We start from the raw sequence: 63753 nt of genomic DNA on the forward strand, positions 1-63753 counted from the left end.
ATTGAATTGCCACGGCGCTGCGCCAGCGACTTTTAATGCGTTCCATGCAAATAGAGGCGCTCCTTCAGCGCCAACAGCCGGGCACGGACAACAATTACGCGCATTATCCTTTCGACTGGACTCGGACACGGACCCGGACACGGACACGGATCCGGACACGAATCCGGATCCGGACGATAACACGGCGTTTGCTTAAACAAGCATAAATGCGAAGCGCTAAAAGGACACTAACAGCGAAACGGAAGCGAAACTGTTTAATCCGCTAGTCGCAGAATCAATGCTCTATAAATATTCAAAAGGTAAATAAAATTTTAAAAATATGTACATTGTGTATATATGATTCCCAGACAAAATTTCTTTGTAACACAATTAATTTGGTATTATATAAAATTTATGATAAGATGTTCTGCATCCTGAAGAATGCTTGTTGTACAATACACCCAAAATGCAATAAGTATTACAATTTTAAAAATTATATTAGATGAATTACCTTAGAGTGGCTTCTAAATCACGAGACCCCACATGTGGCAGCGCATAAATGCTCTGAAATTTTAATTTGGCTAAGTAGCAGCCAGTGACAGACAGCGGCACTAGGATGCGAATACCTTGTTAGCGGACAGCACTCGGATTCGACCCAGAGATACCCCGCATTCCCCAGCGAATCAAATGCCCTTGCACTTCATTCCGTGGCCCAGAATGACCCAAACCCTCAGCGCCCTGCTACCCTGCTTAGCTCGAAAAAACGCTAATTTAATTTTAACTTTGTGCATCCTTTCCTCGGACCTTCTGCAGGATCTTCTGCAGGACCTTCCCCGCTGCCTGGCCGTATATATGTATGTATGTATGTACACTGCCCACTCCAACCGCCTTGTGTTTGATTTCGCTGTCAGCGTCTTTGGCACACTTTTGCAGCGCATTAGAGGGCTCAACTTTGCGGGGAGTGGGGGCTGGAAAGTTAAAGTCAGAAACGGAGACGGTATACAAAAAATACAAAAAGAAAAAAATGAATCTCGAAGCGGACGCGAAAGAGTAAAAGTAAAATATTTGTCCTGCCACGGCCATTGCAAGTGAACAGCGCTGATTGCGGCACTAAAACGAAACGGGTTCTTGTGCGGCGATAAGATTTTCACCATCACCATCACCATCATCATCATCCGACTGTCGACTGCCAACTGGCAACTGCCCTTTTCATTGGACTGCCAAGTTAATCGGTGCGAAGTTTGGCCATCCCCGTCTAATGTGCTTGGCCAAACTTTTGGGCCCGGCTCAAAGGCAGTTGGCACCTCGGCCCGCTTTCAGTTATTTACGCAGCGTCGCCTGAACCTGACAATCAGCAGCAATTTGCCGCAGCTCCTGGAATCCGCACTCCAGTCCCGTCCACATCCACATCCGCATCCGAATTCTTATTCTTATTCAGAAAGCATCCGATAAGCATAACAGTTGTCGTCGTGCCGCCGGCTTACACCTTGGAATCCAATTTTTAGGGTGGCTTCAGCAGCAGTGATGAGCAAACAAGCTTTCAAATAAAATAAGATATGTAATTACTTGTTAAATATTTCTATTTATTGAGCTCATTTATAATTTTATTTTATATAAAAAGGATTTAAGTATTAAGTACTTCTAACCCGAGAGTAATTATAGTTGGATTTTAATTAGTCAATCTAAAGCACATTTCCTTCTATAGTAAGGATATATTAGGGGTGTTATTTTCAGCAAACAAAAAGGACATATTGGCACCTCTGGTGGCTTCGCTGGTTTCAGTGGGTGGCTGCTGCCAACAAATCGTCGCCAGATGGCGGCGACAATAAAACGTTTTACAATGTAACCAAGGCGACGACAAGGAGCAGGATCCGTGTGGCCATGTGTGGACAACAATGTGCAACAAAGTTCATAATTGTTTATGGCGACGGCTTCGATTTGATTTTTATGTCTTCGGGGCTTGGGTCAGTGATTGAGTGTTGGTCCGGCGATAACTAAGCAAAAGGGAAAAAGTTGTAACTGCTAGCAATCAACTTATTTAAAGAACCCTTAGAGTTTTTAAATCCAGTAGCAATTCAATTAAACACTTTAGTAATATTTCGCAAACTTTCAAAACCATTTAAAATTTAAATACGTGCATGAAATGGGACTTTAAGTTCACCCTCATGCATCTGTGGTTCTAAAGGTATTACATTCTGGCACATAAGTTGCTTTTCGTTTTCTATTTGGCTTAATGGCATAGAAACATTAGGGATGAAATTTCAGACTATAATATTTCCCAACCTGTGAGCCCCCCCAGCTACCAAACCCCGCCAGTCCGTTGGCTTCATTATATTGAAACTTTGACGTCGTTATTTTGCATAATTTACATCTCGCTTGAATGCAGCAGCCAAGTATATTTCTATAACTACGCCGGAGATGGGCGGAAAATGCTGGGGGAAAATGTGAAAACTGCGCGTGTCGGTTGTCAACGCTACCTTCGCACATGCGAACCTGTGAAACGTGAACTTCGAGACATCGAGTTAATGATTCGCACTTGTTCGCCCCTGCCACGCCCCCTTCGACATTTGTGAGGCAGTAATGAAGTTGATTTATTACATTACACGACTCCTCGGGATCTTCGATTTCGTCGAATGCGTCGCTTTCCCCAGCTCAAAGCACCCGGAGCATTGAACTCTGCAAAGGAAATAGATACGAAAATAGACGCATTGTGACTGCAGAAGTAGCCAACTGAAAGTAGAACTGAAACATCTGTTCCGCTGGTTCCGCCGGATCGAACCATTTCCTAGATGACCTATAAATAGACAATGTGATGCCCTAACTCCAAACTCAGACACGCGTCTGCGATCGTCAGCCGTCTAAGGGCTAAATTTAGAATGTGGAGAAGTAGGGCCCGCCAGCCACCCAAAAATATTTGTGTGGAGCTCCAACTTCAGTTGCTTCAGGAGCGCCATGGAGTGCAGAGCTGTTCCCATTCTCCCCACCTACTCACAAGCCTGGTTCGTAGTGCTGCACAGTGTCGCCAAAGTAAACGCAATTTAATTGTTAGATATTATCATTCTACAGTGGTACTTCTATGCCCCGGAAACCCTCACTCTGCCGCACTCTCTTCGACTACGGACCTCTGAATGACCCAGTGATCATACTCATCACGCTAGCCGTCGTAGTTGGATCCTTTTGCCTGCTCAGCGGTTTCATACTGCTCTGTGTTGTGTCGAAAGCCTGGCAGGATGAGACATCCGAGGCCATTCTTCTGATGGGTGAGTACCTTAAATAATAGTAACTTTAATGGATAGTTGCCATGCTGAACTTTCGCTTTCCAGCGATTGGCTTCTTCATCACGGCTTTGTCCTGCGTATCGTGGAAATTGACACGAGCTCAGCGAATTTCCCAACTGGTGGATGCCCTCGGCGTAGATACCCAAACACTTTAGCTTGGAAGTATCTACAGTGTAACATTTAAAAAATACGAAGGTGCCATTAATTCCAATATACTTGATAAGGCCAAAAAAAGGACTACTGCGGAGTAACATTGATCTTCAGTTGTTTTTCCTATTGGCTTATGTTAAAGTATATATACCGGCATTATCTTATCAATGTGGCCTATTTAATAATCTCCCTTGCGTTATAAATAACTTGAGAGTGGACATGACAAGAAATTAACCAATTCGTAGTAAGGAAATAAAAGTGATATTTTATTATATTATTGCATCGAAATGAAATGTGCAGTACTGTAGGCAAAGTTGTCTTAGCCCAGTTAGGACTTTATATTCTGGGTTATCCATGGAACAAACCTAGTAACGTCCGTGTAAATGGCTGAAGATCCCTGGCCGCAGTACATGGGTCCCTTGCTAACGATGCCTGTCTGGACGAATCGCTGTTGCCCAAGGTAAAGATACGGATACAATAGCGGTCCGCCGGAATCGCCCTGGCAGCTGTCCCGTTGGAAGGCACTGACACACAGTTGATTGGCGATCAGTATTGTAGTGTTCCGACCCACGGAGCATTGGTCGAGACTCAGCCGGGTCACGTCGCCCTCCCTGGGCACATCGGATAGCACACTCTGCTCGTCGATACCCCAGCCGGTGACCTTTTGGTTTGGTCTACGTTTGTCCCAGATGCTCTGCCTAACCTCCTCGTACAGCGGCAAGCATATGGGTTTGACGAACTCTGCAGATCGGAAGTTATTATATCAGGGTTTAGATGGGGGGAGTAAGGAACTCACGGCTGAACTCTATCGATCTTGCCAGGCGGAGAAGCGCTATGTCATAGTGAAGCGTTTTAGCGTGGTATCCCTCGTGGACAACGGATTCTTGGATAGGCACATCCTGGTAAGGAGGCAGGCAGATTTCTCTTGTGGCATAGGTCTTGCAATCTCGCTCCGTGGAGATTCTGTGCTCTCCAACTCGAACTGAAAACCTGTGGAATGAGTTAATATAAATGATTCTTTACCGTTTTACTATAAATTTAACTTTTTGCCATTATCTTTTCACACTCCAGTTTAGTAATACTTACAATGATTCCATCACGCAGTGGGCGGCTGTCAGGACGTAGCCTGTTCAATCATAAAATTAACAAATACTTAATTTTTGGTGTTCTAAAAACGTACGTGGTGTAATCAACGTGCCACCGCACGCAAAGGATATCCGCTTATTAGAGTCAGATATATTGAATTGGAGCAGAGCCATCCAAGGTCGGGATCCCATTTGGATCTCATTTCCTCCGGTGACCTTCTGATCCCCGAATTCGCCACACGAACTCTCACTGGCCTTCAGCAACTCCAAGCCCGACTCATTGATGGATTCCTCACAGCAGACGATTCTCTGTGGAAAACTGTAATCTCCTTTACTGTATCTAATTTTGTTGAATCAGCACTCACTCTGGAATTTGCCGAGCAAAGGGCATTCCTCTTTATTTCCAAGTCCTTGGCGGTGAGCTGGTCCTTTGGCTTCGAAACTATTGCCGCGATGTACTGACAATTTTTGTAGTTTACGCATTTGCCTGGCTTCTGATCGTAGGTAGTGCAGTACGCAGGATCTTGGGGAGGGAAAGGTTACTAAAGGTCACCCTCCATACGCTTGCACTTACAGGGCTTCTCCGTTTGGTTTCCCAACGCATCTGCTTGCCCGGATTGCTGTCCCAGTTGAAGGCATAATGCCAGGAGCAGCAATTGCAGAAGCGTCATTGCGCCACCAAGCTTATAAGTGAACTGAATACAGAAGACAGTTCAGCTTTTGAGGCATCGCTGTGGGTTATCTGGTTGCAGGCCAAATAGCGAGATTACATTTTACAGAGAAACAAATAATAAATAAATATTTTTAAATATTAATTAAAAATTAATGGAGCTGGTAATACACTCGTTTCTATTACAATTCGCGGGCATTAATCTTAAAATACAAGTACCAGTATCTCAAAGCTACCTATTTAAAATATTTATGAATACATTTTTTGCAATGAAAGAAAATAAGATTTGCACATCAGCCATGTTACCTAGCATGTTGTGGTTCTCAGTTAAATCCAAGTAATTCAAACTGCGAATCGTCTGTAACCAGAACTCTATTCTCACTCCATTCTGCTCACAAAGACATGACCTACCCCTCGGCATCTGGAGGCGCGAAGAAAATGCAGCTGCCTCCGTTTACCTGAGATCATCTTTTCCTTGATCCTCAGTCCGAAACGAGAACTCATCGAGAGATGCCGCACTTGCAGAACATCGAGCGGGATTTTCCCCTTAACTGGACCTTGAATCCCATTCGGATCTCGAGTAGTCTCGCCGTAAATACTCTTTCCTTATATCGAAAGATCTCGCACAACATGTGGCGCTGTTGCACCCAATTCTGCCACAGTCCCAAGTTCCAGCGATATGTTAGGTGAGTTGGATACAATGATATATGTGCATATAGAACAAGGGTCTTTACCTAAATCAATTCTTCCAGATTCCTCGAGTCCAGTCTCTGCCAGTTCTAAAGAGCAATGATCTAAGAAAATGCGCCAACGCCACGTCTTTCAATTGATTGCTTCTGATTTGCAATCTTGGCACGTTGACGATGCCAAAATGTGTTAGTTGAATTCATTATAGCGAAACGCACAGAGGCAGTCAACGATCTCGTTCTGAGAGGAGTATTCGCTTTGTTCCGACTGCAGAGTGCAGAAAAAATAACATTCTGTGGCCATGTGAAGTGATCATAACGCACTTGGGATTGGGGCATTTCCAAATCGGCGGATGGGAAACTACCCTTACCGCAGATATTCCACATTACAGCCGCCAACTGGGGGAAAACACATCACTTGGAGCTGCAATAAATTCAGCTTGCTATCACGCCGAGCGTTCAGTATCGTTCCAAAGCCAGACGCGCAAAGATTGCTAATTTCTACGCCCCAATCCAGTACCAGTAACCAGTCGACGAGCATCGGAACATGGAGCACATTCAATTTGTTGGCAAAGCCCTCAGAGCCGTGATCGTCGGCACTCTGCTGCTCCTGATGACCGCCATTTACCGGGAGGACAACATCTCCGGCTCCCACTACATCCACCCAAGACACGCCATGCAGTAGCTCCGCCGTGCTCCATCTCTCTGGAGATCGATATACCCTAGTCCAATCAATCAAATCGCTCAAAAAGACGCCAGCGTAACCGGTTATATGCCGGTTCAACGATGTATAGCCATATCAACTAACGTTAAGTTTTAAAACATTATTTATGTTCAATTCATCCCCTTGAAAAATAGGCTAACTTATCTAACTAACATACGTGCTATTATGTTAACACCTATAAAGACTATATATTATTAGTTATAGAATATTAAATGCAATTTATTAAATGAGCACACATTAAGAGTATCAATTGAATTGTTTATTTTTAACATTTCGCTTATCTTGAGCTCGAGATCGGAAGGGCAGGGGTCTGAAATATCGATTAGCAAGCTATTTGCACTCTGCGCAAAACGGGTTGCAATTTCATGCGATCCGAACTTGTTTATAAAAAACATTTATAATTGGCACGAGTGGGCCAATTTCCAGCGACTTGCGCACGAATATCTTTCTTAAGCCCTGACATACACTAGAAGCTGACCTGAGCTAATATCAGCAATCACGTTTTTGTTATTAGAACAAGTGTTTTGAGGCAACACATTTTCGTGCAAAATAGCTACAGCTGATATGAAGAACACGACTACGACTTTTTTTCCCGCATTCAAATATTTCAATAAATTTTTTTAAGATGTATAAAAAAAATCAACAGGTTTCAATTATAGTACATTTACAACAACACATTTCAATCATTTTTCAATCTGAGCACCATGTAAGTATCATGGTAATTTTACATTACCTGCGCTTAGCCGGGTTTTCAACCAACAATGTAGAATCGAATATTTTCTACATTAAATGTCACAAAACTTTCAGAGTTTAAATGGATTCAGTATTTTCCTCTTTCTTAAGCTGGAGATTCTTAAACTGGAGATAAATGCTTATGATTCAACCCTAAAAATGGGAATCTTTTCAAATCTTAAATACTCAATAAGATTAGGCGATAAGGATAGCCGAGTCAATAGAGCCAATTCCGTCTGTCTGTCCAGGATTAAGAACACCGATTCAAGTAATGCTGATGAATGGGTATCTTACAGAAGAGTTTGTTTAGCTTTGAACCTTTTAATTAATCATATAGTATAAAAGTACATACATATATAAGTGAAGTAATAAATTGTAATATATCAGTCATATTACAACACCATCATCATTACATGTCTACTGTCTGAATAAAATAGAGCTACCAATAAAAAGCCTTACAATTGATATGACATTATATCGGGTTATAAAACTCTGCAGTTTCATCGAACCCTTCTGTCATATGAGGGTCCATATCTGCTGAGGGTCCATGTTGCCGAACCACCCGTTTGATCCAGCTAGCATAGCTTAAGAGATCCGTGAGTATGCCGGAGTCCTCACACTTCCCCTTCGCCCAGCTGGCGATGCCCAGCTGCACCATGCGGTCTAAGCCATTGTGCCACATTTTCCGGGTCTGCGGTGCCCCGGAGTCGCTTCTGCAGAGGTGGCTCATCTTGCTGCCGGCGCACATCTGTCCGTACGTCGTGTTCCTGCCATAGATCTCTAAGCATACATCTGCGTTGTTCGGTTTTTGGGGGTGGTGGCGTTCGATGTCGATGGTCTGGAGAACTTTGCTCGTTGCATTTGGGGCGGTCTCTCGCCAAATGGTGGCAGTAAACCAGGTGAACTTCTCAATCAGTGGCTCCCATCGGTTGCTTACGAAAATGCAAATGGGACGTATTTGACCTGCATAGTGAGGATGCATTGATATTAAGAAAATGTTGTACACTTTTTCTAACTTGACTCACGTGAGTACTTCACCCTTCTGCCCAGTCGCAGCATCCCTATGTCGTTGGTTTGGTTATCCGCATTGTAAGACTTATGCCTGAAGCCCATGTCCACATCGTACTCCTGGTGGGCTTCCTGGCACCTGTGGTTGACGCAGTCCAGCTTGGTTCCCGTATTGTAGTCTCCCAGGCGAACGGTTCTTTGGGAAAATGATTTCATTAGATTCGCGCTTGGTATAATCGCAAGATTTCAATTGAATTGAAATTCCAATTGAAGTTTTTAGTGCGAAATATATTTTAAGTGAGTAATTACATTTGCAAGTCGTCCGGAACACAGTGAGCTGCCGTTAGAACGAACCCTGAAACAGAATCGAATAATATATGTATGCATGACAAGCAGTTCATTTGCTACATTTGCTTACAGTGATTAACTAGAGTGCCAGAGCAATGGTATCCCTTGGGAGTTTCCAAGTAGGCCATCCACGGATGCTCCATCAGCTTTGCATCTACACTTCGGTGGCTTATCCTATGAGCGACACCGCAATCCTCTTCCAGGAGCAATCGAAATCCTTGGACCCGAAGCCAGAGGCAGCCGAGCACTGCCATTCCAATGATGTAGCTGCTCATTGTGCGGAGGGTCATTCTCAAATACTGATTATGTGTGGAGCTACTGCAGATTTATTTGCTTCTGAGTATGGGGCTCTTATCGCGGATGCTATTCGGGGAATTACCATGAGCACATGAAAAGCAAAAGTAAACATTCAAGCTTTTGATATTAAAGTTCTCATTTGATTTTTATTGACCTTAGAATCTTACTTTATTCAAGTCAATTTTACCGCATATTGAATTAACAAGAGAATTTTTAAAACCATAAGGTTTAATCGTATCTAGGATTCTTTTTTTGTGATCTAATATACGATATACCCATTAGAAGGGTATACTAGATTCGTTGATTATTTTTTATGTATTTCAATAATAATAATAATAAAAATCCAATCTGTGATTTATTTACGGATTTCATTCACCGACCATACCACTCCACTACTTTCCTGATCCATTTGCCATATCGAGTTACGTCCGTGAGAATGCTGACTTTGCTGCAATTCTCATACGTGTAGCTGGCGATGCCGAGCTGGACGAAACGCTCGATGCCGTACATCGTGGCATTTCGACCTTGGGGCCCACCAGAGTCTCCATTACACAGGTTGCCGTCATCGTTCCCCACACAGATCTGTTCGGGAGTCAAGTGCTGTCCAAAGGCTTTGACACAATCAGCTTTTGGTCGGCGGTTGATGTCCAGTTCGTGGAGAACGCGGGACGCGAATTTCGCATCCCCAGATGTGCGTCCCCAGCCGGTGGCCTTAAACCAGGTTGCTTCATCCACGTACGGCTGTATATCACTATCGACGATAATGCAGATGGGTTGGATGTGAGCTGCAAGTGAAAGACACATCACGATAATTAAACGTTTCCATTTTAATATCCGCACAACCCACGCGTGTACTCAACCTTCCTGTCGAGCCGCAGCATTCCGATGTCATTGGTGTAGTCCTTGTCATTGTATAACCGGTGCCTGAAGAGCATGTCCACCTTGTACTCCTGCACGGGATCCAAGCACCTATTGTTGTTGTCGCAGTCTATATCGGTGTCTCTGTGGTATTCGCCCAAGCGAGCAATTCTAAAATAAATACGTTTATTGAGCGCAATTTGAAATCATTTTCTCGTTTTTCACTACCAAAATAGTGCTTTTGGCACGCATCCACTTACACTGGCGCTCCGTCAAAAATGCAATGACCCGCCGTCAAGACAAACCCTGTAAAGAAACCCACATTAAAAACCTTAATACAATGGAATAACTTTAAATTATATAATATATATACGAGTATATATATAAATAATTATTAGGAACGATATTTTGAGTAAACGAACAGTTATTTATAAGCGATCCGGCGCAAAAAAAAATTTTGCGCATGTGCAAGAGGGCCATCCACGGATATTTTCCAAATTCCGCGGGTTTGCCATTTGCGATTTTCAGGTTTATTTGAGGCACCACTCCGCACCACTCCTCCAAGAGTAGTGGAGAAGATCCTTGGACTTGCAGGAACAAACATGCGAATACAGCTAAACCAGCAATAGCACTCCTCAATTTGCAACTCATCATTTCGCGACAAGGCATACTCACATACTGAAATCACCAAGACCAGGCCGCAGTTTTTGGAACATTCAACCTTATCGCTAGTATTGTTTTCCGCTAAATGTTTCATTTCTTAAAAATTTTTGAAAAACCCATTTTGTTTTAAAGAAATCGTCTCGTTCAAACAAATCCCTGCTTAAATGAAACTTTGTGGTATAAATTGTAATATTAAGAAAATCCCACAACTTTTAGAAATATATTTTCATTTATTATTTTTATCTGTGACGTCAATAAAGTTTCGCGAAATTAGAAGCTTATCTTAACATTATCGCCTACAACGTAGCTCTGTTTAGGCTTATAGACGTACGCATTATTGAACAGTGACACCACATCCTGGATCCACCAGTAGAAGCTCATCACGTCGGTGTAGCCCCGCGCCTCCTGGCAATCCATATCGCTCTCAGTAGCAATGCCGAACTGCACGTATCTATTTTTGTGCATATACCTAAAGTTCTGCATCAGTGGCGAGCCCATGAGACCGTCACAGAACTCCAAATCGCCCGAGTGGCCAGCACAAAACTGGGTGTACAAGTCTAAGTTAGTGCACCCCCCCTGCTTACGCTGGATGGTAATGAGTCCGAACTCCTTGGTGAGGTACTCATCCCTGTCTAGTGTCCAGGCATTTCCGATCAATCCTGCCGGTGGCTGCTGCTGCGGGTCAATGATAATGCAAATCGGCATAATGTATGCTGTGAGAAATAAAAATCTTGGTGTAAAGAAAGAATTGAATGCTCTAACTAAGCAAACACACACGTTTAAGCTGCACGCTTTTGGTCAGTTTCAGCAGACCGATGTTATTGGCTAGCGATTCATTATTGAAAAGTCGATATCTCAGAGACATTTGAACCAAGTGATCCTCCGCGTCCTCAGTGGCATTTCTGCAATATTCCCCCAAGCGAACGTGGCTGTGAGTACACGAATTAGTTTTAACTTCTATTTGAGTTTGGTTTTACTTCTAGAATGGGAAATTACTTACACCTCGTTTTCTCTAATACAGCTCGCTGCAGTCAGTATGAATGCTAGAAACAAATGTATTGATATTTAAATATTTTGGAGTTTAGTTCCCGTGCAATAGTCCTTAGTGTATAGTATATATATATTATATATACCATCAGTTATCAATGTTCCGGCGCAAAAGATGCTTCCATTCTCGTGCAGTAGTGCTGTCCACGGACCCACAGATGCGGAATTTTCTGTGCGCTGTTGACCACAGTTCTTGTAAAGATAATGCGCCGATCCCGACTTGGAACATAAAACAAGCAGACTGGCGAGCAACGCGATTGCTAATGTGGTGTTCATTGCGATCGAATCGGCAAGTTTATACTGAACTTCCAAGAAATCTTTTCCCATAGAGCGCCGATTTAAGCCACTCTCCGAAGAGTAACTTTAGGGCTTATCAGCAACGCGAAGCGGCGGCATATGAGGTCGATTACGGGATTCACTGGAAAGCACAACATAATATTACTGAGAAATAGCATGGTAGAACTCTGCGACGCTGTGAGCTCACTGAATTTCATTAAATATGTGTAGAAAATTACACATATAAATAAATATAAAATATTAAATCACAGACAAGGAGTTGCTTGAATACACGTTCTTTATTCTTTAGTTCGGTAATAGAAAAGTATTGCAAGCTAAGAACAGAATTCAGCATTTAGTTGGCATTAAGCTGCAATGCCCTTCGAATCCAATTAAAGTAATTTGGCACATATGTATAGATTCCCAAGCCTTCACAACTCTTTAAGCCAGCGCTCACGATGCCCACTTGCAGGACTCGTTTAACTCCGTCGAGATCGACCTTGGTCACCATTGGTCCACCGGAGTCGCCTTCGCAGGTATCCCGATCATCATGACCGGCGCAAAACTGGTTCCCAGTTACATACGCATCCAAGCTCCTGATGCAGTAATTGGCATCGTATACCCTAAGTTCCGTGGTCTGCAGCAAATGGGGGAACTCATGTCTCTTGACCCTTCCCCAGCCGTAGGCCTGATATCTATCCACATTGGGCGCGACAGCGGGACTAATGGGTATGCAAATGGGCTGAATATGAGCTGGGTGATAGAATCATGTTAGAACAATAGAGACCGCTGCAGTTAAGTTCTTCAACTTTGAAATACCCGCTACTCAGAGAGATTTTTTAAAACGTTGTCCTATTGGAGTGGCCGAAATGTTTATGGCATATCGATAGAGACTGTCAAGACAAGATAAAAGGTGAAAAATTCAAATGTTTTGTAAAAGTGTGGGCGTGGCACAGTTTTAAAAAAACTTCGACACGAGAATCTGCATGCTCAGTTCTCCACGTTCTTACGGACAGGCAGACGAACGGACAGGAGAACGGACAGAGGAACGGACAGACGAACGGACAGACGAACGGACAGACGAACGGACAGACGAACGGACAGACGAACGGACAGACGAACGGACAGACGAACGGACAGAGGAACGGACAGACGAACGGACAGACGAACGGACAGACGAACGGACAGACGAACGGACAGACGAACGGACAGACGAACGGACAGACGAACGGACAGACGAACGGACAGACGAACGGACAGACGGGTGGACAGAAAAGCTTCCTCCTTCCTCTTACATTGTTTTCAACGAATGTAAGATACTCTTCTACCCTACGAGTAACGGGTATAATTATTCAGGAACAACTTACTATTGAATTGAATACTCCTGTCAAGTTTCAGCAGAGCTATGTCGTTGACCAAGGTTTGACGACTATATAATCGATGGCTTATTGCTTTCACAATGCCATACTCCTCAGAACGGGGAGAGCATACCGATCCCTGGCAGTCGGGATCAGTAATTGTATTGTGTTCCCCCAGTCGCACCCTCCTAAATCGCGAAATCAAAAGCTTGAGAAAATATAATCATGAAAAACGAAACGGAAACCTACAGATAGGGCTGAATGCAGTGGGCGGCAGTGAGTATGAATCCTAAAATTAAATAATTAGATTAAATTATAAATATAGATATAGATATATATAGATTATAAATAACTAACTTGAGTTTATGATGGATCCTCCGCAATGGGTTACTGACTGGTTGGTAATCAAATAGGCCATAAACGGGGCGGATTTAAGCACAGCTTCTTTTCCGTTCACGACCCTCGTCCCCGTAGGAGACTCATAGGTAACCCCGCACAGCGGATTCAGGAACTGGGCGACCACCATCCGCCGCTGGAGGATCAGGCAAAAGGCGACGACAAGCCAAGCAGGAGATGTCTTCATTTTGTGTGACTGATTTGCCACGGCTTCGTTACTGAACTGAATGCAACCGACGATGATGGTTAAGTATGCACCATACTGTTCTTATCAGCTCGTTATTGGGAATCCGTCACTATCATTCCAAGAAGTCTACGTTTGTATATGTGTCTTTAAAAGTGAAAGGCCACTGAAACAAAGCTCATGGAATAACACAGGATAATGCAAGAAAACTGACTACTTTTGCTTTATGTATCGTTCACTTTTATACAGTTTTAGAGTAGTTTAATCAATAGCCATTCGCCTGCATGACAGATTGGATCCATCTAATGTAGTTTGGAACATAAGTATACACTCCAGGGCTTTGGCACTTATTCTCGCCGAAGCTCACGATGCCCAGCTGCACTGAACGCCAAACTCCGTCGTACTTCACCTTGGTCACCAAAGGTCCGCCGGAGTCGCCGGAGCAGGTGTCCGATCCCTGAAAGCCGACGCACAGCTGATTATCCGTCATGGGCACATGCAGCGCCGATCTGCAGTAGTTGTTGTCGTAGCGGGTGAGAAACGTGGTCTGGAGCACATTGGCGGAGCGATTGTTTTCGGTTTGGCCCCATCCGAAGGCCTGGAACTCTTGCACATTGGGCGCTGCAGCCGGATTAAGAAGCAGGCAGATCGGTTGTATGTGGACTGAGAAGCAAGATGATTCTATTTTCATATCGCTATCTAAGCGAACTGTGATAATTAATCCATACAGACCATTGAATCGAATGATCCTGCTCAGCTTGAGCAGAGCAATATCATTAACCAGGTGGCGACCGAAGTTCTTGGACTTGGTTGCCAAATCGATGTAGAATTCTTCGACAGATGGGGAGCAAGACACGCCGGCCTGACAGTCGGGGTTTCTGGTAATATCATGCTCCCCCAGTCGCACCTTTCTGGATCGGATTAACCAAAGTATTATTAACCCGATGGTCTCAGTACAAGTGGGGCATACTTACAGATAGGGTCTCATACAGTGAGCAGCCGTTAGAATGTACCCTGCAAATGAATGAGTCATAACTAAGGTCATAAGAACAGCTTCAAAATACGAACTATTGGAGATGATCGTTCCGCCACAGTGGAGCTGCGAGCCGTTGTACAAATAGGCCATGAATGGAGCCGATTTTAATAGAGCTTCCTTGCCGCGAACTATTCTAGTAGCCACATGGGACTCATAGGATACTCCGCAATTCGGGATCATGAAGTTGGCGACCACTTCATTCTGGAGACTCAGGCAGACGCAGATGCAAATGTAAATGGAAATCGATGCGAGAAAACTGCTCATTTTGCGAGACGGTAACTTGGTTACTGAACCCCTTGCAGCTGGCGTTAATCATTAAATGGGAATAAAGCTGCCTTTATCAGTTGCAATTCCTGGTAATTAACTATGCCGATCAATCCACAGCAAAAAAAATGTTTTCAGTCAAGCTGTTTTCATTTGACTTTCACAAGGAATATAGCACAAATTTTAGGATGGAATTTTGGGTACATTGAAATTAATAATTTTATACAATATGTCTTCAATTACTGTTTCTTTAACTAACTACGATTTTTCTCACTGTTTTTTTTTTTGTTTTCTGTTTTTCAAACGAATCTTATATAAAATTGATTAAATGCAATGCACATTGAAATACACGTTAATCCTTGTTTCAAAAGAAAGTATAATAACTGTACCAATGTGCACATGTAAATATATATGTAATATTCGATCTCGATCTTTTGATAAATTGTAGAAAAAAAAAGAAAGCAAAAACCTTCCTAAAAATCACAATTAAGCTAGGTTACAATGTATTAGTAATTAACATTGATATTAGGTGAAATGTTAGGCATAAATGGTGCCGGCACATGGCTTTTCTGCCGCACTACGGTGGCGATCCAAGTGGTGTAGCTGTACACATCGGTGTAGACCCCGATTCCGGAGCAATCCCTGCTGCCGTAGCTGATCACGCCGAATTGTACGGCACGCAACATGTCCATGTGCCGCACGTTCTGGATGAGCGGACCGCCGGAGTCGCCGTGGCACGTATCGCTCCAAAGGCTTCCGGCGCAAAACTGGTTCTGCTGCACCGGCCTGCCGAGGGCTCGCTTGCATTGGATGGGATCATAGCGCTGGAGATGTATAGTCTGCAGGGCACCTCCAGTCCTGTTGGTATTAGTGTAGCCCCAGCCGGTGGCAATAAACCACTGAACACTATCGAATTTTTCCCTCATCGTGGTATCCAAAATGATGCAGATGGGCTTGATGTGAACTGCAAAACTATGTATACTAAGTATTTTGCCCCAATGGGAACGACGGTCTCAACTCAATTCACACCTTTAAAAGTCACATAAACAGCCAAGCGAAGCAGCGCGATGTCGTTCAAGTTTCTGTGCTCGGAATACTTGCCATGCCGGATGGCCATGTCCACGTCGAACTCCTCAGCACGTGGGTTGCAGACCCAATTGTCGCAATCCTCGGTCGTCGAATCATCGTACTCCCCGAGTCGCACCTTTCTGTTATAACGAAATGGATGAGTAACCAACTTAAATGCCATGTAAAGCGCCATGTACGTACATAAGTACACATATTTAACTAATAATACATATTAATATTATAAATTTATTGCTACTTACACCGCAATTCCCTCCAGAACACAATGCGCCGCTGTCAGGACAAAACCTGTTGATAGAATCTGTGGTCATCGCCCGAGTACTCGATAATTCGCACATACTTACGCTCGGTAATGAGAGCTCCTCCGCAGATCAATGTGACTGAGGAATGGATGTAGGCCATCCAGGGATTTGCATATATATCCGCATCAGTGCCCCCGGTTATTCTGAAAATGGGCGAAACGCCGCACCTGGGTTCCAAGAATTCCCCATTGCCCGGAGAGCAGAGGACTCCAATGGCAAGAGCTGTGATCGCCACAAAAGCGCCCATCATCTGTACGATCGGTCAGCCAACTGCCGGAGCTTCACCTCGGTCATTCTTATAAAAAACATATAATCATATAATAGGCCTTATCGCAACAGTACATAATATTTGAAATTTATTGTGCAAACACAATATCTGAATACTCTAGCAGTGTAAATAATTGATTAAAATTGTATTTATATTGCAATTAAAATAATATGTAATAGAATATATTGTTATATTGCAATAAATTTTGGCATTTACATACATCGATTAAAGTTTTTATTAACGGCTATTGTAAAAAAAATGGTAGACACCAAGAGCAATATCTGAAACACTTTCTTTTAATGAGAATCACTTGCCAAATAACTTTTAAAAAAGTGATTGCTGTTTCTAATTTTTCCTGTCAATTTCTATTTTAATTCCAAAATATTTTCACCCACGTGACAAAACCCGAATATAAGAATTTCATTTTTGTTGTCTACCATTACACACTAAAGCGTATAAAGTCTATTGTCTAGATTAACAGATACCTCTTAAAATAAATGTGCACGCGTTACTTCTGGGGTACCCTTTTGTTTTGACTTATTTTGGTGAGTAGCACAGGTACTGATACAGGTATTTTTTTGGGGGCGAGTTATTCCTTCCGCAAGGGGGTGGCTGCCAGGGTGGCCGAAAAACGGGGTCAAACACCCGACCAGGAGCCATGGCAACGTGGCCAGGACACGGGCTTCAGTGCGGGTGTGGTTTCGACATTGTTTACAAGCAGCCCAGGCAGAAAGTGTCAGGATTCGGATAGCAAGGCTGCCGCAATGAGCACGCGAAATGTGATGATTACGGACCTGGATCAGCCAGATCCGGAGCAGCAGCAGCACCAGCACCAGCAACATCCCAAAAGGAACCGAAAGGTTCTTCAGACTTTGTCGGGCAATTTCAATCGTCGTTCACGCAGCGTGGAGGTGGAAGTAAAGCGACAGGACAACTTGGGCACTGCCAACAAGGAGCGCAAAAAGGATCGCTCTCTTAACACGCTGGTAAGCTCAAAGGATTGCTCCAATATATCCCTTAATAACCATATGAAACAGCTGCAGGCCAAGGAGCAGCAGTTGGAACAGCTTGTGCAGCGATTGGCCACTCTGCATCGATACAACGACCAATTTGCCAAGGAGAATGACCAACTACGCAAGGACAGCGGCCAACTGGAGCGGCGTCTATCGGAGGCGGAGCAGCAGGTGGCCAACTGCACACGCTGCCAGCAGCTCGGCCAGCGTCTGGACACCGTTCTTGGCCAGAATCGAACGCTGGCCGGCGATGTTGACATGCTGAAGACGCTCGTCTTCAGGCTGAACGTGCAAATCGAGAGTTACCAGGATCAGAGGCGTCTTGGGGAGGGTGCTACTACAGGTGGAGCATCAGCGAAAGCCAGCTCGTCATCTGCTTCGTATCCGCCATTGCCCACTCACACGTTGGGTCCACTCCTGCAGGCCTACGATGAATCTCTCAGGGATAAGGACGCGCTTTTGGCTCAATATAACACGGAGTTCGAGCACTTCACCGGCGAACTGAAGCGAGCTCTGGAGGAGAACACAAAGCTGGTAAGGATCTAAGGCTAAGATCCGTCATTTAAATTGAAATGTACTCTATCTAAATGTAATTCCCAACAGCTGCAGTCCCAGGAGCAACTGCGTCGTGATCTCGGCGGCTGGCGCGAGGAGCGCGTGTGTCTGCAGGCCCAATTGGGAGTGTGTCGCTCCAAGGCGGAGGCGCAAACTCGCAAGACCGACTTGGCCAAGGAGAAGCTGGTGGAGGTGATGCACTGCTACGAGCAGCGCTTGCAGACGCTGCTCCTGGACATGGACCACTTGCAGGCGGCCTACGCGCGCACTAAATCCGAACTAGCCGCGCTCAAAAGTGCCTCATCGGCTGCTCCCACCACGGTTGCTCCCCAGGCTCCCGCCGAATCCGAAGCACTACATCAGTGCAAAGCCCTGCTGGAGCAATTGCGGCAGGAGCACGCGAGAGAGCGAACTGCCCTCCAGGAACAGCTGCAAGCCACTACCGCACGGGCCGCGTCACTGGTCCGCAGCACGGAGAAGGCCAAACACGGCAGAGATCGGTTGAAGGCTCGCCTGCGAATGGCGCTGCAGTGGGCCCAGAAGCTGGAGGCTGGACAGGCTGAGGTGCGCGATACGTACGAGGCGGTTCGACGCTTGGAGGTGCTGGTCCAGCACAAGGAGTCACAATTGCGCGGATTGCACGCCCGGAACGCCGAGGAAATGGACAAGTTGCGACATAAGTTACAGCAGAAGGAGGAAACGATATGTGCGCTGCTTAGGGGCAAAATGGAGCGGAGACCGGCGGTCGATTAACAACTGAAACGTAGCTTTTAACAATTAAAAATATATAATTTCAATACAAAATACATTAATAACTTAGCGTAGAAAGCTTTTAAAGCACAGCAGTCCGGAATCAGCCGGACTCGACCTGTTCGGAGAGCGTCTCGTCCGCAGGCGCCCCCGATCCGGAGCCGGAGCCAGAGCCCGCGCACACCACACAAGCCTTGGGCACAGTCTGCTCTATGTACATGGTAATCCTCTCCAGTACCTCGGGAACCACGGAGCACATCACCTGCTCGTAGCGCTGGGATCCCAGCTGTGCTTGCAGCGACTGCAGCTGCCACTTGAGATACTCGGTAAGGGGGATCTTATAAACGGGGTCTTTCAGCACCAGCTGCCGGTGGCGGTCGTCGTGGTAGGTCTTGGCCGGATAACCCTTGGTGTGGAAGTCCTCGCTGACGCCGCCGCCACTGCCCAGCTGCTGCTGCAGCTCGTCCAACTCGTGCTCGTCATGAATGACCAATGAGTCATAGAAGCGAGGCGTGGTCTTCGAGGCACCCTCATCGGTGGCGGCGTACTGCTTGTCCATCACCTCGCCCAGCGTTTCGTCCACCAGCTGCAGGATGTGAGGCAGGCGGGCAAGCAGCAGTTCGTTGCTACCAAAGATCGAGGCAAAGGCCAGGCAGAAGAGCTTGCGCTTCTCCGCGTGCGTGTCGGGTACCATTGGGAACATCTCGATCCAAACGTCTAGAATGCGTGCCAAAGCATCCGCTTGTGGCAATTGCTGCACCACCGACATGAATACAGACTGGTCAATAAGCAGGGTGCGGGCCACGATGGTCAGATACCATCCCATGGTCATGGGATACTCCTGCTTAAGGCACACCTGCTGGAAGACAAAGGGCAGTGCCGGTCGAACCAGCCGCAGTCCCATCGCCGCGTCCGTTTTCAGACATGTCTCAAAGATGCGCAGCATGGCAATAATTCCCTCCACACGTATGTCCTCGAAAGAGCGCACACAGTAGGCCACAAATCCCTCGCCGTAACGACTCAGATAAGCCTGAGCGTCCAGCAATATATAGGCGTGAATCAGCTGCAGCACGGTGCGTAGGTTCTCCGACGACATCTCGATGATAGGCAGAAGATGGTCGCACAGAGCAAGTAGCTCGGGCGTCAGCGCAGTCGAGTTCCCAATCACCGCCAGCCAGAGCATGATGCCATCTTCGATGAGGTAGACGTGCGAGTGTTGCTGTGAAGAGAATGTATTGGGTATTGGTAATCTTTTCGGATTCATAAAATAATATATTATAGCTTTGCTAGCAAATTGAGTGTATAATAATAATAGCTTATTTGTTACAGATAAGCACATTTGTATGGAAAGAAAGCTGAGACATCGAAGATTTTAAGATGAAATCGCTGTGGACTGTTCATTTCGCCATTGTTCTTTGCCTGTTGCAAGAACTGAGAGCCCAGTTCATTGATCCCGATTGCGGAACTACCATCGCTCTTCCACCCACATATAGAATCATTGGCGGTAGAAATGCAGACATAGGATCTAATCCGTGGATCGCCTACTTGCACATAAACTCGGCTTTAGTTTGTGCTGGCACATTGATCACAAGAAGTTTGTAGTTTCAAATGCGTTCAAATGTGATTTTGAAATTATTTATAACTATGTTTTTCCTAGGGTTTGTACTCACCGCAGCGCACTGCATGGACCAGTACAATCTGTTGTAAGTACAAATAATGAACTCCTATTTAATTGTCAAAACTAAACAAATTTTAACACAGAACGGTTCGCCTTGGGGAATACGACACAACTACACGCATAGATTGTACATCCGAGTTCTGTATTCCAACGTATGAGGAGTACACCGTTGCGGCTGCCCACGTGCATAGCTTATATGAAAACAGACAAGATGGTCGCAACGACATAGGATTGCTTAAACTTAATGGAATCGTCTTTTACACAAGTTAGATGCCAAATTTTATACTGGTTTATGGATCTTTTAAATCTACTGAGCGTTTCGCATTATTGATCATTCACATTTTGCAGAGTTCATACGACCAGTTTGTCTGTTCCAAAATCCAGGCAAAGTTCCCAATACATCCTCCTACGAGGCCACTGGATGGGGTAAGATTGATCTGATCAACACCGCCACAGTTCTGCAAACAGTCAACCTGAACAGGCTCGACCAAGGCGAGTGTGAGCAATTCCTGCACACTTCGCTTGCACACGGTCAGTTCTGCGCGGGACAATCGCGAGCGGACACCTGTAGCGGTGACTCAGGCGGTCCGCTGCTTAGGAAAATGTCAAATGGTCAAGTGACCCGCACCGTTCAGTTAGGAATTGTTAGCTATGGTCACCACTTGTGTCGCGGCCCAGGAGTCTACACAGACGTTCTAAGTTTTATGCGTTGGATACTGCACATTATTCGCTGGAACTCAAACTGATCTGTGATATTATTACTCAATTTTGTAACAAGGTTTCTTATTTAAATATAAAGGTTTACATAAATGTGCAGCAAAACTGGGCTAATAACTAAAAGATCACTCACCTGAAGATCCGTGCTCAGTTCGATCACGCTGTAAAGGAAGGGCTTCATTGGCTCCGGGACATCCCGTATCGTGCGTACCAGCTGCTCTAGGGTGCCAATGATGGCGCAGCGCAGAAGGTCGTATTCCTCGCTCTCGCGCCACAGGAGGGGTAAATACGCGATGAACTGCAGTGCCTGCGGCTCGATGTACTCGCTCATCTTCTCCACAAGCAGCGTCATCGTGCCCAGCACCACGATCTTGGTGTCGCATTCGCCGGCCTCATGGAGCAGCAAGAAGAGGGCCTCGAAGAGTGATGAGAAATATTGGTGAAAGGCTTCCGGCATGAACTCAAAATCGTCGATCAACAGATTCAACGTTCTGGCAGCGGCCAGTCTTGTGGGCATATCCTCCTGTGGCCGGAGAAGATGCAGGCAGGCTTCGTAAGCCAGGGGACGCAGCTCTCTGGGCAGCTGGACGCCAACCCAGTGGCCTACCAGCCATATGATGCGACGCCGCAGGATCCGAAAGTTGGGAGCTTCCACGCGCAGCTCCGCCAGCAATTGAGATGTGAGCCAGGCGCCAAAATCCAACTTGTTGAAGAAATGAAAGGCGGCCTGCCCTACAGCATTGTAAATGGCGTCCTTCAGCAGTATCACTTTCAGGTCAGATTCCGGGGTAAGCTGCAGTTGCTGGGCACGTCTTACGAAACGGAGCACCTCCTGGATCATAACCTGCGAGTGCTGCGTAAAGCAGGTGAAATAGAGGGTCTCCACGCTGGGCCTTAAGGCATACTTCCAAGCATCACCACCACCGTCGTCCTGGTCATAGCCCTCTGGATCCTGCTGCCACTCCTCCAGCTCCTGCTGAGTGAGCAGAAAATAGTGCGTCACGATCTTCTCACAGATGTAGGTTACTCGCTCCGCAGTGAAGAACTTGGCGTGGCTTTGAGCAGCGCTGGCCAACAGCTCATCCTCTATGGAAGCCCCACCTTCGGGCGGAGCACTGATGCTATCGTTGCCGCTAAGCATGATTCCTTTCAGCATGTTCAGCGCCTGTATGGCAAAGTTTTTAAAGTTGATCCGATCGCCGGCGTCGAAAATGAGGGCGGTGCCCTCGTGGAACACATAGTGGAAGCTGAACTCCAGGGCCACCGGAACGAACCTCGCAAAGGAAACAGAATGCCGCTCCATCAGTTCATTGAGGGTCTTCATCATCTTAATCACAAAGCGCTCCAATTCGGTGAGTATCGTGGCAGTGCCAGGCGTGGCCGATCCCATCTTCAGTTCATATCGCAGCTCGAGGCACTGTCGCAACCGCTGAAAAAGCTGCTCCACAAAGTTCATGTGGTCCGTGGACTTGTACGGCTTGGCACAGCCGTAGACCACCAGCTTGCGCAGGGATCTCATCACTACATAGGCCCGTTGAAGGGCATTGAGGGCCATCGCCTGCTCCTTTCGGACGAGCTGCAAAAAGCGCGTCGTAAGTGGGGCCCAGATGTCCCACGCCAGATATGCAAATATCTGTGAGCCCAGCTCCTCGAAGGCCCGTTGCTCGGCCATCAGTCGCCGTGAGGCCAGGGCCTTGAGGACATAGTGTAGGACAATAAGAATTCGCTGCTGCAGGGCTGAATCCCCATCCGTACTGCAGGACTGCAGCTGCTTCATGAGCGTGGGCAACAGTTCCGGCCAAAATCGCGGGTAATCCGTGCGTGCCAGGCGACCTAGGAGCACGGCTATCTGCAGGGCGACCTGGGGCACTTCCTCTGCGTCGTAGTGCCGCAGAAGAACTTCCCGGATCTGCTGCTTCTGCTCGGCGGGCAGCTCCTGCCGTGAATTGGGCCGCCAATACCGCTCAACGCCATTCTTCAGGTAGACAGCCGCCATCCAGCGCACCTTTACCTCGGAGTCTTCCGTACTGGACACCCCTTCGCCGCCGCCACCACCACGTCGCATGCTCAGACGGGCAATCGTGGGAAAGAAGCCCGGCTGCTGCTCCCACTCGCGTAGCTGCGCCTCCGCCTTCTGGACAATCTCATGGCTCGGATTTGTGGCCGCCTGCAGTGTCTGGGCTACGAGCTGCTCCACCGACGCTCCTGCAACCGCTGCTGCTGCTCCAGATGCTGCTCCCGTTGCCATTGCCATCACACGACGCCTCCTCTTGCGACGCTTGCGAGGACGAAAATTATTGGCAAATTTCTGCGGCGCGTGCTGCTTCTTGCTTGAATTGCAGTGTGACCAGCCGCGAGTGCTGGAAAATACTACCCGGCTGTATAAATACTAAATCATTGTGCAAAATATTTTAAATTTAAATTTTTGCCTACTCAGTTATTGTTAAAATGAATGGGACTTTCAATATTTGAAGTTCTTGATATGTTTAACTTTATTCATTTAAATGGTTTTCATATTGCAAAGCTCAACATATTTCGTTATAAATAACTCTTTGACATATTATGCAGAGGCAATAATATCAAAACTAGATTCTTTAATTTGCAAATCTCCGATCCACTCCAAGTGGCCCAAAACATTGGTATAGACATCTGGAGAAGCGTCCTCGTTTCTGCCGAAGCTGGCCAAGCCGACCAGGCTGAATGCCCCCTTCTTTTCGAACAGGGGGCTTACCAAAGGACTGCCACTGCCCACGCGCAGGATGTTAGGAGCTGGTCGTTCCACGCACAGCTGTCGCTCTCCGATCTCCTGGTGATCCTCCTGGTAGCATTCACTGGAATTGGTCCGTCGCACCGCCACGTTAGTCCGAATGCCCCGGCCAATGGTGATGAGTTTCTGGGCAGGATCAGCAGCCCAGCCTTGGAACTTCTTCTGCTGCGCTTGGTTGCTTGGAGAGGGCAGGCAGATGGGTCGAATAGATTCTAGCCGCGTTAAAGGAACAGATTGAATCGAGAGCTTATCTAATGATCCTTGGACACACTCACCCGTGTACTGAACTTCTCTGTCCAGCTTAAGAAGCGCTATATCGTTTTGGGCCAGACTTACGAATTCCGGATGCTTGTGCACATATGCCACATCGAAGATATCCATAACACCTTGCCCCAGTTGAACCGTGCTATATTTACAATAGCAATTGCATTACTGAACCACCTGAATGACCAAAGTACTTACAATTCCACATCTTCGGGTAGCATCTGTGCCGTTGTCACCACGAAATCTGCAAGAGAAGAACGCTTTCAATCTTTTCAACGGAACATGGATAGATGCAAACTTTTCGAAATGAGCACGCCATATGAGAGCAAAAAGGACTGCATGTAGACCTCAGCTAACCATTCGAAGGACTTGGTCGCATCGTTGCCATTTCCTTCCCAGCTCCGCAACGTGTGCTGGCCCAGACATCCGTCATCCAGTAGGTCTAGTTTCGGTAGCACCACTTCAATGTCCGAGTCCAGGGCAATGCGCTCGATAAAGTCGATGTGGCTCATCACATCGGTGTACATGCCGATACCCCGGCATTTTGTGCTGCCCGCGCTGACTATTCCGAATTGCGTTGCTCGCCTGATGCTTCCATATAACCACTCTGCATACAAGGGTCCTCCGGAGTCGCCCTTGCAGGTGTCCTTTTGGTCTGCTCTGCCACCACAGATCTGTGAGCTATATATTTCCCAGTAGAAATCCGTACAATGTTCCCTATCCAGTTTGTAGATTTCAAGCACTTGAAGTGCGTCACTGGTATTCCCGTTTCCCGTTAATCCCCAGCCGACTGTTGTGTAATTTTTGATGGCATCCGTTTGCGCCTTGTTCTGTTCGTTCAATAGAATGCATATCGGTTTAATTTTCTGCGTGTAGACGACGCTTCTTGCCAATTCGAGCAGACATATATCATTGACATGGCTTGACATAGCAAAGGATGTGTGCATGTGGGCCCGAACCACATTGGCCACATGGGCATAATCATATTCATCATCATCATGTTTCGATATACTATGGTACAACCCCAAGGTGGCAGTGCTATAAAGCGCATTCAATCATATATTTATGTTATATTATTTGTATGTTGAAAATGCTTACAGTTGAGTGCGCTGCTCACTGCATTCTGAATTATTGCAGATGCAGTGCGCGGCCGTCATAACGAAACGGTCATTAATCAGCGTTCCTCCGCAGACAATTTCGTTTTTGGATTTAATTATGGCCATCCACGGATTCTTATCTTTTTCCGCATCCTTTCCTCCGACTATCTTTTCCCCAATGCTGACCGCGTTTCCACAATTCTCATCCAAGAGGCGGGCCGATCCCTGACCCATCAGCATCCAAGCGAATATTACAAGCCATGCTGTGGACATTTCAAGCGAAAATCTTCGAACACACTGAAAGTAAGCTGTGGTGTGTGGAGAGTTTTAAGAAACGCTTATCAGCTATGTGCATGCAGCTTCTATAATTAATATTATTGTTATCAGCAAGAGCGGGGTTTTGCCAAAAATTATCAAAACTAAATCTGTGGAAAACACGACCCGCTCTGTAATAACAGATATCGACGTACGAAAAGTTATAAGCAATCTTTGTGCACACTTTTTAAGCCCTGGATGATATTAGCACTTGTTTAAATAATTTCATTTAATTTGTCGGTCTTACTACCCGGAATTCGTAGTTAGCAATAACAGTATTTTCATTGATTTGAAAAGCACAAAAGCCAATGAGTAGTATGGTCACACACCCAGAACAGACCGTTACGTGGTGGTACTAAAACACCAACATAAAAATACCGCATAGCAAAGCACCGCGAGTGCTGTTAACCGCCTTCCAGTGCTGTCAAGCGCAACTATGTCATGTGATAGAAACCAGCTGACCCGTACATTTTCCAGAGTCAGGTTTTAATTTCGGTGTTCACATCGCTCGCAGAAAAAATACAGAAAAACCAATCAAAATGGCTCTGCACTCGGCAATTAAGGGAAAACTGATCAGCGTTATCGGCGACGAGGACACCTGCGTGGGATTCCTGCTTGGCGGAGTCGGCGAGATCAACAAGAATCGCCACCCCAACTTCATGGTGGTCGACAAAAATACGGCCGTCAGCGAACTGGAGGACTGTTTCAAGCGTTTCCTCAAGCGCGACGATATCGACATCATTCTGATCAACCAGAACTGCGCGGAGCTTATTCGTCATGTGATCGATGCCCATACGTCGCCCGTGCCCGCCGTGCTGGAGATTCCCTCAAAGGACCATCCGTACGACGCCAGCAAGGACTCCATTCTGCGTCGCGCTCGCGGCATGTTCAATCCGGAGGATCTGGTGCGCTAATTCCTCGTATTCTTTTCGAGGACACTGTTTCGTATTGCTGCAACGGCCAGAGTATTGATTTACACCCTGTAAACTACTGTCCATTGATTCTGTGCTTCGCCTTTGTTCTTATCGTGTATTTAAAGACATTTATTAAATGGTTTTCGTTGTATAAATAGATTAAAATCCAATTGTTCCAAATCAAATACTGGAAAATCAATTCAATCGTGGGCTGGCAGATAACTGGAGCTTTCCCATGAACAGGTCTTTCCATTGATGTCGGGTAACAGTCCTCCAGTGGAGATACAGTGCGCATTCTTTTAATTGAACTGATGTAAACATTAACATCAGTATCTCATTAGTATATTCGAAAGTACCTATTTTTAAAAAAGCAAGAACTTCTAATCCGCTTTTTAGTTATCAGTAAGCTGGAAAAAGAGCGTAGATTTTTGCCGGTTGATATAGAACTTGACTAACCTTTTTGGACTTTTTAAAGCAAAGTAAATAGTAAATATGTTAATATTAGATTAGATGATTTGAAAGATGCTCCATACATTTCCAAAAAGTTTTGTTATATTATTACATTTTACCACCGCTGTTTTAAGCATTCAAAAGACTAAGGAATACCTTACTTATAAATACAAGATAACAAAAACAGCGTGCTGTTAGGTCTGTTATCAGCTATTCCAAGGGCTGTTAGCGCAATCAGCTGTTGGGGAACCGAGTATTTTCTAGCTGGCAACGTAAACAGAAAAGCTATCTTACTGAGAACCTGGCCACAAGTTGATCGATCGTCATTAGTCATCTAACCGCTGCACGCACACCATGCTGAAGGCCGTTATCCTGATCGGCGGTCCCCAGAAGGGCACCCGCTTCCGCCCCCTTTCGCTGGACACGCCCAAGCCGCTCTTCCCACTGGCGGGTCGTCCCCTAATCGCCCATCATATAGAGGCCTGCGCCCAGCTGCCCGATCTCCGCGAGATCCTGATCGTCGGCTACTATTCTCAGACCCAAATGGAGGGTTTCGTGGGCGACATGCAGGCCCTGTACAGCAGCAGCAACATCAACATTAGGTGAAGTCATGAATCTTGAATTTTTAAACACTAAAATGACCACCTATGACATTATCATAGGTACCTTCAGGAGTTCACTGCCTTGGGAACTGCAGGCGGAATGTACCACTTTCGGGATCAGATTAGAGCTGGCAATCCCAGAGCCTTCTTTGTATTGAACGGAGATGTCTGCGCTGATTTTCCTCTGCAGGAACTGTGCGACTTTCACGAGAAGCGGCCTGCGAGTGCTCTGGTCACCATCATGTCCACGGAGGCAACACGTCAGCAATCCTTGCATTACGGTTGTCTGGTTTTTGATCGCAGTAACGGAGCTGTTTCGCATTATGTAGAAAAGCCCAGCTCCTATGTGTCCACCTTTATAAACTGTGGGGTCTATGTCTGTTCCATGGATATATTCACGGTTTTGGCACAGATTTTTCACTCGAGAGGTCAGGAGTACAGCTGCCAGGCATTTTGCAATGGAAACGGAAATGGAAATGGGCGAGAGCAGGGGCACATCAAGTGGGAACAGGAGGTGCTCACGCCCCTGGCTGGAACCGATAAGCTCTTTGCCATGCCAGTGCCCAATTGGTGGTCCCAGCTGAAGACTGCTGGATCAGCAATCTACGCAAATCGTCATTACCTGGGCCTCTACAAGAAAACGCACCCCGAGAGATTGGCAAACGTGGGCACCAAACGCGGAGAGGGCGACGGCAGCTTGATCTGCACCGTGCATCCGGACGTCTATGTTCATCCCAGTGCCACTGTTCATCACAGCGCTGTGGTTGGTATAAATCAAACATATTGCTTAGGATGCGTCTAACAACAAGGTCTTGTTCCAGTTGGGACCCAATGTGGCGATTGGACCTGGAGTGACGATTGGACCAGGTGTGCGCATACGTGAGTCGATTGTTTTGGAGCAGGCGCAGATCATGGACCATACGCTCGTGCTCCACTCGATTGTGGGAAGGGGCTCCACGATTGGAGCTTGGGCTCGAGTCGAGGGCACGCCCAGTGATCCCGATCCCAATAAACCCTTTGCCAAAATGGAGAACCCACCGCTTTTCAACAACGAGGGCAAGCTGAACCCCTCGATCACAATACTGGGTAGGCATTTCGAATCAGTGGATGACTTTTTTAAATCCTTATTTTTATTTCAGGCTGTTTCGTGCAGGTGCCCGCCGAGAAAATCCTTCTGAACAGCATCGTTCTGCCGCACAAGGAGCTCAGTCGCAGCTTCAAAAACGAGATCATCTTGTGAGGATGATAGCGAGCTATTTTCTTCAGTCTTTTTATCCCTATCAGTATGCCATTTTATATGTTTATATTGTGCAATATTCCAAAAAACTAAAAAAGTATCTATTAAATGTGTCCTATCCTCTGCAGTAAATTTGATTATGTGTTGGAGTGGTGTTTAAAAACCGAAACTTAAACTTTAAACCTTAAGAAAAATCCATTTATAGTCGGGGAACTCCACTTTATTGATATCTTTTTATTTAAATCAAAAGTAGCTGGTAAGTTTTTAGCTAAAAAAAACTAGGCTATGCAATTAGGAAGTCAGTAGTGATTGGATTGTTAGAACTCCAGGTTAATGGGAATTCCATGAATTGCATTGCTTACTTTTAAAAAGGAATTGAGTTTACATGCCGATAACGATAAGTGGTTAAGGGTCGTGACACGCGTGCTCCCCAAATAAGCGGCCCACGCACACCAACACCTGCGCGCTCTCAATGCTTTTTCCACTCTCTCTCCCTATTTCTCTCGCGCTCTTATTCGTTTTGACCAAAACGCGTTTACGTTGCTCGGTTGTCAGCCAGTTAGTCGCCGTCGCCTGTTGCCTTTGCTCTGCGTATATTGTCCGCTTCTAAATCAGTGAAACTTACTTCAGAGTTACCTACCAAATAATGGAAAATATCTGGAAATCATGATTCTGGCCAAAAGGTAAGGTATGCAGGTAATAGTCTAATCTACGTGGGCATTCACCGTTCTCCGTTGGTAATTGAGCAAGCGAAGAAGAGGAGGAGAAAGAAGAAGAGCAGAACAAACAGTGTGCAGGTGTATGTGTGTGTGTGTGTTGGAGGACGAGTGTGTTGGTGGAGCAGCACAGGTAACTTCTATGCGAGAGGTAGCAATAGAGAGCGAGAGAGAGGAAAAGCGCGGGTCATGCTCACTGAGCGTAACTGTCTTGCGCAGCGTGGGAAACTAATGGACTAGCTCTTTGCTTTAAGCCAAGCTTTATTAGCACTCTCTCCCTTGTGCTCTCTGTTGCTCGCTCTCTTCGCCGCGTTGCCACTACTGCAAGGCCTATTGGCAAACTCATACCTGGCCGTGTTGTTGTTTTTGTTGGTATGTGCGTGATGGAATCTTGTTTGGTCTGCTCTCTCGCTCTCTGTCTACCGCCACAGAGAGAGGTAAGCGCAGCTCGCCTTAATTTACCTTCGTGGTTACCTGCGTTTCGCTGCGGCGATCAGTTGTTTTTTCAACTTGAAGCCAAGCGGATGCGCGACGGGTTAAAAAAGTTAACAGATCCGACAAACACATATGTACACTCAAACGTTCGCACGCACACTCATACCAATTCAAAAAACTAGAAAAAGACAACAAGACAAAGTGGTGGAAGCAACAGGTCAAGAAGAAGAAGAAAATACTTGTTTGCTGGCTTTAAATTAAAATAGTAAACTATTCAAAAGGCCACAAAAAACAAAAATAGCAGGCGTTTAATCAAATGTAACTGTAACACGTATGGGCTTTTAGTGTATGGGTGTGACGGAGAAAAGAAAGTGCAATAAAAACCAAAAATTGTGAAAAGCCAACAAGTGCAATGTATACAACGTGTTGAACGGAAAAAAACGGAATAAAACAAGAAAACAGTAAAAACAGTTAAGTCGCCGCGCTGAGAGAGAGGGAGAAAAAAGTGAGTAAGAAAGCGAAGAAGCAGAGGAAAACGAGTAAGAGGAAGCTGTAGATATCATTTACCAACAACCTGTGGCATCCCACAAAGATCAAAAGAGCGAGAGGGAGATAAAGAGCGCAGTAGTGTGTGGACGCGTGAGGGGAAAATATCCGATTGAGAACCACTTGTTGTTGCTGTTAACCAAATAATCTATTAAATATACCAAAATGAATGAGCGACATTAACAAAAACAACAAGAAAACAACAGTAAGGTGATGCGCTAAACAAAGTGAAAACAAATTTACAGTTAGCGCAGCCTAAAAGCGAAGATGCAGAGAGAAAGAGAACACAACTTGTTTATGAATACCCTGCCATAGAGAGCACTACAAATTTGGCAAGAAGTAAAGCCTACACTTTAACGAAATTGTTTTAATGTTACATTCAATTAAAAGAAAATTAAAAAAAAATACAAATATTTTAAACATCGATAGCCGAGTAGTTTTTTTTTTTTTTAATTGTTTCTACTTAGTAATTTAAATCGGCCAAGATAAGATACTACCCTAAACTGATACTCATGCTGCATAGGTAAAAACAGTATGTTATGAATTTGAAATGCACCTGCTTAAGCGTATTCTATGATCGACTAGTGCTGAATCTGGTTTCTTATTTGCAGAGTCACAAAACAGCAGCCATTTCAGAGTTGCACTTGTTGCTTGCGTGAGATCCAGTTAAAAGAGGGAACGAGATAAAAATCCAGATAGAGCGAGAGCCCAAAACATTTTCCTTCGTTTCTTCTCTGCGCTTTTCTACCACTTTTTTGTTGTGCGAATAACTTTGGCAATTGGCATTTCTCGCCAGCAATTTTGCGCAATCATAGATTTCCTGTTGCTCCAACAACAACTAACGGCACACGCCAGCGACAACAACAAAACATACATACATACATACGTAGATATTTGCAAGCGAGGAACAATGCATAAAACAAAAATCGTAAAAAAGAAACTTGCGCAATTCATAATTTAATAAGCCAGTCCGAAATACAACAAACATTCGACCAACAATGAAAATCTGCTCACTTTCTGGTTTACCAATCGGCACAGGTAGCAATTCATTAATTGCAATAGTTGTTGCCGCTGTTTGTGGTATTAGCTCTTTATTCCACTCCTGCTGCGCCTGTCACTAATTCGAATTTAATCACGGCTTGATGGCTTTGTCTTTCGCACAGTGTAATAATCGCCAGTCGATCTTCACGACAGTCAAACTTCTCCAGAATGTCAATTTGTCAGTATAATCAAATATTGGTGCGATTAAAATACGTGTGTATACTGTTAACAGAAAGAGGTCTTCGCATCCATAAAAAATTCTCTCTGAGTAATAAATCTTTTGTTTATAAAAACTAAACTGTTTCTAAACAACTTAGCTCTGACTTAACAAAAAAAATTACTTCTATTGATTTGACATTCTATTTTATGCTTTATAGCTTAACATAACAATTACAACTTTATTAAAGTTATGTCAAGTTCAATAGGGGAAGGTTCCACTGTACTTTGATTTCCAGTTGGAGTCTGTGTTTGGGGTTTCTTATTTTTAATGACGGCCGTAACGCTTTCCCATTGTCTATTTGGTCATTCTTTATTTTACTTAATTGGGCGACTCGCTTACCGTTATTCATTCATTAACGAATGGAGTACCTTTTTCATTTTCATTTCCATTTCCATCTGCCATTGAGTGACCAACGAAAGGGAAACTTATCAATGCGTATCTGCCCTTCTGGCATAACCGTATCTTTCCATAGTTTCCACTGCAATCAATTAAAAGCGCATAAACCATCTCATAAGACCACAACTCTCGAAAGGTTGATGTAAATCAACGGGCTTTAATGGGCTGTAAGGGCTTAAGGTCTCTGAACAGGAAATAGGGCACTTTAAGGCAATAGTAAACGCAGTTTTTCGGTGTAACTAACCCCGGAGGTCGAAAAAAGTGTCAAAACTAAGAAACTTACGAACCAGTTTCGGTTTTTTGGCTATAAATGCTGAGGTAGTTCTTTTGTGGAGTAAGAAAATCGTGGGAACCTGTATTGATAATGACTTCCTGCTAACGGAAAAAATGAACCAAAGGGCGGTGCAAGATGCAAAAACGTTAAACGTTAAAAGCCCATAAAAAGCAAACTTCATAAGTTGCACAAGACCCGAGATTATAACCGCAATCCCTCATTGCCACACGGTCGCTCTTCGAGATGATAAAGCCCCTCGAACAAGTCGAGCTTCAAGTCAAGTGTAGACTATAAAGGCAGGGCATTATGCTACAGTCCAACTTCTAAAAGCACTACACTCAACTTTATTGTAGAAATGTGGAACTTTGGTATTTTCTCACAAGGTTGCTTGCTAACTTGGAACTCTATAACTCTATCTTAATTTTTCAAACTTTTTATAATACATTTATAAGATAGTAATACAAAATAAACTTTGTCCAAACATTATTTGGTATTTTGCCGTCGACACATTAGTGTACAATGTTAAGAGGTTGGCCTGTAAGCCAGCTTCCCTTCCGATCTGATCAGATCCGACACGAGGAGCACTTAAAGTGGCTCAATTACGACAGCCTGGCCTTTTTGCACGTATGAATTATTTGAAATTTTAATTACGGCAAAGAGCAGTCATGACAACTGCAAACAAACGGAGAGCGACTTGCGCCTGCGCGCCCGATTAACCCACGAACGCCATTTTGGTTTGAACTCTGAGGGTCTTGTGTTTTCATTAAGAGTAACACTTTTCACATTAAAAATGCTCATAAAATTGCACTGTAATTTCTCGTACGTTCTCCGACTGCCATTTCGCTTTCAGCCAGGCGGACGGGGCGAAATTAAATTTCAAATCGCCAGCCGTAGGTTAATACTTTAATTTCAATTTGACCCCTTTGACGTCAGCGGTCTTAGAAGCTCCATTCCGAGCCAATTACAAATGCAGCTGAAAAGCGGCAACGCGGCGGGAAAACTGGCAACTGGTCACGTGGGTTAACTGACGGACGGAGCGACAAACGGACGGACAGACGAAGGGATGGACGGACGGACGGACAGACGGAAGGACAGACGGACAATGGATTGCATATGCAAAATGTCGCGGTGTCAAGCGTTTTGCCAAGTTTCGCGCAAATCACCGGACTTTGGCTTTCTTTTCGATTTTTTAGTGCAAGCGCACACAGTACACACATAGTAATAGTCTATCTTTATAGTGGTTTTACTTTGGCAAACTTTGACTCTGCCACAAACCGATTCGCTTTGTTTGACATTTCTTGAACGCACTTGTAATTAGTGCTTGCTTTATATGCAGCCCAAAGTCCAAGTGTGCAGTTTTGCAGTTTTGCTATTTTGCAGTTTTCCATTTTCCATATGTATTGCGTAATTACCGATTTCTTTCTTATTTTCTTTCACTTCCAGGCATAACCGCTGGCGGTGCAGCCCTGAAATGCAGATCATCCAAAGCTAGTCTGGGGCTTCAGTACAAGGAGCATATAATCACTAGCAATAGTTTTAATCAAGGGATCCGGATACAGCGATCCCACTTCTTCAGCCACATCGATCATCACAGGAAGAGATTGACATAATGCAGGTTCCCGAGCACGTTGTTTCACTGTACATTGCGACCTGTGGCCAAAATGGATCAGGTCTGGGATCGGACGAGAAGGAGATCATATTGCTGGTCTTCGTCCTCTTAGAGGTTTCAACTGGACAGGTCAGTTAACTTCCGATTTGAATTAACAACTAGCTTTATAAAAATGTCATAGTTTTAATAGGGAAGGAATCTTTATACTTAAGTATTATTAGTAGAAATGTTTAGTTCAAGTTACGATCTATTATTATTCCTGATCATCTATACGGGGAGCTTTCCCCGTCTGGCGCCGCCCACTGACCACCATTTTGTCGAAGCGCTCTGCTCTCGTCTACTCTTTTATTAATGAATGCTGTGCGATAAGAGACCCCACTCACACACAGAGAGAAATAAGAGCTGCACTTTCAACTGTGTGTGGCGGCGATTGCTTATTATGTTACAACTCTCGATTTTGATTCGCCAAATGCTTGAGACGCCAAGCGAGGGTCGAAATGGGGCAAGTCATTTTGGAAACTATAAAGTTGTGCAGCCATTTAGTATATGGTAGCTATATCGCAATGCTTAGACAGTTTGAAGTGATAACATGACATATGATTCAATAACTTTAAATAGATATTTAAATAGATTGGTGCAAACTTGCATATCTTTTAAACTTTAACCTATATATACTCTAGTCTCATGTTGAGACTGACACTCACTTGCCCTGTCACTTGGTAGACTTTCCCAGCCTCACGTGTCGTTCTCGGCTTATAAGTGTTTATGTTTTTTCGGGGAGATCCCTGCCAAAATGGGAAACCGAGAGGCCCAGAGGCCTGCACATTGTATATGGATATTTGCATATTTTGAGTTTGCCAAGCGATTGACACTAATTGTTTGGAAAAAAATCTTTAAACATCCGAGGTGGCTAAGGGCAGGCCAACAACCGAGATGGGCTGTCTCGACTGAAGCCCTCAACGAAGCTGGGCTCTATGGCATTACGAAATTCCCCCCACAAAACTATCGCCTGCCATTAAAATGTATTTGTCAAGCGGCAAAGCCAGTTTTTCCAAGAAAGCACACAGAAGTTTTTTCAAATTGCCAATTATGTAATGCAGTAGTGCAATCCTTTAAAATAGTTAATGTTTTCGAAAAGAGCTTATTCAATAACTATAATGGTTTAAGTCACACTTTAAACACGTTCTCGTGTTATGTATATCTATCGTGAGCTATCAATAGAGATATTTTATTTTTCGTAAACGTTTTTTTGCGACCCAATCATCTTGGAATAATTTATTCTGCCCATTATCGGTTGCATTGACTCGTTATTCGATTTTCCCATTTCGATGCATTTCAACTTATAATGTCGCTTTCAGTACGCAATTTTGTTTGCCCAATGCTTGACAGTCTCGAGTGGCTAAGGTATAGTAAAGTATAGAATGGGATAGAATGGTATAGTATCTGGGGGTTACGTAGGCGCTTCGATTCCGGCGGAGGCTGCGTGTTCAGAGGCACCGACTCTGGGGAAGGCATTACTTACTTTACACGTGGATGCATGTACATACAGATGTACATATAGTGGACGTTGTTTTCGCACCGACTAGAACTGATGAAGGAAATTGCCGGCCATTAGATGGGTCTGTGTGTACCTTCGGGTCGGGGCTCTTGAGGCTATTTGCTGGCACTAATACCGCGGGGTATATTCGAGATATTTGCCTGACATTGTCGCGATTTCATGACGAGCACGCAACATTTTAGTAAGTACAGCTACTCCCAGTCCGTCCTGCCCCCCACATCCACTGCGATGATCTTAAGTGGCATTTAATGGCGACATTGGGGCTCCGCAATTACGAACGCTTCTATTTCTGTGCGACATCTTAAACCCATCTTAAATCCAAACCCATCCACCCTAGGCCCTGACCCTCTGTCAGAGCAGCCAGCTTCTGTCTGTGTCGGCTGCCAAAATATTGTGAATTAATTACCAGCGCTTAAACTCTGGCTTCCAGCTAAGTGGCTTTCGCAAAACGTTTTGGGCTCTGGGGCCAATTTTTATGTTAATCGTCGCGGTGAGTCCCCGTCGCAGATTATTGGTAATATTGTATCGCTTTTCTCTTGCTACCTTTGGCCAGGTCACGGGGTCACCGGCAGACGTTCAAAATTTCTCTAAAATCCTTACCTTTCTCCGCTATTCCTCGTCTAAATTTAGAGCGCTCTAATGAGGAATACCAGTATAGAGCAGTCTTTTATATGAAATATATTAAACATCTTGCCGCATAACTGAATACGAAATTTAGTCTGCGAAATATATGCTAATATCGGCGTCACAAAATGTTCACGAAAAACGTAAAGTTGCAAAGTTTTGGAAAGCGACACTATAATAGTAATGCCACTATTTGACTTATTTAAGCGATTATTAAATATGTTGATTATCGAACTCAAAACTATTGAATTTATGTATGAAGTTATCAGAGGTCAGCAGGCAAATGCGTCATTCGAAAAAGATATGTATTCATTTAAATAAAGTCGAATATGATTTTTTTGAAGCAATATATTTATTGTTACAAATAAGTATCAAAAGCTAAAATTTCGGTAGATTCTATGTAATATTCAAAATAAATAACGATATTAGATTAAACTGTCATGATGAGCCCGCGTTCCTAATATTCCGCTGACAGCGATTGAAATCGAAATCGCATTTGAAGGCCTCCTGCCATACAAGTCGACAGCGAACTATAATTATTAATAATAATTGCCAATATGCTGACCGATTCTGACAGTCATTTGCTTGCCCAATGGAGAACCAGCAGTGGGTCTTCTTTTTTGGACAGCTGAAGGGGAGAACGACCAAACTGTCAAATCGGATCGTTTTGATTATGGCGTTTGTTTGAGCAACGTGATAAGAGAATTTAGTGAGGCAGACTTTCCAAAACGGAAACATCGTTTTCCGTCTCAGGTGCTCCATTTTCATGTCAGTTCGATTTGAAATCGAATTTCACTGTTATAGATTTCTAGATGGGGAGCAATTTCCTTGATTTAATATAGAAACACTCGCATCGCACAGTCGCTGGCTTACATATACAGATGAAGTAATTGGCATGTTAATTACGGGCTAGTTATGACTCGTATGGCAACAATTAAAGTTAATTAACATTCGAAAACAAACTGCAAAAAAGCCGTCTAAATGGAGTGCCGAGGGGGGCAAGACGGGCGAAAGGGGAAAGGCGGGCCTGCTCTTAATCTCTTGAACCAATTAGAACTCTTAGTTGGCTGAACTTTAATTAATCGGCGTTTCTATCGAGCTGAAATCAGTGGGTTAATGGAAATTCTGAAATAAATGTGTATACCCTCTCATTGGCTATATTGAGATCCCCATGCTGGCATAATTAGGGGTGCTCTTAACCCCCACTCTCTTGTCCGTTGAATATAACATGACCACAACTCATGCATTTTTCATTTCCTCGCAGCCGTGCATACACCCCGTTCTTTTCCCTTAAAACCTCCAATTCCAGTATTGTTCTCACATTCAAAGCCTATGTAAATCGTTTTCGGACGCCAACTGAAATCGGAAAACAAAGAAAATCGCCATGTTTTATTTTTTAGTTTTCTTCCTAAGGCCTACTAGATTTGCATAGCGCCCAACTACCTGCAGAGAACCCCGATTTGGAATCGGATCGTAACTTCTTTGCATATCCGCTGACGCAAGCACCATTCTTTGTTCCCTTGGAATTGAAATTGGGATTTGGGATTGCGGTTTCTGGGTTCAGAAAGATTGGAGGTTACCGGAAAGACTCCTAGGAAGTTATTTCCCACAAAGAACCAGAACCAGAAGCATTTGCGGTCTTAGTTGCAGGTGTACTCCACTATCGAATAATAGTGATAGGAATAGTGGACTCAGTCAAGAGCTGTTCCTGTGCCAGGTGATAAGGCTGGGAACAGTCATGATTACTGTGTTTATAAATTTGGAAATGTTATCTTGGTTGTTTTTAAAGGTTTAAAGTGATTTCGTTCTAAGTGTGCCATAAGCTTGGTATATCCCTAATATAAATTATGTTATTTATATATTATATGATCTTATGCTTGTTATAATCAAGTAATCTCGATGTACTCTTTGAAAGGGTATTTCTATCTCACAGCCCTGACTACACCTTGTATTGCCCCTATCATTATTACCGACACTTATCATTGCCAAGGTAAACTAATGACTACATCTCCCCATCCATATTCACATTTTCAGATCGTGGGCACCAAACAAATACTCGTGCGGCCGGATGGCTATTTCATCAAAGATCGCACCATCTCGAGCTCCTCGGACAACTCGAGTGTCACCAACAACACGGCCAGCTCCCCGCCCCTGGCGATCGGGGATGCCAACAATGGCACTGGCAGCACCACTGGAAACGGAAGCAGTCTGGAAAATGGATCCGAACTGATTCTACCCATTGCTGAGGCCCAGGCGGCTGGCAAACCCTTGAGCGAGGCCATCGAAGAGGTGCGTATAATCCAATCTGATCCATGCGGTAATCAGAGCACGTTGTTCGAATTGTTTTGGGACGTTTCGAATCCAACTGGTTATCAGCTGATTACGATAAGATTACCCTGCATTATGCCACCAGCAAATGCACATGTTTTGAGTGCTTTTCCGGATGGTTCTATTTATGGAACGCTCTCTTTTTTAAGAGAGAGAGAGAGAGTGAGGCGTTCGTGGTCCTTGCCCCGAGTTTTATGACGCCTGTTGCGTGGACCCTTATCAATGGGCATCGAATTACTCGGGGTGGTATATTCTAAGCAAATACACTGTGAACATTTGTGTACAATTTATAAGTATTGCAATGGGAAGAAATCATATTAGTGTGGCATCACAAGTATAAGTATCGCGAATTACAGCATTAAGGGATTTTTTTAGATTCAAATAACTTACAGTATATTTTCACCAAGCATCATTTTATAAAGTGTTCAACCAACGAATCAACCAATACGCTTATCTCCCAAAGATCTAATTCTGAACCTAAGGAAGTCACGGTGATTGGTCGAGTTTCTCGCGCAGTCACGACGGGTTGCATTATCCTCTGAAGAACAGATTCCACACCCATGGGCAACGTGCAATCCCCCACCCCTTGGGCGCTTATCTGACCCACTGATAACACAAACACTCCAGGCAAGCCCCCGGTTACACTTTTCGCTTCACTCGGAGCTCCACCACAGCTGGAGAACGCCGCTCTGCAAACAAATGCGACACACATTATTGGCTGCTGATGCAGATAAAAGATCTCGATATGAATGGGAAGCAAAGCGATGTAAAGTTTTATTTTTTGACTGACTGATTCATCACTAATTTTAACTACTTTGAACACTTGATGCCCTTTCAACCTTGGCTAATCAGTAGCCATTAACTGACTCGTATTGTTATTTTAGTGGCAGCATTAAACTGTATACACCAGTATTATGTTGCAGATTCTTTATCGTTGATGAGTTTTAAATGCTTGGATAAATGCTTTTGTTAATACTTAACATGCAGTTAGGAAAGCGTAGATCTAATAAATCCATATAATCTTCACTGTGCGATGTTCCATTGGTCAAGGCAATTACTTAGCGTGGATCTTAGCTTAAAAGTGCATCTGGAAACCTTTGTTTCCGGGCGAGAATGGCGCGTGACGCACTGGGGAACCGGCACAAGTCTGGCATGCTAATTGGCCGAGTCAATAGGGCCAATAAAGCCATTGCCCGGAGATAAAGCTGCAATCGAATGAACGACGCAAGGTGGCTTGAGATTAGTGATGTCATCTGGATTACACTCCTTGCTCTGCCACAGTTTTGAGCTGGCAATGCGACATTAAGCCGCTTGTTATATTTACTCACCATGACACGGCTGAAAACTGTTCACTTAATTGGCCATAATTGCCGGCCAGCAAACGGGTTTAAGCCATTGGCATTGGGGCGAATCTGGGGAATGTGGCACTATCAGTGACCCAAAGTAACTACTTTTCCTCCACAGGCCAGTGGAATGTTTGGGGTATTTTTCCCAATGCTATCATTAACCTTTAACCCAATCCCTTTTTCCCAACGTGCTTATTGCAAATGATAACTTATGTGTGTCTCTGCCCTCCAGTTCGATGCCTATCTGCGATCTCTGTCGCTCCACGATACGGAGATCAAGCTGGTCACCGATGGCCAGCTGCCCCTGAGGCAGTGCCTCCATCGGGAGGCCAGTGCCAAGGATGTGGAGCTGCCGGCGTACTACAACCGCTTCAGCGATCTGCGCAAGGAGTTCCTGCGCTACAAGTCCGGCGACCTCGCCCGCGCCCTCGTTCCCGTCAAGGATGTGAAGAAGATGCTCCAGGCGCCAACGCTGCCCATGCCACAGTCCATTGCCGAGATGCTGGGAGGTAAGTTGAGATTGCTTTTCAATACCTTGATTAGAAAAAACAATTCAGTAAATGCAAATATCTTTGGCTTTAATAATTATTATTAAATGCATATTGAGCTAATATGTGCTTTAATTAAGCTGCGCTCGTAAAACGATTACTATTAGCCTGGCTTGATGAACTGAATATGGTTTTAATCAGTGTTGATTACTTTGCCCGCAACAGAACTCAATATTTCATCCGTGGAGGACAACGACTTCTACATTCGTGAATCCCGCGACATGGTCACTGTGATCCAAACGCTGCTTCAGGCAGGTAAGCTATACACAAAACTGCGACTTTTTTCTCCGAATTTTTAACTACCTGGAGCTTTTTTCACAGGTCACAAATTTGCTGCAAACGAATTGGTCACCCTGGTACTGGAACCTGGAATTTGGTGAGTGCGGTTTTCAGTTTGTGTTTTGGGTCCGTCTGAACTGGTTCACCGAAACCCAACTCGACTCAAGCCCCTCTCAGCTGATCCAATTACTATTTCGAGTGGGAGAAACTCACTCAAAGAACTCAAAAACGATCGCCAAGCCCACTAAGAAATCAGCCCCAACAAATCCGAGCTGGGAGCGTCGTACTCGTCAGTCTTCGTTTGGATTGGAGGGCGATAAGAGCTCGATCGTAGAGCCGCATAGCCACAGTCATAGTCTTTTCACGGGATCGGCTCAAAACCGATGGGATCGTTGGGTATCGGGTGGCATCGTAACGGATCAGAGGCAACTTGAATGCACAGCTCTTGTTATCGCCAGATCGCCTGGAAATTTTCAACTACCTACAGCTCCTAGAGGTTTGAGGTCTGTTTCGGTTCTGTTCGGGCCAATCACTATAAAAGTTTCAATTAGCGAGCGACTGAGGTAAAGAGGTAACCCCCTATCCCCAGAATGGCAATTTTCTAAAACTCCTTGTTGTGCCCGCTTGCCAACTCAGATTATTCATGTTTTTATTTGTTCGCGCAGCTCGTTGGGTTTTATTTTATTTTCTTTTCTTTTTTTTTTTGTATTTTTGCTGGCCCATTTATGCATGACATTCTGTTTTATTTGTGCGAGTGTGTGTTTGCGGGAGAGTCAGCAGAAATGTTTATGCGACTTGGTTGTCGTCAAGAACTTTGGTTGCACATCGGAACGTGACTGCGACGCCTTTTTCTCCTTGCCCAAGAAAAGGGGTCCAACACGTGTTGCATAACCCGCTTTCGGTATCCCGATAGGAAAGTTTTCCACCAGCACCGTACTTACAGCCTTTCCCATCTTTTCCCACAGCTCCATTGACGACGAAGTCGACGGCAACTGCATTGTGAGGGCCAGAGGATTACCCTGGCAGAGCAGCGACCAGGACATCGCAAAGTTCTTCCGCGGCCTCAACGTAGCCAAGTGAGTAATATGTGGAGTAATATTTGGAGTAGCTCGGGCCAACCCATTGATAAGACGGTTCAGGGGTCGGCCGTGTCGAGATTACAAACGACCCACTTTATCATCTACCCACTAACCACCCGCTAACCGCTCCCCTTCCTCGAATTCCAGGGGCGGCGTGGCCCTCTGTCTTTCTCCGCTGGGTCGTCGTAACGGAGAGGCTTTGATCCGCTTTGAGTGCCAGGAGCATCGCGACATGGCGCTCAAGCGGCACAAGCACCACATCGGCAGTCGCTACATCGAGGTGTACCGGGCATCGGGAGAGGATTTCCTGGCCATTGCCGGCGGAGCCTCCAATGAGGCGCAGGCCTTCCTATCGAAGGGCGCCCAGGTGATCATCCGGATGCGGGGATTGCCCTACGACGCCACCGCCAAGCAAGTGGTAAGTTCATAGGCAGATTGATGAAGAATTACTATAGAAACATTATGGAACATTATCCGGATTATATATACTAATGAACTAATTTTCCCTTTCAGCTGGACTTCTTCACTGCTGGGGATACGCCGCCCTGTCATGTTCTCGACGGGAACGAGGGCGTGCTGTTCGTTAAGAAGCCGGATGGACGGGCCACAGGTGATGCCTTCGTGCTGTTCGCACACGAGTCGGACGCGTCCAAGGCGCTGTGCCGGCACCGTGAGTCCATTGGGCAGCGGTACATTGAGCTATTCCGTTCCACGACCGCCGAGGTGCAGCAGGTGCTCAACCGGTCGATGGATCCCAAGAACTATGAGTCCGGTGGCGGGCACAGCCAGCCGCCATTGATAGCCCAACTGCCCACGATGCAGCTGCCGCTGCTGCCGCAGGTGGGTGCCCACAGCCTCAGCCACAGCCTCGGAGCCAGCCCCGCTAACCTGTGCCCCCCCGTGCCACCTCCCGCTCTCCCTCTCCCCACACAGCACCTCATCACCTCGGGCACCACCAAGAACTGCATCCGACTGCGCGGACTGCCCTACGAGGCGATGGTCGAGCACATCCTGCATTTCCTCGACGACTTTGCAAAGCACATCATCTACCAAGGTGTCCATATGGTCATCAATGCGCAGGTTAGTTTGCTAATAAGCACTTAGTATACTCAATTTTATAAATCCATTGTTTTAAATTATTCTAGGGCCAACCAAGCGGTGAGGCCTTCATCCAGATGGACTTGGAGGAGTCAGCTCGCCTGTGTGCTCAGCGCAGGCACAACCATTATATGATGTTTGGCAAGAAGTATCGCTACATCGAGGTGTTCCAGTGTTCCGGAGACGACATGAACATGGTCCTCAACGGAGGGCTGGCCTCTCCGGTGGCACAACCACCGCCGCCCCACCTTGGGCACGCTCACAAGCAGCAATCACTGCTGGCCGCCACTACGGGTATGTTTAGTTCGGCGGGTCAGTCGCCGACGACCGTAGCCGCCGGTACCGCTCAGTCGCCGCTCGGCGGCACTCATACACACACTCACCCGCACTCACATGCGCATGCGCACGCCCCGGGTCACGCCCATGCGGCAGCCGCCGCCGCCGCCCACCACGGATTGTCCGCCTCATCGGCTATGCTGCCGGGTCTTTCGGCTGCCGCTTCCGCATCCGGCCTGGCCTCCTTCATGTCGGCCGGTCAGCAGTCGGCAGCCGCAGCTGCTCATTCCGCTGCCTCTCTGCAAAATGCCGCCGTGGCCTTGGCACCTCAGGGTTACGCCCTCAATCCTTTCTCGCTGCCGCCACCAGGATCTGCGGCTGCTGCAGCAGCATCCACTCCCGCCCTGCTGGCCCAACAGCAGGCTCAGTTCATAGCCCAGCAAAGCTTGTTGGTGCGACAGCAGGCGGCAGCTGCTGCCTTGGCCGCTGAACAGCAGCAGCAACAGCAGCAGCAGCAACAACTCTATGCCAGTGCAATGCTGCAACAGCATCCGCTGTACTTGCAACAGCAGCAGCAACAGCAACTGTACGCCAGTGCCATGTTGCAACAGAGTCAGCCCCAGTTTGTGCTCATGCAGAGGCCTTCGGGCGGCTACTTGCCGCCCTTTCCGCTCAGCTATATGTCCGCTGCGGGTGCAGCATCGGGCGTTGGAGTGGCGCCAGGAGCAGCAGTTGCCGGAGCGGCAGCAGCGGCATCGCCCTCCGCCGGCAACTCTGCGCTGGGTCAATCGATGAAGCGCTCGTACGAGAACGCCTTCCAGCAGGAGGCAGCGGGAGCGGCAGCGGCGGCCAGTGCTGCCAAACGGGCTTTAACCCGCCAGCCCAGCAGTGTTTACTCGTACTATAATTCGGGGATCTAGAGCCAAGATCTAGCCCCAACACAAATGAAACATTTGGCCCTGAAATAAGAGCTCCAACTCCAGCACTTCGGGCACATTCCGCGAGTGGGTGGGGCGTTCATATAATACGTACATTAAGGCGCACACATAACCATATCATGTATCATCATGGCCACACTCACACACAACGCATACCAGACATTCTCTAGAGCTTAATAATTACCAATTTGGAATGTAGACTTAAGTACTTTTCTTGTATGGAGTACTCGTAGTAGCCTAAGCATACTTGTCTATGGTCTAAGCGAATCATACTTACTATAATTAATATACAACGAGACACACACGCGGGCACTCACACACACACACACGCACACACACCTGAAAGCACTGCTCACCCATACACGCATAAGTACACCAGCTAACCAAGGGCATTTCAAAAAGGATCAAAGTGTCCTGATCACTGATCACTAGTGTTCTACTAAGCATTCCATGCCAATGGACTTTTAAATTTATATTTCGATATATGCTTGGTGTGTGTGTGTGTGCACGCGTGTTTGGGACAGGAGAATCTATATATATGTGGATATATATATCTTAAGAATATATATGCTCGACTGTCCCACGATTCGAAGGCAATCAACAGAGGCTAACGTGGTTCAATGGGGCAGGGAGTTCTTATGGGTGGCTTGGTGGCCCCCAAGCCCATTTAGTGCAATCTAATTTTAGTGTTTACCTTATGTAATCCTTTTTATAATATAGTCACTCGGCGCCCTCCATCAGTTCCCCTCCCTCCATGAACCATGTCAGGTGTTGGCTCAAGCGCAAATTGAAACTGAATTTGAAACACGAAATCGAAACCGAAACAGAAACCCGGAATTGTTTACGGGCTAACACGAGTTAAGCGAATATCACGAAACCCTGTTTTGTTAGACAAACAATTTGGAATAGCCCATCGATGGGTGGAGTTGTGTGCCTATCGACTTATACCTACATATACCTACATTTATACACGCTAGCATTAAGTTTGTGCGATTTGTGAAATGGGATTGCATTTAAATTCTATTGGCGATCTTTTCCCGTGTCTCTCCATGGCCGCTAACAATCAATTATTAATAATCTCATCTGACTCGTCTGACTTGCAATATCGTACACCCTATAAATACATAGTGCCTAGATCTATGGTGTAGCTCTTAAGTGTGCGTAACTGGTGTTAGTCGCAAATGGGATAGTACTCTCTACTATATCACTCTCTACCTCTTGATATCAATACCTCTCACTGTTTGTGTGTTCTCTGTCATCACTAATTTAGTCGGGATCAGCTAGATCTATAGTCTAAAGCTTGTTGTAAGTTGGGGCGCTTTAGTGTCTATATACTATATATAGTGTGTCTAGTCTAAATAATCGGATAACTGATAACTGGTTACTGGTGACTCGGGCTTACAATTCTGCAAAGTGCTCGTTAGCTTTAAGCCTGTCTTAACTCTTGAGAAGTAAATATTTTGGAACGATATGATAATAAGAAGTCAACAAAATTAAAATAAACCATTCGGCGTAGCTTACTAGGAATTTAGAACTCTGCAATATAAGATAAGGAACATCCCTTGAGTTAAGATTGGAATTCAGTTAATGAGCATTTTGTAGAATTCTTACACAAATAGGAGCTTTTGTCAGCGTCTTCCGGAACGAATTCCCCGACCTACCCAATCTCCCAAAAACAAAAATCCACACATCCAACACTCTCTTCTCCTGCTGCGTCTAACACTAAGTTTCGCTCGGCTTGGGAAGATCGAGCTTAGCGAGGGAAAGGCATGGGAAAGATAGTCTGCGCCTAGCCTAATCTTTAGCCTAATTTAACCATTAGTTTTACGTAGAATGGCAATCGAGTGGCTTCCGAGCGGGTTAAACTGGCCACTTTAAAGAAAGCAACACATAATCAATTATATCTACTTAACTAGTTTGTACGCACAGCAGTTTTAATGTTTTTTGGAAATTTTACGATTTTTGATATTCCATTCTTTTTTACCACTAGATGTTAGTGAACAATCTTTGATTAATTTTTTACATCAATAAAATACGACATACCGCCTAAACTAAGCCCGCTCTCTCTCTCTCTCTCTATCTCTATCTTACACTGTCACCATCCCTTTCGCTCTTTTGTGTGTTGCCCGATGAGTAGAGGATCACTCCTAGACCTACTAATAGCAATACAAGATCATAATGGGTTTAATTCCTTACTAACACTGATGACCCTTAAAAACCGAGAAGAGAACACCTCCAACCAAGATCCTTATTCCTATTCCTTATCCTTTATTCCAACACTCCCCCCCCCATTCACACCACTACATATATGTACATGTAACTGGGACACCGGGCTTGGGCTAAGCTTTACACTCGATCGCGATTTCAGCGCCTCGTCCAAGGGCAAAAAACGCTGGGAGTGGATATCCGGAATCGGCATTTGGAGTTTGTTTGGTTTTTGTTTCCGTCACTGTTCTAGCCACATAAATACTATTGTAACTCTTAAGTGGAATGTCCATCGTACATCGTACTAGTCATAGTCGCATCCTGTATGTAACTCGACGCAGTTTGCTCCTTTGGGCGCATACTATATAATCAATTATGGCCTGCGAGGGCCTGGTGCTTGGATTAAACAAAATACAATCGAACAAAACATCAAAATAAAAAAACAAAAAAAAAAGAAAACAGAAAACAAATTAAAACTTTCCAAAAAACAATCGGCCAAACATGTTCAAAATTTGTACTCGTACTTGTGCGCAACTGTTTCATGGTCTCTGGGTGAGGTGGTAAGATACTCGTTCCAAAATACCAACTATATATGTCTCTCCTACCATTTGCAATGTCTAAACGGTGAGTGATTTGAATACAATTTTGCCCCTACTAATCGACTAACTAACTGGCCAATTAATTACGGAGATAAGATCACTAATTAACCTAGTAACAACTAAAACGTGAGGTTCAACCACAAATCAAGCAAGTGAGTGGCTAAATTATCCGCATAAGTAAAGCTTCTGAAGCTGACAAGATCGGCCGATGTACACCTGTAAACCCACGCATATATACCTGTATATCTTGTATATGTCTGCTGACCCTTGTCCTTTCCCCTTTCAACAAGCAAATGCTATACTCACAACACTTATTATCCCAGAGTTCCCATTGCGAAACCCGACCCCTTCTGTTTTGGAACCCCTACTGTGGATGACACTTCAGCAAAATAATACTATCTATTTGTTTTTAAATAGGTGCCACCGTGCTGGGCGCCCACTTTGGCGGTCCCTTTCCGGCCTACGGAGCGGCCCCGCCTCCGCCGCCGCCACACACACCCCTGCTGGCCACGCCCCGTTCGCACCACCATCCGCACCACCACCCGGCGTCCGCCTTCTACCCGCCGCCGCTCGTCTACTGGCCCTACCCGAGTCCGCCCGTCTCGCCCACCACCTACTACAGCCAGCCGGGGGCGCACTCGCCCTCGCAGCCCCTGGTAAGAGCCACACGCCCCAAGAGTAACACTCCCCCTGATAAGCTGCAATATTTTTTGTGCTTAGATATAGAATCAAATATAACTTTACCTTACAAAAAAGCCAGAAATGCCGCCCAAGCGACCTTTCATCACCTGACCAAAGCACAGTAATTATCTTTAAAACTAATATAAACTTCTTTCTGTATGTTGCAGTATCCGCTGGACTTCTTTCCACCCTCGCCTCTTTCGCCGCCCAACGTGTCCATTCCGAACACAAGTACTGGCCTGATACTCACGCCCACCAAAGCGGCCGTCTCCTTTGTGCCGCCCAAGCAGTTCTCGCCCACTACGACCGGAAGCGGAAGTCCCAACTCCAGTTGCGTCAAGTTAGCCGGTCAGGCGGTGCCAACGATCGCTGTGAATGGAAGGACGGAGGGTGTGGCACCAGTCACAGGAGCAAAGGACACTCAGTCGACGCCTCAAGAGACCTCTGGATCACAAACGCTGCTCAGCATAGACACGAATCATGCCACGCCCACGGTTGCCGCTGCGCCCCCGCTGAAGACGGGCAGCCAGGGGGCGGCGGTGGCAGCTGCCACGCCCCTTGTGAGCAACTCCTGCGTGGAGCTTTACATCTCGTAGAGAAGCGAACGTAAAGTCGAGCTTTATTTTCTTGCCAATCGAAGAAACCTATCTGTTAGTCTAGTTTAGAACCACCCGACACCACTCTAGCCGAGTCTCGCACCTGCGTGGTGAGTTTCGAAGGCGGCGAAACAAAACTCGAAGTTACAAATTTGAAAACGGCACGAGCAACAACAATGGAATCTCGCCGTCGCCTCATGAATTTCTATATCAGATAATCCGCTAGTGCTAAGTAGTTAGGCTGCCCTGCCCCAGTGCAATTCTTTCGACGTTCTATTTATTCTGCTGCTGCATTGCATTCTATCCAAATATACAATATACACATTAGCCAATTAGCAAAGAATTGAAGCAAATACGACAAATTTATCCCTAGTCAATAGTAAAATTATTTATACAATTATCTATTTGTAAACGCATGTTAATGTTATCGAAGCCGCCAATCAGTCGGCGATTATCCATGTTCTTATCCCTAGGCTACACCATCAAAATATTGTTATTATCCTTGTGCACTCATAGAAAACTACAAAAAAAGACAGAAAAACACAAAAAAAAAAAACATCAGAAAACAAACGTCCCTTTGCAATCTGTTTTGTTTGTTAGCCCATTCGCAATGAAAAGATATTATCGTTTGTTTAAATTAAATATATACAAATAAATTTTATTTGAAATGCAAAGTCGTGATGTAGTACATGGTATATAGATCAACAGCGCTTGGGGTTAGCGGCTTAACATTAATTCCGAAACAGGATGCAATTACGAATCAATTAATGCCACTATCGATGGACGGCAGGTGCAAGAAGGCATCATAAATAATTCTCGAACGGACACTGATAAATCGTTGACAAATGGCGTTACAAACGGACGAAAGTCCCACCGACCCGTTTAAAGGACACGGTCGTTGTGAACCATCATCCGGTCGCACCGTACCATTACCATGGTGTCGTATCACATTTAAAATAGATTAAAAATCGTCGCAGGTGAACGGGTTAGTTCTATTCTGCAGCATCATTTGCTGCAGCTGCCAGCCGCATCCTGCCACTTCCTCTGGCTGCGGCACCTTGTTCCTCCTCGTCCTCTGTCCAGCATCCCTCTGCTCACATGATAATTTATCAAGCGCTGGCGCCGCTGCAGTGGACACCACTTCCTCCTGCCGGTTGCCGCTTCCTGTGGAGCCTATCAAAAGGACATTAGGCGTGCCGCTCCGTTGACAAGTTGGCCTGCGAAGTGCGAGAAGTAAATGAAAAAGCGTCGGTTAATGCGCCAAGGCCAATGGTGAAATATGAGGCCAGCGGTTGCAGAAGTAATACTTATTTTCCCCAACTCCTATTTTTGGGTTCTTTATGGCCGCACACTTGACTAAGCAGCGCCGCTGCCCTGCACTTCCTCTAATGGCTCGGAAATGGCCGTATAAATCTCATTTGTAATCGCAAAGCCGAAAAAACTATCGCCAGACAACGCCTAAAGTAGGCAGCCCATATCATGGAGAACCGAACTTGGCCGCGCAATAGTTGCAAAACTTTGCGGCACTGACACTCGAAACTAAGTCAATAAAAAATATAACCCAAATGCCAGTCGGCGGTGCAGCGGGAATGCAATAACAAGGATCCCCAATTGGCGTCGGCATATTTTCGACGACTTAGCGACTGTCGTCGCCACTGCCAAAGTGCCGGAGTGGCGAAAAACCCGCTTCCGTTTTGGTATTAAGCCATCGAAACTTTTATTGATTTAGGGGCTTTCGTTGCGTTTCAGCGAGCATTTCAGTTGACAGGTCTGCTGGAGACAACAACGAGCCAAAAAAATTACTTTGCATAGCCCAAAATTTAAGTGCTTCACGATGCGCAATCAACTAGGAAACTGTGTCCTTAAATTGAGGAATTGTGGAGATATGGAATTTATGAGCTTGCAACATTTAACTAGGTATAAATACAAATTATAATTCGAATTTAGAAAGATAAAGTAAGCAAATAGCTATTTAAATAATAATTCTTTCATAATAATCTCTTTTTAACAGATTCCTTTGCTTTCCGTTCTTTCGAGTGTAAAAAAAACAAAACGCAGCACCTGCACGACAATTTTTGTGCAAATATTTTCCGAGCACCTTAAACAACGCCGCCCCTTTGGCCAATTGTGTGTCCTGTTTTGTTGTCTGGCCCAACAAAAAATCAATTTCGGGCACATTACCAGCCTGGCAACTTGATTTTATTATTTACTCGTATTTGCCGTTTGACAGATTCGCCTGGCTGCCCTCAAAATTTCAAGCACACTCACACACTCGCAATCGTTTTTATTCTCGCTGGGGGAGGGGGAAGGGGGCGCAAATCGGAAAAGCGAGGGGCTTTAAAATTGCCCAAGGGGGCCAAGTAAAATGACTGCAGTGCGCCTTTCGCAAGGAGCAGATAAATCGAAATAATAAGAAAGAACAAGCTGAGCTCAAAATACAGAAAAAAAAAACAGAGAAAAGCAGGGAAAACGAAGCAACGAAATCCATGTATGTTTGCTCACAAATCTTGGGCAAATAAAGCTGGAAAATTCAGCAGGGAAAAGTGGGGAAAAGCGGGTAAGTGCGGCTGGATTTTACGTTTTCATTAGAGACTGTCTCGGGGAATCCTTTGGTGGAGAGTTCCAAGTTTACTGCAACTTTATCCTATTTTACAAACTACTTTAGGCAATTGATTGTGAGCGAATGCATGTGTGTGTGTGCATGAGTGTGTGTGTGTGTGCGAGTGTCTCAGCGGCGAGTGTTCGAGTATCTGTGAGTGCGAGTATCTCTGTATCTGTGTATCTAAAAGGTGCCGGCAACTGAGCCAGCGCTTTTTGATGTCCCTGCTGTGTGATGTGTGCTGTGTGTGCTTCCTTCGCTTTTTTCCTTCACTGCTACTCTTTGCTCTTACACGATTTCATTTACTTTGTGCAGCACAAAGCCTAAGCACTCTATGTGTGGGTGTGAATTGCCGCCCATGTGTGTGTGTGGGTGTGGGTGTGTGTGTCTCGGAGGCAATGAAGTGCATTTGAAGCGCACTTGATGCACGTACGACACGCAGCGCCTTTTTAGACGTATTGTAAATGACTGCAGTGGGCGGTAAAAGGGGGCGTGTGAGGACAGCGCGGTTCGTTAGTTTGGCACACACACACACCCGCCCACGCATATGAGTAAAAAGAACAGAAAGAAAGAGAGAGGGAGAGAGTGAAAGAGAAAGGGGGAGAGCTGTACAGACAGACAGGAAGTGAGTGTGTGTGTGGGCGTCTGTTTGATAAGTGGCAGCAATTTTTTTTGCCCCCCGTCAGCTCTTCTATTTTTTCTTACTTACTGCTGCACGGAAAGAAAATGTCACTGCAATTGATCGACTATTTAATGTTTTGTAGCAAGCTCTATCTTAAGAATTTCAACATCACATGGTTAATCTGGCCTCTAAATTGTTAGTACTTTTCGATTTCTCTCCAGTTAAATTCCATTTGAAACTCACAACTATTATGATCTTTCTCACAGTACACTGCTGTTGCTCCTCGTTTTTCTTTTCTTCGACTGACACTACGTCATCTCCTTCAGCCATCCTTCAGTATTCCGTATACAGCAACCAGCATTCAGTCACCAGTCGCCAGTTTTCATCCTTCGTCCTGCAACGGGGACCACTAATGAAATTGTTAATTTTTGTTAGCAAAGTCACGTACACGATGTGTTGATGACGCTGAAGAGCCGTCGACGCTGACGCCGCTGGCAATTGGCCCGGGCCAAGGAAGGAATCTAAGTTGGCCAGGGGGCGGATGGGCAATGGGGCAAGAAGACAGGGGGGATGCTTGGCGGGTATGGGCCTACAGCACTCATAAGTTAAATGGCCCTTGTAGTTTTTATGGCCAGCCTTCGACAAATTGCTGCCTGGCATATTTATGAGCAACAGTTTTCCATTAGCATTCGATTACTTATGGGGTGTTTTCGGAATCGGAGAGAAACAAGGGATACGATTTCCGTAAAGTTTCAAGTGATTTGTATGTTGCTGCAATGGATAGATATAGTCGCTATATGCAGGCAAACACACATACACCCATACACAGAAACAGACATACAGACGTGCACCACGTGCAACATACAGCAGAAAAGACATCAACAGCCAAAAAGCGAAAAAGTCGCATTGCAGCTATTTCTGTTACGCTTGCCAACTGCTGCCAAAAAGAAGGTCCTGCCATTAATACCGTTTACCTTCTGGCCCCCCTCTCCCCATCATTCACTGTGGAACGTCCTTTTTGCTGTCCCTGTTCCACTGCCTTGGCACGTAGCCATTGCAATTGTTGTTCGTGTTGCAGTTGCTGTTGCCCAAATGCGAATTACGTATACGCCAAGTGGCCCGCTGGCTGCTTGCCTGACTGTTTCGCCTCAGCTGAGTTTGGTTTGCATTTGTTTGGCACTGCATTTTATTCGGGATTCTTTTCCTTTTCCCTCCTTACTTTTTATTTTACTTTTTCACTCGCCTCCCTTTTTTATGTATTTTTTTTTTTGCAGCCATTGTACTTATGCACAAGTGCAGAACGAAACAAAACTGAAGGCGCAATGTGGCCAGCAACGGCGCTCCTTTGTTAAGTTTGCATAAATTAGAATACATGAAATTTCATTGCAGAACCACCGCACCAACAATTAAGTGGGATTTGTTGAGCATATGAGCTGGGGCGAATTTGAAAATTTGAATTTTTATGGCACACTTGCAGGCGGGGATTACAGATGTCGACGTCTTGGTTGGCTGCCATCGCATCAGTTTACGCGTTTTTCACCCATTTTTTTTTGCCCTTTTCAATTTGCAATCTGCGTTGCTGGCCATTAGGATGTGGGAGTCCTGGTTGCCTTTCGGCGCTCCCACGCTGCTTACACGTAATCTGTTTAAATACACAATAAATAATGGCATGGAAATTTGCATGAAAAGCCCAAGCCGGAACAATGTGCGATATATGAACGGGGGTCGAGGGGCGAGGGGCAAAAGAGGTGGACTCTCACGTATTTTCGGGGCAATCATGAGCATGCCATAATGCCTGTGACCACGACTATTAAATCAACACGCGGCGCCAGGCCAAAACATTGGCCCAAATGGCAAAACGCTGCCAACAATGTTGCTGGAAATATTACACATACGTATAGTAAGCCATGCATGTGCGTATGAAAATATATATTTGCCATGATTTATTATTATTCCGTGCGGTTGTTCTTCTCTCTTTTTTTTTTTTTTTATTCGTTGTATTCTGCTATTATTTAAATTTTAAATAGCTGCAGAGTGCACACACACACACACGAGTACTTGTAACTCCCACAAGAGTATATTTTGTTGTGGCCATTAAAACGTTTGCCTTTTCAGCTGCTGCTGCTGCTGCTGCTACTTTAGCTGCTGCTGTTGGTGCAGTTGCTGTTGTGTCATTATTATTATCGTTCATTGTTTGCTGGCATGTTGTTGTTTGGCAGCCATTTTGTGGTAAATAGAGTCGTTTAAATGCATACACACACACACACTCACCGCCTCAGCAAGCGAGATTTTATAATAACATTCATAATGCAACGTTTGCATGTCATTCGCAACAACAGCAGCGAAAGGCAACTGGCAACTGCAAGTGCAACTGCAGGCGGCAGTAAGGACACGCAAACTGCGATTCGTGTAGCATACTTTCCAGGGCACGGCCACTAGCTCCTCGGTTAATGCAATCACAGTGGCAGCCGCACGCCAGCTAATGGAATCCGCCGAATCCCTTGAATTTAAAAACCTATGCAAAGCTGAGGACACAGACTCACACTCAGATTGAATCTGAGACGGCTACAGCTTTCCGCCCTCGAGCTCATGACATGTCACACCGCGATGAGCATGTGTCTTGGGTGCTTACTGGATTAGGATTTTCCGCCTGCCAAATAGCAATCATTTGCCATCATGAGCCCCATCGATTTTCACGACCCGAAAGACAAAAGTTATTAGCGCACCAGGACGGGGCAAAAAGGAGCAGAAGATATCTTCAGATTCCGGTAGATTTCATTATCATTTCACGGGCATACTACACTTCGGTTGTTAGCTGCACATTGCAGCTGCGACTCGAGTTGCAGTTGCACGGCAGTCAGGGAAATCAGGCCAGAACAAAAGTCGCAAGTCGGCCGACGGCAGTCGGCAGAAATGTAAAATAAAAAGTGGGGGGGAAAAATATAAATCCAAGAAAAGCAGCAGCGTTTTTATTTTTGCACGCTTGGCTGAGAGACGTGGAAAAGGGGCTGCGGATGGCTCCGACATAACTGCCATTGTGCCGAGGCAACGAAAATAGAATGGCGAAATAAAACAAATAGAAATTTATTGCCTGGAATTTATGACGATTCTCGTTCCGCCTGCACCCGTTGCACTTGCTGCATGTGGCCTGAAATCAGCTGTTTAAAGTCACAAAAAATAGGGAAAGCCGCTCTGGAGGAGATTTCCTTATTAGCGCAGTCAAACTGAATGCAGACTTTTTTGTCTTTAAACTAGTCAGTTGGATCGGAAGTCAATCGAAATGGAAGCACAACTTACGAATCATAAATTTTTAAAATAAAATCTTTATACCAAAGATGAAGAAATTATGGCTTTGTCTGCCTTAAGTTATGCAAAATGTTGAAACTCACTTTAAAATGCTGCTTATAGAGCTTATGAACATATCATAAGATTCGACAAGCTTTGCTTAAAATGAGAGGGTTCTGATTGAGGTTTGCTCGCAGATAGACACAAAGTGAAGAATTTCACAAACTAACTTTCAAAGGCTGATTAAACCAGCTCACAATACAGTTGCGGTTGTGCTAACTAGAATCCTGCGCATGAAATCCTTCCATTCCACGTAGTTCAAGACTGGACCTTTTGCTGCACAAGTGCAACCTGGCACCGATAATTACGGTGGCCATCGCAGACCTTAAATCCTTTTTCATTTTGCCGGGCTTTCAAGACCCAAGACCCTGGCGCAGATTTGCTGGCACATGTTCAAGTGCTATTCCCTTGGCCCGGGGTGTGGCATTCTTTTTGTCTTTCCGCTGCTGGTGGCGAATTCAGCTGCCAAGTGCCAAAGTTCTGCCAGGCGGCACTTAAAATGCATTTTGTTTCTTGGCCAGTGCCCATCTACCCATCTACCCATCTACCATATTCCGTCTCCCAGCGCCTCGGGTTGCGTCTAATTCGATTAAAATGTTGTAAATTATTGCACTCACAGCCATGCCACTCGTATGTGTGTGGGTATTGGTCTTGGCCATATTATATAATGCTTTATTGAATTTGCAATTCGAAGTGGAGGCAGAGTAAGGATGGTGGGCCAAATGGAAAATGTGTTTTCAATGAACGTTTTTGTGCGTTCGCCCATAAATCTCTGCCGTTGGCCAGGCCAAAGGACATCCATAACACACATGCTCCTTGAGGAGAATGCATGGCGAAATGGAAATGGAATTGCAATTCCCTGGCATTGGCAGGCGAAGATGGAGCAACGTCCAATTGCCAAATAAATGCGTATGGTCGTAACTTAAAAATCAATTTGGTCCCACATCGCAGCATCAGCCAGCATACATAATGCATCCATTCATTTAGTCATTTACGCACTCGAAGTGTGACAGGAACGACGACGATTTCGGGCTACGACTGTACGCACATGGGGAATATCTGAATATCAAAATTGTTCTGAGCCCGGCAATCAAATGTGGTAATTTCATTTATTGTTTATTTGCCATGAATCAAACGAGGCAATCGGTTTGCTGGTGGAGGGTGGAAGGAAGAAAAGATGGAGCATCTGCCGCTGGCGAGTAACCAAAATGAACTAAATAAATTATTCGTGTCCCTGCTGCAGCAGTCATAAACAGAGGAAGTCGAACGAGCCGGAGTCAAATTGATATTAATGATTGTTTGCTCAGGCATCCACAGGCATCCTTTGGGCAATCTCTTACCTGAATCCTGATTTCCGTATCCAGATATCCTCCGCCGCACGACGCCAAGTCTTATCTGCAAATATCAGAGTGATGGACAAACGGAAATTAGTGGAATATTCAGTGATTACAGGCAACGCATTAAGCAGACAGCTGCTTTTGTTGCGGTCACCCATCGAAAAGTCAATCAACTTAATTACAAATAAATAAATATTTTAATTAAAAATCAATCACAAGCGCGAGCGCGGGCGCAGAGTGTGGAAATTAAAATTCAATTAAGTGCGACAAAGGGTATTTTTTGGTTTCCCTTCGCCTCTTTGCGACTATAGGTGCGAATATTACGCATACGCAGCGTTCGACGCGCTGTGATTATTCATGTTTCATTGAGCAATTTCCAAGGAAAATATTGCATTTGCATGCATAAATCATTGCATTGTTTTTAGATACTTGCACCTGGCCGCAGTCGCAGGAAAATGCGACCAGGTGAGCTGTTGAACTGGTTGAGTTGGGTATAGCATAATTGTATGCGTGCACAATATTTATTATTTATCGCCTCGGCCAGGACGCGAACGTCCTTTGTCGCCACTGTCCTTGTCCGCAGCTCGTTGTCCTCGCCGCGCAGGGCGATAATGGGAGCAAGTAAGTTTTAATTTTAATTTAAAATGCAGTTTGCCGTCGCATGCGTGTGCACACCACTCACTGCAGACCAACCCATACACCCATACTCACACACCCACATAGCCACCACCACTGGAGCACCCACTTGTCTGTGTTTATTCACGAAATGAGTTTTAAATTAATGCGATTTTGTTATTTATGAGCGGGTGCCACGCGGCGTATACGCAATGTTAACTTAAAGCTGCCCATTGACTTGGCCACTACGTTTGAACCATTTGAACCGTTTGAACCAGATTCGGCCCACTTTACCAACTCTGTCTGGCCAGTGGCCACACACACAAACAATTGAACTAATTTCCCAGCAGGCCTTGCGAGCCACTCGATTCGCTTCGAATTCGGATCTAAATTGCAAACAAATCAATTGCTCGCCGCAAACAGGAAATCAGGCAAATGCAATGAGGGAGTGGAAGCGAGAGGGGACTAAAAGGTGGCAGAAAGAGAGGGCGAAATAGTGGCAAAAAGAGACAAAAGGTACGCACACAGAGCGCTCGCAAATTGCATTGCATTTCATTTTCTGTCTGAGTTTAAACTCATTAAATATGCAATAAATATCCAAGCTGCAAAGTGGAAATGAATACATTCGCTGCCTTGACACTGTCCTATCCAGCATTTTCACCTCTCTCTCTCTGTCTCTTTCTCTCTCTCTACCTATCTCTCTCGCTCTGTCCTCATTTGAAATTCTAATTGTTTTGCGAATTCATCAATGAAGCCCCGCTCTTTGGTCTCCATTTCATTTCTCATCTCGCCCCTTTCGATTATATTTCCATTGGATTTCCGCAATTGATTTAAATGTATTACGTAAGCTGCAGTTCGAACTCTTTGTTTGCCAATTGATAATAAATTGTAGCTGTCAGTAATTTTAATACCCGGTGTCTATCACACGGCCAGGCCCCCAGACACACCGCCTTTGATGGATGCATGAGTCCTGCGAAAAAACATCCTAAAGTGTTTGGTTTTAAAAGCGGTGAAACATGTAACGTGATTGTCCAAAAAAAGAGATATAGTTTACATTTGCAAGAAGTGAATTGGATGTATTGAAAGTTAAAAAGGAAATATAAATTTTCAACTTATGGAATATGAAAACAAACAAGATATTCTTGCAATAACTTATCTTATCTTTGTCTTTCAATTTCGACATTGATACTGATTGATATGGGTGCAACTCAGCGCTGCAAATTGGGAGCAGTGGCATAATTGAGGGTGCCGCAAGGCCAACTTTCGGGCCGCGTCATCCCACGCACTTCCGGTGTCGAAAGGCCAAGTGTTCGAGTGCGGCACGCAACTCGTGGCATGTGGCAAGTGGCAGGCAGTGGGGCGTGGTGCGTGGCCAGCAGGATGACAGGCCTCGAACGCCTCGAGCGGCACAAACTGAAACGGCAGTCAAACGCTTCAGTGCAGCTGTTGCCCCATAAATCGGCCACGCCCCACTGCGGGGCACTGGACATTTCCGCTTCCGGTGGCCGAGAGAAAGCGCTTGCGGAGTCAACATTTAGCCAGCCATTTGATACAATCAATGATGTTGGTCCGGCGCAACGAAAATAAACCAAGGGGCTCGCCCTCTGCGGAATCTCTTATGTATAATCACTCGCAAGGAAAATGCAAAGAAGAAAAACACAGCAAAATCCCGGAGCTATTTGCTTTTGGGACCTTGTTGGCCAGTTTCCATGGGCGCGGTGGCCAAATTATATGGCACTTTAATTTGCGTGTGCCCAGCTTGGGGCGCACTTAATGATGCGTGAGGGAGAAAAATCCACATTCAACTGTATGGATGGGGGATAACCCAAAGGAACCCGGGATTCAGGAGTCGGGAGTCAGGAGTCGGGGCCACCGAATGCCTGGAGACACGTGCTGGCGAAGGGAAATTAATGAAGTCGCCGGTTTACAGGAGCTTGCACTAATTAAAACTGACTTGGCCCAAAATGCAAAGCCAAAATAATGCGCTTAGTCGTGTTCGCCGAGAAATGGAAATGGAAATGGGCTGGGAAAACTGTCGCCAGCAAGCGGCGCCGTGGATATTTTTGCCATTAAATTAAAGAAATTAAGAAGAACTAGAACCCCTCACAGCTTTATGCAATTATGATAATAACAATGAGGCGTGTGGGGCAACGCCTCTTTGTCTGCCGGATTGTTGCAAAAGTTTGCGAGTGCATAATTTCGAACCAGAGCCTTGGAATCCGAGATCTGGAATCTACAGTTTGCTTTTGCTTCAGCTGGCTTGGCTGAGTCTCACACATAATGAAATAATTGCAGCGACAGCCAGGACATTCGCAAATTCGCAGGAGCCGGGCAAAAGATTGCCAACAATTTTAATATGGCCAAGCTGAAAAGTTTTCTCCATGCACCGCCGACATAATTTAATAAGCAGTCTGTGCCACCGACTGCTGCTGCAGTTTTCGTTTGCCATTCCATTCCTTTCAATTTATGTGGCATGCAGAATATTCAATTTTCACACACAGCCACACTCAGCTGCACACACACACACATACACATATTCCTTGGTGCCGAAAAGGCAAAAACTTCTTTTCAAGCACATTCTTTTGGGCGGCTTAACTTAATTGCCGAGAGCTGCAGACCATAAACTTCGGCTTATTGGCAGCCGGATAAACTTGGCTTGTAATTGAGCCCCCAAAAACGCCCGGGGGCAAACAGATAAAAGCGGCCCTCTCGAGTCGGCCATTTGCAGCTAATAAATTGTGGATGCGATAGGACGTACACCGTACACCCTCTACATATGCATTACATGTGTAATTTGTAACGAAATTAGAAGTTTGCGTTCTGCGGCAAAAAACGAAACGAAGAACGCAAAGTAACGAAGAGCACTGCAGTGCCGGGGAAATGAACTGAAACTACTGCACATACACACACACACGCATATCCTGTGCCTCTTCACTTGGCAAGACGGATGGCAAAGTTGAGTCTCTGGCCAGATTAACTTGTAGCCGAGCAAACATGGCCATCCCCCTTCTCCCCCTACTCCTCCTTCTCCCACTCCGAATGCAGTTGAAGAAATTGAAAAACTTTTCACTCGTTCTGCGAGATACGTAGTGCTCTGCATTCTCATCCGTCAGTCAGGCTTGGAAAATTGTTGAAAAGGAGATGGAAAATGAGAAAAAATAGAAGAAAGTAGTAGTAATGCCAGCGGAGGAACAACTACTGCATCTACGCCCCTTGGCCACGCCCACTGCTGCACTGCTGCACTGGCAACATGTGTTGCTCAACGCCTCCACTTGTACAACGGCTCGTATACGTTATGTGGCATGCGATGTACGTTTGGGTGCTGAAATTACACAACTTGACTGCTATAAAATTCAAATTAACTCCTCGCTCAGCCAAGGCAGCTTTTTCTGCTCCTCCAGTTTGCCGAGTTAGCTTTGGGTCAGTGGGTTGGAGAGGGGGTTGGGGGAAGTGGGCAAGGGTTCAGTGTAATATGAAAAACGAAAACAAATCTTAATTAAAAATTATTGTTGACACTTGGCGCATCGCGTCCCCTGCACTTTTTCCCTTTCAAGCCCATTTCACTCGCATTTCTTTTTTATGTTCGCACTTACACTTGCTGGCAATGTAATAGTTAGATGTGGCAAGGAAAATGTAAGCCCTGGATAATAATCTAATGAGCAATTCAAGAAGGTTTAAGAAAAACTAAATTATTTACTTCTCACAGCTCTGCGACGTGGCTTAAGCGCCAAGTAAATGAGTCGCACGCTTCTATTTTCGCGTCCGCTGCTGTAATTGTGGCTGCGTAATCCAGATAAGTGGGCGGCAAACGAGGCGGCGAAGCAATTAAAAAACCAGGCAGCGCCTTCAACAAGTGTTCAAATGCTACGCCCACACACACCCACACACCCACACACACACACCCAGACACACCACCACATTAGCCATTGAAAAAATACGCAGAAATGCGGAAAATGAGGGGAAAAAGGCGGAGGGGCCAGGCCTAATGTTCCCCCATGGTTTTTATGGCGTCCCAGAGGCTGTGCGAATTGCCGAAGCCGGGCCCAGGTAAATATTTTATGGCATGCATAAGGTAAGTGACTCGAATTCCGTCATAATTCGCAGGACAGCTCCCAGGAGGATAAGGCTGGAGGGACCACCAAAAATAGCTCGAGTAATGGGTATGCGTAATTCGTAATTCGATTGGCGAGCCACAGAACTTAAAGTCAATTAAAGTGCGCCCTAAGCCGAAAATGGTGGCCATTTTGAATTTGAAGTCAACTCCAGTCAACTTAACCCCTTCTTCTGTTCCCTTAACCCTTCAGCGTCCCGCTGGATTGCCACTGGTGGGGCAACTCAAAAGTTTTGTTGCAGCAAAAGTTTTGTTTAACTTTGTTACGCTTCTATTTTTTATGTGATATTAAGAACGCGTTTAGCCCCATGCCCTCGCTACGTTTTCAGAACTTTTGGGGCACACACACACACCCATACCAAACACATATACTGTATGTATGTGTGTGTGTGTATAAATGTAGGACGCTCTGTCGCATGCAAATAAACATTCAATATACAAGGAAGTAGCAAGCTTGGCTTGTCTTTGTCTTTGTAAATGTCCTTGTTTTCAATTGGTTTTTATCACTGCATTTTGATTTTCCTCCTCAATGAGTTGCTCAATTGTTTGCCTTGTAGCAACGAGCAACCAGCTAGCAACTTGCAACTACCAAACTTGCAACTCGAGGAGCAAGTTTACTTTTATTGCATTGTCGTGCGGTTGCAAGTCGCCGAAAGTATGCTTTTAATTTTCCTGCTAGCATGTACATAGTACGTAGTACGTAACCGAGATACTCAAGGGTTAACGGTGGAAAAGCGGTGGGAAAAGTTAAGCCATTTGGAGTGGCGTGGAAAACTTGCAGCTGATTAAGCTCTAAATTATGTGTCACCTAAGGATGCGTTCGCAGGTGAGATCAATTCTCGGCCTGACTTTCCAACAAAACTCATTAAAAGCCAGCGGTGAAAATAGCGTGCAGTAGAGACCATTACATTTTGCAATTAAAAGCTGCCCAGAATCAGAAACACGTAATACATAATTAGTCTCAGCATAACTCGCAAAAAAAAAAGAAAATTGGAAACTGGCAGCTGTATGATAAAAGTTTTAGTGCGAATTGTTTGCCGTTTAAGGGCAACTAATTACAATTAATTGTAATGTACAAATGGCGTAGAATGCTAATCAAATATTTAAGCAACGCCGTGGGGCAACTTGCTGATATACGTTGTGTCCGCTAATCTGCAAATGAGGTTGAAATAATAATTTTAATAATTCAAGCCGACGAGCGGAGGCCAAGTGGAGAGCTATTTGCATAAATATATATGTACTTGCGCATTTCTACGCAGGACCTTCGCCGGTGGGAAAATGTAATATTTTTCCGCTTTATTGGCTTCCAAGTGCATGACTTTAGTTTGCTTTCGCCCGGCTTGGCCTAAGCTGCAAAACTTTTCCACGGCCGCTTTTCCGACCGCTTTTCCGCCGCCAGCCTATGGCCATAACTGTATATATATATATATATATGTATGTATATGTATAGCTAGGCAGCAGCGACCTTCGGTGGTGTGAGAAAACGTGCACCTTGCCAACTTGCGAGTGGCACGAAAATACAAAAAATAGGACAGCCACAAGGCAAAGGCAGAAATGAGGGGGAGGGTTGGGGGGTGGAGGCTATGCAGTTCTCGGGTGCGCCTTAAGCCCAAATTGAAAACTCTCGATATGGAATTATTTACATAATGCCAGCCAGGCGCATCGAGTCAAATGGAGCCGGGCTCATCCCAGCAGGAACTGCAGGGAGCTGCACCACCAGAAAAAATGTTTTGCATCCTCAGACAGCTCGCGTTGTTGATTCGCCGAGCGGGCTCGTATTTTACATAACAATTGCTGCCACACTTCTTTTGCCCCTGCCACAGCTTGCCCTGGTTGCCATTCCCTCTGGAGATTGGAACACAATTGATTTAAATGTTTGCGCACATGTTCCGAGCAGAAGAAAAAGCAAGCGAAAAAATAGCCGAAATTTCGCCAGGACGACTCCCCAAAAAGGACGAATGCGACGTAATAATATGCAAAATGCCAACGGAGGCGACGATGCGGATGTGCGGATATTCGAATGCGGATGTGGATGCCAATGCGGCTGCAGATGCAGATGCAATTGTCGCAACATGTCGCCGCTGACTGTTGCAGCTGCAGATGCAGTAGCAGTAGCAATTGCAGTGCCACCAGCGTTGCCACCATCGCCGCCAGTTGTATGGGCACGGCGTCAACAACATTTTTCCAACTCAATTACCCGGCCAGTCGCGACGTGTGCGGCATTTGAAAAAAGCCAAGTCTCAAGCGGCAAAAGTTGCCAAGGATATTGAATTGAGGGGCGGCAGTCGAATAGTTTCAACATCCTGATGCTTAAAGCCAACTGAACTGAACTTTTGCAGCTCGAACTTTGTATGTTGCACTATTGAATTGTTGGAAAATCATGTTACGCTTTAAGTTTAAACATAAATTATATGATACAAAGGATGTAAATGAATATTTTCTAATCTATATAAGTTAAGGTGTATAATTTAAACGGAATCTTCAAGTTTAGGCACTAGCTCTTGCTTGATATTTACCTGCCACAAACAGCATACAAGCAACACCTTGTTCTAATAAATAAACAGAGTGCGCCCAAGTCAACTGACTCATCTCACATCTAGCAACTCTCAACTCCCACTGGCTAATCACTCATATAAATAAAGCTCCCAACAAAGGCGCACCTGCAACTGCCACAACGG

General features: G+C 45.3%; 17 protein-coding genes and 1 long non-coding RNA gene across 29 annotated transcripts; 8 read left to right on the plus strand and 10 right to left on the minus strand.

Annotated features, from left to right (window-relative positions):
- The first annotated feature begins 2919 nt into the window (after window positions 1-2919).
- Window positions 2920-3679, plus strand: LOC6531529. Its single transcript, XM_002092292.4, has 3 exons — window positions 2920-2978; window positions 3046-3239; window positions 3303-3679. The coding sequence occupies exons 1-3, from the start codon at window positions 2932-2934 to the stop codon at window positions 3410-3412; spliced, it is 351 nt and encodes a 116-aa protein (XP_002092328.1). The 5' UTR covers window positions 2920-2931; the 3' UTR covers window positions 3413-3679.
- On the minus strand, window positions 3646-5199 carry LOC6531530 (serine protease grass). Its single transcript, XM_002092293.3, has 6 exons — window positions 5067-5199; window positions 4858-5015; window positions 4588-4801; window positions 4494-4533; window positions 4204-4397; window positions 3646-4148 (listed from the first exon to the last, which is right to left on the minus strand). Exons 1-6 carry the CDS (start codon window positions 5161-5163, stop codon window positions 3736-3738), a joined length of 1116 nt encoding a protein of 371 aa, XP_002092329.1. The 5' UTR covers window positions 5164-5199; the 3' UTR covers window positions 3646-3735.
- A 429-nt stretch (window positions 5200-5628) lies between these two features.
- LOC6531531 lies at window positions 5629-6004 on the plus strand. The gene is made up of 2 exons (XM_002092294.4): window positions 5629-5848; window positions 5915-6004. The coding sequence occupies exons 1-2, from the start codon at window positions 5673-5675 to the stop codon at window positions 5943-5945; spliced, it is 207 nt and encodes a 68-aa protein (XP_002092330.3). The 5' UTR covers window positions 5629-5672; the 3' UTR covers window positions 5946-6004.
- Window positions 6005-6008: 4 nt separating this feature from the next.
- On the plus strand, window positions 6009-6822 carry LOC26535432. Its single transcript, XM_015195905.3, has one exon. The coding sequence runs from the start codon at window positions 6396-6398 to the stop codon at window positions 6531-6533; it is 138 nt and encodes a 45-aa protein (XP_015051391.1). The 5' UTR covers window positions 6009-6395; the 3' UTR covers window positions 6534-6822.
- A 787-nt stretch (window positions 6823-7609) lies between these two features.
- On the minus strand, window positions 7610-8969 carry LOC6531532 (melanization protease 1). The gene is made up of 4 exons (XM_002092295.4): window positions 8731-8969; window positions 8622-8667; window positions 8330-8508; window positions 7610-8267 (listed from the first exon to the last, which is right to left on the minus strand). The coding sequence occupies exons 1-4, from the start codon at window positions 8948-8950 to the stop codon at window positions 7777-7779; spliced, it is 936 nt and encodes a 311-aa protein (XP_002092331.2). The 5' UTR covers window positions 8951-8969; the 3' UTR covers window positions 7610-7776.
- A 112-nt stretch (window positions 8970-9081) lies between these two features.
- LOC6531533 (serine protease grass) lies at window positions 9082-10497 on the minus strand. The gene is made up of 4 exons (XM_002092296.3): window positions 10238-10497; window positions 10076-10121; window positions 9805-9986; window positions 9082-9742 (listed from the first exon to the last, which is right to left on the minus strand). The coding sequence occupies exons 1-4, from the start codon at window positions 10482-10484 to the stop codon at window positions 9330-9332; spliced, it is 888 nt and encodes a 295-aa protein (XP_002092332.2). The 5' UTR covers window positions 10485-10497; the 3' UTR covers window positions 9082-9329.
- A 191-nt stretch (window positions 10498-10688) lies between these two features.
- On the minus strand, window positions 10689-11830 carry LOC6531534 (trypsin-2). Of its 3 annotated transcripts, none has more exons than XM_039372960.1 (4): window positions 11612-11830; window positions 11479-11521; window positions 11256-11380; window positions 10689-11191 (listed from the first exon to the last, which is right to left on the minus strand). In XM_039372960.1, exons 1-4 carry the CDS (start codon window positions 11799-11801, stop codon window positions 10749-10751), a joined length of 801 nt encoding a protein of 266 aa, XP_039228894.1. In that variant the 5' UTR covers window positions 11802-11830; the 3' UTR covers window positions 10689-10748. The 3 variants fall into 3 exon arrangements, with proteins under 3 accessions (XP_039228894.1, XP_002092333.1, XP_039228895.1); XM_002092297.4 differs by having other exon boundaries at window positions 11256-11407; window positions 11612-11829; XM_039372961.1 differs by lacking the exons at window positions 11479-11521; window positions 11612-11830 and having other exon boundaries at window positions 11254-11337.
- Window positions 11831-12081: 251 nt separating this feature from the next.
- LOC6531535 (serine protease grass) lies at window positions 12082-13750 on the minus strand. Its single transcript, XM_002092298.4, has 4 exons — window positions 13517-13750; window positions 13409-13448; window positions 13169-13347; window positions 12082-12554 (listed from the first exon to the last, which is right to left on the minus strand). Exons 1-4 carry the CDS (start codon window positions 13740-13742, stop codon window positions 12157-12159), a joined length of 843 nt encoding a protein of 280 aa, XP_002092334.1. The 5' UTR covers window positions 13743-13750; the 3' UTR covers window positions 12082-12156.
- Window positions 13751-13945: 195 nt separating this feature from the next.
- On the minus strand, window positions 13946-15280 carry LOC6531536 (serine protease grass). Of its 2 annotated transcripts, XM_002092299.4 has the most exons (4): window positions 14808-15280; window positions 14714-14753; window positions 14472-14650; window positions 13952-14402 (listed from the first exon to the last, which is right to left on the minus strand). In XM_002092299.4, exons 1-4 carry the CDS (start codon window positions 15037-15039, stop codon window positions 14005-14007), a joined length of 849 nt encoding a protein of 282 aa, XP_002092335.1. In that variant the 5' UTR covers window positions 15040-15280; the 3' UTR covers window positions 13952-14004. The 2 variants fall into 2 exon arrangements, with proteins under 2 accessions (XP_015051392.1, XP_002092335.1); XM_015195906.3 differs by having other exon boundaries at window positions 13946-14650.
- A 115-nt stretch (window positions 15281-15395) lies between these two features.
- On the minus strand, window positions 15396-16710 carry LOC6531537 (serine protease grass). The gene is made up of 4 exons (XM_002092300.3): window positions 16470-16710; window positions 16368-16413; window positions 16069-16247; window positions 15396-16003 (listed from the first exon to the last, which is right to left on the minus strand). The coding sequence occupies exons 1-4, from the start codon at window positions 16675-16677 to the stop codon at window positions 15546-15548; spliced, it is 891 nt and encodes a 296-aa protein (XP_002092336.1). The 5' UTR covers window positions 16678-16710; the 3' UTR covers window positions 15396-15545.
- Window positions 16711-17058: 348 nt separating this feature from the next.
- Window positions 17059-19082, plus strand: LOC6531538 (protein Cep89 homolog). The gene is made up of 3 exons (XM_002092301.4): window positions 17059-17681; window positions 17733-18242; window positions 18312-19082. The coding sequence occupies exons 1-3, from the start codon at window positions 17460-17462 to the stop codon at window positions 19014-19016; spliced, it is 1437 nt and encodes a 478-aa protein (XP_002092337.1). The 5' UTR covers window positions 17059-17459; the 3' UTR covers window positions 19017-19082.
- Window positions 19032-23784, minus strand: LOC6531539 (importin-11). Its single transcript, XM_039372918.2, has 2 exons — window positions 21542-23784; window positions 19032-20232 (listed from the first exon to the last, which is right to left on the minus strand). The coding sequence occupies exons 1-2, from the start codon at window positions 23660-23662 to the stop codon at window positions 19117-19119; spliced, it is 3237 nt and encodes a 1078-aa protein (XP_039228852.1). The 5' UTR covers window positions 23663-23784; the 3' UTR covers window positions 19032-19116.
- LOC6531540 (phenoloxidase-activating enzyme 1) lies at window positions 20177-21513 on the plus strand. Of its 2 annotated transcripts, none has more exons than XM_015195907.2 (5): window positions 20177-20258; window positions 20343-20607; window positions 20671-20716; window positions 20775-20956; window positions 21040-21513. In XM_015195907.2, exons 2-5 carry the CDS (start codon window positions 20391-20393, stop codon window positions 21435-21437), a joined length of 843 nt encoding a protein of 280 aa, XP_015051393.1. In that variant the 5' UTR covers window positions 20177-20258; window positions 20343-20390; the 3' UTR covers window positions 21438-21513. The 2 variants fall into 2 exon arrangements, with proteins under 2 accessions (XP_015051393.1, XP_002092339.2); XM_002092303.3 differs by having other exon boundaries at window positions 20183-20252.
- A 91-nt stretch (window positions 23785-23875) lies between the features above and the next one.
- On the minus strand, window positions 23876-26162 carry LOC6531541 (serine protease 53). The gene is made up of 6 exons (XM_002092304.3): window positions 26007-26162; window positions 25538-25844; window positions 24738-25477; window positions 24638-24683; window positions 24451-24581; window positions 23876-24387 (listed from the first exon to the last, which is right to left on the minus strand). The coding sequence occupies exons 2-6, from the start codon at window positions 25807-25809 to the stop codon at window positions 23969-23971; spliced, it is 1608 nt and encodes a 535-aa protein (XP_002092340.2). The 5' UTR covers window positions 25810-25844; window positions 26007-26162; the 3' UTR covers window positions 23876-23968.
- A 140-nt stretch (window positions 26163-26302) lies between these two features.
- On the plus strand, window positions 26303-26950 carry LOC6531542 (V-type proton ATPase subunit F 1). The gene has a single exon (XM_002092305.3). It carries the CDS (start codon window positions 26391-26393, stop codon window positions 26763-26765), a length of 375 nt encoding a protein of 124 aa, XP_002092341.1. The 5' UTR covers window positions 26303-26390; the 3' UTR covers window positions 26766-26950.
- Window positions 26951-27445: 495 nt separating this feature from the next.
- LOC6531543 (mannose-1-phosphate guanyltransferase alpha) lies at window positions 27446-29186 on the plus strand. Its single transcript, XM_002092306.4, has 4 exons — window positions 27446-27817; window positions 27878-28580; window positions 28639-28903; window positions 28957-29186. Exons 1-4 carry the CDS (start codon window positions 27570-27572, stop codon window positions 29055-29057), a joined length of 1317 nt encoding a protein of 438 aa, XP_002092342.1. The 5' UTR covers window positions 27446-27569; the 3' UTR covers window positions 29058-29186.
- Window positions 29187-29605: 419 nt separating this feature from the next.
- On the plus strand, window positions 29606-49120 carry LOC6531544 (RNA-binding protein fusilli). 7 transcript variants are annotated; one of them, XM_015195912.3, is made up of 13 exons: window positions 30261-30710; window positions 34126-34420; window positions 38508-38762; window positions 40380-40656; window positions 40861-40950; window positions 41017-41071; window positions 41940-42050; window positions 42201-42471; window positions 42567-42893; window positions 42987-43133; window positions 43199-43445; window positions 47587-47825; window positions 48018-49120. In XM_015195912.3, the coding sequence occupies exons 2-13, from the start codon at window positions 34292-34294 to the stop codon at window positions 48444-48446; spliced, it is 2577 nt and encodes an 858-aa protein (XP_015051398.2). In that variant the 5' UTR covers window positions 30261-30710; window positions 34126-34291; the 3' UTR covers window positions 48447-49120. The 7 variants fall into 7 exon arrangements, with proteins under 7 accessions (XP_015051394.1, XP_015051395.1, XP_015051397.1 ...); XM_002092307.4 differs by having other exon boundaries at window positions 42567-43133; XM_015195909.3 differs by lacking the exons at window positions 47587-47825; window positions 48018-49120 and having other exon boundaries at window positions 30251-30710; window positions 43199-46416.
- Window positions 49121-51782: 2662 nt separating this feature from the next.
- On the minus strand, window positions 51783-56410 carry LOC122319554. 2 transcript variants are annotated; one of them, XR_006245158.1, is made up of 2 exons: window positions 56353-56410; window positions 51783-52076 (listed from the first exon to the last, which is right to left on the minus strand). It is a non-coding gene; the product is annotated as an uncharacterized LOC122319554 (long non-coding RNA). The 2 variants fall into 2 exon arrangements; XR_006245157.1 differs by having other exon boundaries at window positions 51783-53309.
- Window positions 56411-63753: the final 7343 nt, after the last annotated feature.

The sequence above is a fragment of the Drosophila yakuba genome, chromosome 2R, assembly GCF_016746365.2.
Source record: "Drosophila yakuba strain Tai18E2 chromosome 2R, Prin_Dyak_Tai18E2_2.1, whole genome shotgun sequence".
In the NCBI taxonomy this organism is placed as follows: Eukaryota; Metazoa; Arthropoda; class Insecta; order Diptera; family Drosophilidae; genus Drosophila; species Drosophila yakuba.

Coding starts and splice junctions, on each gene's coding strand:
- LOC6531529 (XM_002092292.4), top strand. CDS start 2,932: ATGGAGTGCAGAGCTGTTCCCATTCTCCCCACCTACTCACAAGCCTG. Junction 2,979..3,045: donor CCCACCTACTCACAAGCCTG/GTTCGTAGTGCT, acceptor ATCATTCTACAG/TGGTACTTCTATGCCCCGGA. Junction 3,240..3,302: donor CGAGGCCATTCTTCTGATGG/GTGAGTACCTTA, acceptor TTCGCTTTCCAG/CGATTGGCTTCTTCATCACG.
- LOC6531530 (XM_002092293.3), bottom strand. CDS start 5,163: ATGACGCTTCTGCAATTGCTGCTCCTGGCATTATGCCTTCAACTGGGA. Junction 5,016..5,066: donor AAACCAAACGGAGAAGCCCT/GTAAGTGCAAGC, acceptor TCCCTCCCCAAG/ATCCTGCGTACTGCACTACC. Junction 4,802..4,857: donor TTTGCTCGGCAAATTCCAGA/GTGAGTGCTGAT, acceptor AGTTTTCCACAG/AGAATCGTCTGCTGTGAGGA.
- LOC6531531 (XM_002092294.4), top strand. CDS start 5,673: ATGCCGCACTTGCAGAACATCGAGCGGGATTTTCCCCTTAACTGGACC. Junction 5,849..5,914: donor AAGTTCCAGCGATATGTTAG/GTGAGTTGGATA, acceptor CAATTCTTCCAG/ATTCCTCGAGTCCAGTCTCT.
- LOC26535432 (XM_015195905.3), top strand. CDS start 6,396: ATGGAGCACATTCAATTTGTTGGCAAAGCCCTCAGAGCCGTGATCGTC.
- LOC6531532 (XM_002092295.4), bottom strand. CDS start 8,950: ATGACCCTCCGCACAATGAGCAGCTACATCATTGGAATGGCAGTGCTC. Junction 8,668..8,730: donor TGGCACTCTAGTTAATCACT/GTAAGCAAATGT, acceptor ATTCTGTTTCAG/GGTTCGTTCTAACGGCAGCT. Junction 8,268..8,329: donor CAGAAGGGTGAAGTACTCAC/GTGAGTCAAGTT, acceptor CTCACTATGCAG/GTCAAATACGTCCCATTTGC.
- LOC6531533 (XM_002092296.3), bottom strand. CDS start 10,484: ATGCCTTGTCGCGAAATGATGAGTTGCAAATTGAGGAGTGCTATTGCT. Junction 10,122..10,237: donor CGGATCGCTTATAAATAACT/GTTCGTTTACTC, acceptor GTTTCTTTACAG/GGTTTGTCTTGACGGCGGGT. Junction 9,743..9,804: donor CAGGAAGGTTGAGTACACGC/GTGGGTTGTGCG, acceptor TTTCACTTGCAG/CTCACATCCAACCCATCTGC.
- LOC6531534 (XM_002092297.4), bottom strand. CDS start 11,801: ATGAACACCACATTAGCAATCGCGTTGCTCGCCAGTCTGCTTGTTTTA. Junction 11,522..11,611: donor CGGAACATTGATAACTGATG/GTATATATAATA, acceptor ATTTGTTTCTAG/CATTCATACTGACTGCAGCG. Junction 11,408..11,478: donor TGTATTAGAGAAAACGAGGT/GTAAGTAATTTC, acceptor GTGTACTCACAG/CCACGTTCGCTTGGGGGAAT.
- LOC6531535 (XM_002092298.4), bottom strand. CDS start 13,742: ATGAAGACATCTCCTGCTTGGCTTGTCGTCGCCTTTTGCCTGATCCTC. Junction 13,449..13,516: donor AGGATCCATCATAAACTCAA/GTTAGTTATTTA, acceptor ATTTAATTTTAG/GATTCATACTCACTGCCGCC. Junction 13,348..13,408: donor CACTGCATTCAGCCCTATCT/GTAGGTTTCCGT, acceptor TTCGCGATTTAG/GAGGGTGCGACTGGGGGAAC.
- LOC6531536 (XM_015195906.3), bottom strand. CDS start 15,039: ATGAGCAGTTTTCTCGCATCGATTTCCATTTACATTTGCATCTGCGTC. Junction 14,754..14,807: donor CGGAACGATCATCTCCAATA/GTTCGTATTTTG, acceptor ATTCATTTGCAG/GGTACATTCTAACGGCTGCT. Junction 14,651..14,713: donor CACTGTATGAGACCCTATCT/GTAAGTATGCCC, acceptor AATCCGATCCAG/AAAGGTGCGACTGGGGGAGC.
- LOC6531537 (XM_002092300.3), bottom strand. CDS start 16,677: ATGATGGGCGCTTTTGTGGCGATCACAGCTCTTGCCATTGGAGTCCTC. Junction 16,414..16,469: donor AGGAGCTCTCATTACCGAGC/GTAAGTATGTGC, acceptor TTCTATCAACAG/GTTTTGTCCTGACAGCGGCG. Junction 16,004..16,068: donor TGTTTATGTGACTTTTAAAG/GTGTGAATTGAG, acceptor ATAGTTTTGCAG/TTCACATCAAGCCCATCTGC.
- LOC6531538 (XM_002092301.4), top strand. CDS start 17,460: ATGAGCACGCGAAATGTGATGATTACGGACCTGGATCAGCCAGATCCG. Junction 17,682..17,732: donor ATCGCTCTCTTAACACGCTG/GTAAGCTCAAAG, acceptor CATATGAAACAG/CTGCAGGCCAAGGAGCAGCA. Junction 18,243..18,311: donor TGGAGGAGAACACAAAGCTG/GTAAGGATCTAA, acceptor AATTCCCAACAG/CTGCAGTCCCAGGAGCAACT.
- LOC6531540 (XM_015195907.2), top strand. CDS start 20,391: ATGAAATCGCTGTGGACTGTTCATTTCGCCATTGTTCTTTGCCTGTTG. Junction 20,608..20,670: donor TGGCACATTGATCACAAGAA/GTTTGTAGTTTC, acceptor TGTTTTTCCTAG/GGTTTGTACTCACCGCAGCG. Junction 20,717..20,774: donor ATGGACCAGTACAATCTGTT/GTAAGTACAAAT, acceptor ATTTTAACACAG/AACGGTTCGCCTTGGGGAAT.
- LOC6531539 (XM_039372918.2), bottom strand. CDS start 23,662: ATGGCAATGGCAACGGGAGCAGCATCTGGAGCAGCAGCAGCGGTTGCA. Junction 20,233..21,541: donor AACTGAGCACGGATCTTCAG/GTGAGTGATCTT, acceptor TTCTCTTCACAG/CAACACTCGCACGTCTACCT.
- LOC6531541 (XM_002092304.3), bottom strand. CDS start 25,809: ATGTCCACAGCATGGCTTGTAATATTCGCTTGGATGCTGATGGGTCAG. Junction 25,478..25,537: donor AGTGAGCAGCGCACTCAACT/GTAAGCATTTTC, acceptor TGCGCTTTATAG/CACTGCCACCTTGGGGTTGT. Junction 24,388..24,450: donor CAGAGAAGTTCAGTACACGG/GTGAGTGTGTCC, acceptor TAACGCGGCTAG/AATCTATTCGACCCATCTGC.
- LOC6531542 (XM_002092305.3), top strand. CDS start 26,391: ATGGCTCTGCACTCGGCAATTAAGGGAAAACTGATCAGCGTTATCGGC.
- LOC6531543 (XM_002092306.4), top strand. CDS start 27,570: ATGCTGAAGGCCGTTATCCTGATCGGCGGTCCCCAGAAGGGCACCCGC. Junction 27,818..27,877: donor AGCAGCAACATCAACATTAG/GTGAAGTCATGA, acceptor ACATTATCATAG/GTACCTTCAGGAGTTCACTG. Junction 28,904..28,956: donor CCCCTCGATCACAATACTGG/GTAGGCATTTCG, acceptor TTTTTATTTCAG/GCTGTTTCGTGCAGGTGCCC.
- LOC6531544 (XM_015195908.3), top strand. CDS start 34,292: ATGCAGGTTCCCGAGCACGTTGTTTCACTGTACATTGCGACCTGTGGC. Junction 34,421..38,507: donor TAGAGGTTTCAACTGGACAG/GTCAGTTAACTT, acceptor TCACATTTTCAG/ATCGTGGGCACCAAACAAAT. Junction 40,657..40,860: donor CATTGCCGAGATGCTGGGAG/GTAAGTTGAGAT, acceptor TGCCCGCAACAG/AACTCAATATTTCATCCGTG.